The sequence below is a fragment of the Peromyscus eremicus genome, chromosome 1, assembly GCF_949786415.1.
Source record: "Peromyscus eremicus chromosome 1, PerEre_H2_v1, whole genome shotgun sequence".
Lineage (NCBI taxonomy): Eukaryota > Metazoa > Chordata > Mammalia > Rodentia > Cricetidae > Peromyscus > Peromyscus eremicus.
In genome coordinates this window covers 31587064-31659152 of record NC_081416.1, presented here as the reverse complement: position 1 = coordinate 31659152, position 72089 = coordinate 31587064, and the positions used below count along the sequence as shown (strand labels likewise).

At 38.9% G+C, this 72089-nt stretch overlaps 1 protein-coding gene across 1 annotated transcript; it reads right to left on the bottom strand.

The window, feature by feature from the left end:
• Nucleotides 1–52013: 52013 nt before the first annotated feature.
• Dkk1 (dickkopf WNT signaling pathway inhibitor 1) lies at nucleotides 52014–54250 on the bottom strand. Its single transcript, XM_059247375.1, has 4 exons — nucleotides 54005–54250; nucleotides 53618–53783; nucleotides 52390–52533; nucleotides 52014–52267 (listed from the first exon to the last, which is right to left on the bottom strand). Exons 1-4 carry the CDS (start codon nucleotides 54248–54250, stop codon nucleotides 52014–52016), a joined length of 810 nt encoding a protein of 269 aa, XP_059103358.1.
• Nucleotides 54251–72089: the final 17839 nt, after the last annotated feature.

Sequence of the window (72089 nt, the reverse complement as noted above, 5' to 3'; positions counted from 1 at the left end):
ATGCATAATGAAATGTCGAGATTGGAAAGAAACTTCCCCATTCACATAAGTTCTTGTGCAAATGTTTCTGATGAGAGCAAATAAATCAGGCTGAGACTGAAAATATCTAGTCTGAAAAGCAGATTTCAAATATTATATGTTAATTCTAGAGATGTAAATACCCACTAAAATGACTCTGAAGTGGATTATAAGGTGATTTCTCCATTAGAAAAGCAGCAACTCTAAGGTAATTACATTTGGGAGCTGGGAGGAAATTATACAACTGTAGTTAATTATCTGTATTTTCCTGTTTATAAAATGGAGATAGTGTCGATTTAGCTCAGATAGCCTTTGGGAATTATAAATTATTTGTGAAATAATTATAAACTATTATGCAAATACGAAGTGCAAGACAAATGCTTAATAATATTCTGTTGTTCCACATGCCAACCTACCCACTGAGTACTCGCTAAGAAACCTCTGTTAAGCTAGGACTAGTTATTTGAAATTGTTTTCTCTGTAAATAAAGCAAGACAGTATGTAGAGGAAAGCAGCAAGCACCCTTGAGGGATATTTTTATAATTCAGGAAACACGAAATTCATGGATTCTTCTGCTACCTTCCCTCCAACACCCGATTTTTCCAAACAAACCTGAAATTAAATTTGAAAGCTGTGCTGTCAGAGAAGAAACAAGACTGAAGGCCAGAGGGCACATTCTCCTTGACACCTCTCTCTCTCTCTCTCTCTCTCTCTCCCTCATAATTTTTTATTGATTGATTTATTCTTTGACAACTTCCCCACATGTTCATAATGAATACTGGTCACTTTCACACCCACCCTCACCCATCTCCTTCTTCCCCTGTTTCACCCCAATCTCTCCCTCATGTCCTTGGCTGTTTTTTTGTTTTGTTTTGTTTTTTGTTTTGTTTTTTTTTCTTTTGTTTTATTTTGTAACCCATTGGCTTTAACCAGGACTGTATAACCATGGGTTTGGCGCTATCCTTTCTAGCGTGGTGGGCTCATCAGTAGTTACATAGCTAAAGACAATAGCTCCTCTTCTCCCAGAGTCTGTGACTAGACAATGGTTCAGCAGTAAGGGGTACACCCCATGAGATAGAGAAGAGAGTGCTTAATGGTGTAGAATGAAGTCGCTTTATTGAGCTATCCCGACGAAAGGGCCTGAATGTTAATATAAACCTGTGTGTAACTTCTCTATTTGTAGAAAAGAAATAAGGACTTACGTTAGGCACCTTTATACTATAATTGTAACTCATAATTCCACAGAATATTGATATTTTGCACCATCATCTAACTCCTTCAAGATATTCACCAATGAATACATTCATTTTTTTCTTTTGTATAGGGCAGTGACTTTTAAACTTTATTTTCTACTTTTTTGTGTATAAGTTTACATATATGAATTTACCTCTGTGCCAATGTAATATGGGCCATCTAATCATTGAACTTGGAATACTGGAAGTGTAAACAGAAATTCTACTGTGTTACTCCCCCTATCTAAACATGCAATTGGACTCACCAGCATGAAGAGTGAGTGGGTGAGGTGAGCATTGAAGAGCAGTGGTTAATTTCTTTTCTTACAATATTGTCACATGTCAATTTACAGGGCATCCCAAGTGGAGAGCTCAGTTATATTGGAAAATGGACTAGCTCAAGTGTTCAGGAATGGCCTAGCCTTTGAAAGGTGCAGCTGGTCCCTCAGATGAAATTAACAACCTAGTTCTAAGCACCAAGTTACGGTCAACAGCAAATATAATGTCCTACTTTGAGAGGCCCACAAAACCCAGGTCTTCCACTTTTGAGCCATTTGTTGTCCGGCTTCCCGAAGGATGCTCTCAAAGCGTTCTGCTGATAATGAGGGCTCTGGACCCTACAGCTTGGTCTCTTTTACTTGGAAGGAATTGAAGGGAAAGAGCCTGTTGGTGCCTCTCCAGTGCAGAACAAATTGCAAGATGCATTTACTATCGCTCTAAAGCCCCGGAAGGAGACCAGAGTGAACAGCTTCTATTCTGTCAGGATTTTTAGTTTTTGAATAGTAGCATGGTTAATGTGTTCTATGGAGTCGGGTGGGCCAGGATTGAATCCTTTCTCTGTTGTTTAACAAGCGGTGTGGTCTTAAACATTTGTGTTGTTTAAATTCCTGAAGCTTCACTTTCTTTTTTCTATAAAATAAGAATTGTTAGTACTGCAAAACCAACCCCAAGGTCATTGTAAGTACCTTATGTGTTGACAGTAATGTTCTTTCTCTAGTTTCCAGCATCAGAGCTCATCTCAACAACCATTTGATATTAGCATTGTCATGAGACCACAACCTTTATCAAAAACCGTTTGACCACTTGTATTTCTGAACTCGGTAGTCTTCAGATATGGAAAGTGAAAAACAGACCATTGCCTAAACCAGAAAACATCCACAATAAGATCTATAGTAGACTAGACTTCATTATAAAATCAAAGACAAGATTTGTGAATTTTGGAAATATCGATATTTTAGACTTAAAATGCTGTATATTTTAAATTTTACTCAAAATGAAACCCTGTTAACAATTTAATCACAAATACTTATCACCTTCTCTCTTGAGATTGCTCCCAGCACTGTTCAGTGCATCGCTACACAATGACACCCTTCTCACCATGTAAGATTCATCTGACTCGCTTCTTATCAACACAGAGTTTAAGGTCTACCTTAAGAGCTCTGTATTTCAGTATTTGTGAAAGAGGAACCTAAATATTTAATTTTTAAAAAACCTATACACACAAACATGGTCGTAGGTTACATCTGGAAAACTGTATCATTACACATCCAAGTGGCCTGTACACCCTCTTGACATGCACTCGGGGGTGTCAGGATACATTCTTCCAGCAGCCTTTGACCACAGGGACAGGCGAGACAGGCTGTCATGAATGGTGGCAATCTTTCCCCTTGCTTCTCTTCTTTGCTACCGTAATATCTGGCCAGCCAGATTGCTCCTTCATTATTATCAAGTCTATTTCAACCGAGAATGTACCCTGGGCTGGCCTTTGAACCTACACCTTCCAGCCTCCAGCTCTAGAGAGCTAACATTTACAGGCAGGGACACACAGCTGGCTGTTCTGGCAGAGGCTCTAGTGTGAGCCCGGCTTTACGCCCTCCTCCTCTTTGTCACTGGCAGTTTCTCTACAGCTCCTCTCCCTTTTTTCTCCTCTTTCCACCCTCATGTCATCCTTCTAATGAATTGACTACAGAAATATGATTCTCAAAGTCCGCACATTGCTTTCAAGGACCACGGAAGAGATGACTCTGCCGTGAACTTGACAAGAGCTTACATCAGGGTTCTGCCTTCTGGGTTCTGATGTTGGACTTGCCCTCCCCTAGTCAGCTGAGATGAAGTTACAGAATAATAGGATTTGATACACCAGGAAGACTCACATCCCCAAGAAGTTAGTCTAAAATGTTTCTTTAGGATGAACACAGTATATTATCATATGATAAAAAATATTTAGCAACAAATAAAAGGAAAATAGTAGAAAATACATAGGGAGACATCATTTGACATTAATTCATTTACAGTCATTGAATAAATGAGTCCCTACATAGACCAGAAATGTATGTCTTGAATGACCTAAACAATTAAAGAAAAGAAAATTTTTCTATACTACAGTTCCGGCAGTTCTATGAAACAGTCAGCTACATATTGATTTTTCTACCCTGACTATTAGTTAGTTAAACTGTATCTTTTGTTTTTGTTTATTATCATTTATGTATTTGTAGATCTTATTAAAGTTTTACATAGTTATATAAGTAATCTACTATAATTATTACCTATATATTGTAAGGAAGTATTTTTATAATATATAAGATACCTTAGTTTTATTTTTCCCTTGATTTTTTTTCAAACTAGCACAAACAGTAGCAGGTTTTATTTCAGTATTTTCATGCACACTTTATTTGGGTTCATCCTTCCAAATTCCTTCCCCTATTCCTATACCCCTGTACCCCTGTACCCCTGTATCCCTGTACCCTTGTACCCCTGTACCCTTGTATCCCTGTACCCCTGTATCCCTGTACCCCCGTATCCCTGTACCCCTGTATCCCTATACCCTAAATCCCTGTACCCCTGTACTCCTGTGCTCCGGTACCACTGTATCCCTGTACCCCTATATCCCTGTATCCCTGTACACCTATACCCCTGTATCCTTGAACCCCTATACCCCTGTATCCCTGTACCCCTGTATACCTGTACTCTTGTACTCCTGTATCCCTGTACTCCTACAACTTTTATCCTTCAGTTCTCAGAGTTCCCCTTTCCACTTTTATGTCACATATATTCTATTATCCTTCCAACTCCCTTTTGTTAAAACTCTTTTTTTCCCTCATGGTCCCTTTTGAGTTCATGGACTATACCCACACTCATACCCACATAAACACACAAATGTAAAAATTAGAAGTTAGGATTTGCCCATGGCAGAGAACATGTGATGTTTATTTTCCTGTAAATTTCATTTCTTCTTATTGCTGAGTAAAATTTCATTGTATTTATGTACTACATTTCATTGTCCATTTATCTGTTGATGACTGTATGGGCTGGCTCTACATCCTTGCTATTGTGAATAGAGCAAGAACTATGAATGTTTGTGGAAGTATCCTTGTGGTTATTTGGGTATATATCTAGCAGTGATAGTGTGTGTGTGTGTGTGTGTGTGTGTGTGTGTGTATGTGTTTGTATATAAGTGTTTACCAATATATGCACAAGTAAAGGGTAGAGTTTAATGCAAGGTGTCTTCCTCTGTCTTTAACCATCTTATTATTGAGATAGGGTCTCTCATAGGCAGGGTCTCTATGAACTTAGAGCTGACCATTTTGACTTGACTGGCTGGCTATTGCCTCTCTCTGCCCATCACTGAGTAGGGATAACAGGTATGTGGCCATACCATGTTGGAATGGTGGGCATGTGCCACCATTCCCAGAACATGAATGCTGTACATCTGAACTGGGTCCACATGCTTGCACTGAATCATCTCCCTAGGCCTAGATCTTAAAGTTCTGTTCTCCGTAGCTTTCTGCCAGGTTATAAGTTAAGGGGTGTGTTTGATTTTGAGTTTATTTTTGTGCAAGGTGAGAGAAATGGAGCTAATTTTATTCCATTGGTGGATATAAAGTTAGCAAGTGCCACTTATTGAACTGGCCATGTCTTCCCAGTGTTTGCGGTTGACATTTTTGTAAAAAATGAGGTGACTAAAACTGTATAGGTTGATTTCTGGTCCTCTATTATATCTCGTTCATCATTATGTCTGGTGTTGTGCCAGTACCTTGTTGTCTTTGTCATGATAGTTCTGTAGTGTTATCTGAGGTCAGATATTGTAAGTAGTTTGCTGTGTAGGGACATTAGCTGGCTTTCCTTTAGAGAAATACCACCAACTCTTATTTTTGTTTTCTCCAATGCTTTTATTTCTTTATTGGTGGCTCCATATTTTGAATTTCTTCCATCCAATTTCATGATCTCACAGACATGGCATCTAATCTGACGTCTTGCAGTCCCCACTTCATTTTCTGAATCATGAGCTAATATATCATATAAATCATGCTTCTCTGTTTCCTAATAATTCAACATGTATTTTATATTAATATAAACTTTCTATTTATTATCAACAGTGCAGCTACTAAATAAATATGTAGCACTTACACAATTTTTAAACTAATCTATTTCTACTTCAAAATTTGTGCTTATGATCTTCTCCGCAGTGTTCCAATAAGAACCCAGGGTGTATAGTCATCCTGTTCTGCTGTGGGATGTTCTGTATGGCAAATGTGTTGCTCTGATTGGTCAATAAATAAAACACTGATTGGCCATTGGCTAGGCAGAAAGTATAGGCGGGACAAGGAGGAGAATAAAGCTGGGAAGTGGAAGGCTGGGTCAGAGAGACACTGCCAGCCGCCACGATGACAAACAGCATGTGAAGATGCCGGTAAGCCACGAACCACGTGGCAAGGTATAGATTTATAGAAATGGATTAATTTAAGCTATAAGAACAGTTAGCAAGAAGCCTGCCACGGCCATATAGTTTGTAAGCAATATAAGTCTCTGTGTTTACTTGGTTGGGTCTGAGGCTGTGGGACTGACAGGTGATAGAGATTTGTCCTGACTGTGGGCAAAGCAGAAAAAAATCTAGCTACACTGTTCTTCAATATAGAAGATTCCCTCTGCTGTAGCTTATCTTCTCCGTGACACCTTTTTAGTGAACGCACATCAATGACTTTATAAACCATGTCTTCCCTTTGATTTCCTGCTAGTTCCTCATGATAAGACTGACTCCCTTTGTCCTGATCGTGTGTCATTTTGGGGGGCTCTTCTACACTCTCTGTTCCTGAACCCTTCCCTGGGGATATTTGCTTTAATCACCTAGCCAGAGAGCTGCTTTTTCTCCTTTTTATAGTTATACCTCCTCAGAACTATAAAGAAACAGTGACTCTGAAGTCACTTTAAGCCCATCAATCATTTTCCTTTAGATTCAGTAACACTGATTAACTATGTGTGTGCGCGTGCACACGCACGCACACGCACACGCACACGCACACACACACACACACACCAAAAAGCAAAAACAAACAACCAACAAAATAAAGCAAAATCTTCACCATGGAGATGAAGAAGAGAGCAGTGATTTCCCAAATTGACTACATCTTCTACAATGATAGGTTAATATTCCCCAAACACAAAACAAAAACAAACAAACAAAAACCCCAACCTCCCCCCAAAAAACCAGAAAACAGTTCCTTTGTCTTTTGTTTTTCTCATTATCTACACAGCCACTACTATACCCAAGAGTTCATATTCTTTTCCAATGAGTTTTCTTTATTATTTTTAATTATATTTTCTCATTTTTTGGTGACAATCCTCCTCCCCCCCCTTTTTTTTTTAACTTAGCTTTAAATCTATAATGGGTGACAACTACATCTTAGATTTGTTATTCATTCAGATTTTTACAGAATTTCATTATAACTAATTTGATGGAAATTTTACTAAAGACCTTTTTTCAAAAAACAAGCAAACAAACAAAAAGTTGCAAACTTTAGTGCGACAAAATTATGAACTTTTGGAAACATCTTAGTGCATGATTTCTAGGTTCTTCATTGCCCAGCAGTCCACTGCTGTGACAAAGTTCCAAAAACAAGCAAAGGAGGAAAGGCTCATGTTGACCCACAGGGTCAGAGGTTTCATTGCAGGGTCACTTGACTCGGTTACTTCTGGTGCAAACACCACAGTGGAGAACATGTAGTAAAGAAAGACACAGGACAGAAAGGGAGGGGAGGGAAGGGTAGAGGGAGGGCTAGAGAGGACAAGGAACGGAGCACAAACATGTAGGAGACACGGGTGGCCCTTCAACATGTGCACCTTTTTGATGGATACTTCAGATCCAAACTATGACAGACTTTAAATTAGAAAACAATTTTCTTTTGTTCTTGTATATGTGTATGTATGTATGTATGCACAGTGTGTGTGTGTGTGTGTGTGTGTGTGTGTGTGTGTGTGTGTATAAATGTATGGTGTGTTTTTGTGTGAATGTGTGTGGATGTGTACATGGGATGTGTGTATGTATGTGTGTGCGTGCATACACGTGCATGCCAGCTAGTGCACATTGCACATGCATGTGAAGGCCATGGATAGACATCAGATATCTCTCTCTCATTCGCTCTCTACCTTATATATTGAGTTAGGGTCTTGAATTTTTATCCAGAATTTACAGATTCAGCTAGTGCAGCTAGTCAGATGCTTTGGGGAGCCCCAGTGTCAGCCTCCTTTGCTCAGGACTGTAGGTGGGCTGCCAAACCCACCCTGCATTTATGTGGATGCTGGAAATCCAAAGTTGGGTTCTTAAGTGTATATAGCACATACTTTTACCTGTGGAGCCTTCTCCCCTGTCCCTAGAAATAAACATATTAAGATTCAGTACCAATTGTCAATCAGCAGTACACTCATGTTTCAGTTCACAGGAATATTAATAACACTCAGAAAACTATCTCAGAATACAGTCATTTGTAATTGTTGTGTTCATTTTGTCAAGTTCTTCAGTGTTACAAGTAAAACAAATATTTGTATATTGACTTAACAATATGTGTATCATATTGCAAATTGCATTGCATGAGATTATATTATTCTAAATTCTTTTTTTTTTTTTTTTTTTTGGTTTTTCAAGGTAGGGTTTCTCTGTGTAGCTTTGCGCCTTTCCTGGAACTCACTTGGTAGCCCAGGCTGGCCTCGAACTCACAGAGATCCGCCTGGCTCTGCCTCCCGAGTGCTGGGATTAAAGGCGTGCGCCACCACCGCCCGGCCTCTAAATTCTTAATAGTCATACAAACATGTGTGAGATTTTTTTTGTATATAAGCTTGAATATATAAAATGTATTTATTCATGAGAAGAAGCACAAGAGCATGGCGGCTCTAAGGCATCATAAAATAAGCTATATTCTTTGTTTTAATTATTTGTGTAACTCATCATTTAATCATAGAATAGACAGTGAATTCTGAACCATCTTCATCTTTAAAAAATTTAGATTATTTTTGGAAGAAACTCAAATTTCTCCTGTTCAAATAGGTATTATACTTATTCAGTCTTCTTAAGATATTAAATCTAATATTAAATATTAAATTTATTTTTTATCAATGCCAACATGTTGATTCAGGACTTTAGGCTAATAATTTGTGAGCAACTCAAAGAGAACTGTATAATGGACTTAAAATGAAACCTAAAAAAATCCTCATAAATTATAAAATTTATGTAGTAAGTCCACATATGCCAGAAGAAAAACAGACCTGGTGTGGTAGCACAGGGCTGGAATGTAAGAATTTGAAAGGATGAGGCAGAAAGAACAAAAATATGAGGCAAACCTGGAATAAACTTCCTTTATAAACAATAAACAATAAACAAAAATTAAAAAAGCTATAAAACATGGGCATAATTAAACAGAATAACTAATCAAGAGTCAAGACCTTCATAATGACCTACAAGGCAGATAAAGCATTCACGCCATCCATCCTGAAGAACACAGTCTCTACAGACATAATACAATTGTGTGATTTAATGGAAGTGAACAACACGAAAACTTATGATTTGATATTTCTTAGCTCATATTGCATAGTGTTAATGTATGATACTTTGATTACATTCTTGTATGTATATGTCAGTGCATAGGAATGTCAAAGGCAAGCTTGTAGGAGTCGATATCTCCTTCTTACCAAATGCTTCCTTGAGACTGAAATCAGATCTTCAGGGCTGTACCTGCTAAGCCACCTCACTGGTTCCTGTACAATCTTTTTAGTTAGCTTCTAGTCTGTTTCATGATTCCATTGAAGCAAGGGCTTTAGTGAACTTCAAAAAATAAGATCCATCACAGTTCCCTTACCCATAAGAGAAACTTCCTTGATTTTGTTGAACTAGTTACATTCCCTATGCATCAACAGATCTCATAGCAGTCCTTCTATGCTGAGCATCCCCAGTGCCATAGACTCTAATGTTGCAGTCAAGAGGATTATGGTCTTTTCAGCAGGTTTCCTGCTGGATGGAAGCAGGCAGGAGAGATGGGTTACAATGAGAAAACTCCTGGCTTGAAAACCTGAGTCTTTAGTGACTAGTGGTTGAGAATGGAAACATGGACAATATACTAAAGCTAAATCAGCATTTGCCAAACAATTAATTTCTAAAGCTAGCTGAATCTGACAATTTATCTCCCAAAACAAGTAAAAATGAAATTCTAACAATTATTCAGTCAGTGTCACATGAAAAAGCAAAACAGAAAATCTGTTTAGAGGACTCTTTAACAGAAGAACTGTATGTTTATGCATGTGTATTTGTTCTCCACTCAAGTAAAATTGGTGTTAATAAAATTAATATTCCTAGTAGAATAAAATAGTAAAGATAGCTGGCACAAGTTTTTGCTTATTCTAAAGGCAGGCTTGGGATAATCTTCCCTGCCTCGTTTACAATGATGTTTGTTTGCAAAATACATCCTCATATACCATGAAAGCCCATGTTTATTGCATTTGATTTATTCCTGTTTTATAAATGCATATTCTGTGTTGAAGGAAAGATATCCAACTGACCCTGTTAAGAAACCGAATGTCACATATTTTAAAGTTCTTGACAACAGACTCATTAAAGCTCCTTTAAAATGTGGAAACGTAGGTGCTGAGAAAGATAAACCCACTAGGCTGATGAATTTGCAGTTCAAAAAAAAAGGCAAAGTCAAGATGTGTCAGATTTAACAAAGCTGATGCTGGGGGTCCCATTTCGAATATAAAAGATGAAAGGCAGGCAATCCACTTTACCCCAGCAGTGCAATGGAAGTCCTGTGGGTTCTATTGCTTCAGCAGGTAGCTACAAAGTACTTTCCTCCCAGGAAATCGTGTGTGTGTGTGTGTGTGTGTGTGTGTGTGTGTGTGTATTCTGAATATCTGACTATGTAATGAGAAAGGTTTGTTTATAATAAAAGTAATCTAAAAACTGATGCTCAGTGCTAACCCAACGAGTAACACATGACCCCAAACACTAATATACTTAAGCAGAAGTCAAGAAGTGGAGAATGTGCATCACTCTTATGAATGTGACGTATTTCTCTATCAATCTTTTCTAGCTTCTTCTTTTTCTTTAGTGGTTTCAATGCACATTCTATCTGTTTCTTAATTGTGTCAATATTTCAAGATTCTGAACCACATCAAAATATATAGAACTACGTGATTCACCAGAGTTTTCATACCCCTTCTAACAAAGAATTATCTTCACAAATCTCTTCATTCAATTAAAAAGCTAGACATATCTGTGAGTTGCTTGGTTAATTTTTATTGTCAAAGGAAGGCTGAAATAGTTAGGAAAATATTCATTAAAATTGTGGGCCAAAGTGCCCTCAGTCCACTTGACAAAATGAGCCACACGAATTGAACAACGGATGCAATGTCCTAAGTTTGCTTCATTAGAGACAGTCTAAGAAACAGATGGGAAAGCTGTAAAAAGGTCTCCGATTGCTTTGGTAGACAGATTGACTTTGAAGACTTCACTGTGTTTTTTTTTTTTTTTTTTTTTTTTCAACCTGTAAGCCACTCATAGCACAAGAAAACAAGTTTGCTGTGCAAACCTTAACCAGATACTAGCCACAATGGAGGAACTTCAACACATTTAGATGTGTGGTCCAGATAATTCCCTTCAATGTTCAGGTAATTGCCTAAAGCTTCCTTAAGTCTGTGGAGAGACTTTACCCTCTTCTTCGCCTCATCTCTTCCTTTCTTTCTTCTGTAATCCTCCCTCCCCTGCTCTGATCTTTTTGTCTGTCTCCAGATCAACCTAAGTCTCCCTCTATTATCCTAAATTTCCACCTCACTTTTGAAAAGACCGCCCCGCCCTGGCAAATCCCTAATGCTTCCTTGTCAAGTCCTCCACTTAAGCAGTTAGTGTTTTCAAGAGCAAAGAAGGTGGGGGTGGGTTCTTGGCTCTAATGGAGAAGTTATTAAGATGTTTCTAGAAAAAGAATGGATGAGCATAGATTCTAATGAAAAGTTGTGAGTCCATATGTGGCTATACGAAGTAAGCCGTATTAACTGGCCAAGGAAAAATGTCTGTAAACCTAAGACATTTACCTTATCTCTGTCAAAATATCAAAATGAGTAACTGTGGATAATATTCACAAATCAAAATCAAATATGTCCCTCACATTTAAGTTTCTTGAAATGGGCTGGAGAGATGGCTCAGAGGTTAAGATCACTGACTGCTCTTCCAGAGGTCCTGAGTTCAGTTCCCAGCAACCACGTGGTGGCTCACAACCATCTGTAATGAGATCTGGCACCCTCTTCTGTATACATAATAAATAAATAAATCCTTAAAAAAAAAAAAGAAATGTATTATAATTAATTCAGGAAAGCGAAACCCTTTGATCTTTATGTTCAAAACCCAAACCCAAACCCAAACCCATAGGAAGCACAAGATAAGGTCTGTCCCTTCTGGTAAATGAAAATGCATTTTAATCTGACTGAATAACTCTCTCTTGATAAAGAGGTAGTTGGTCCATCCTCCCAAGAGCTAGTGATTGTGTGTATGTGTATTCTTGTGGTTTGGTTTCAGATAATACATATCTGACTGTCGTCAACAAATAGTTTACCATTAAACCGACAAGGGTAGATTCATCTATGTGTGATATCATTCAATTCAAAAACTACAGAGTACAGATCGGTTAAACACAAATCAAACCTACTATTCAAAAACATTAAACTCCATAATGGAGTTATAAGGCCCATTCAGAGGTAATTGTAATGGGAGGTAGGAAATGGCACTCACCCTGGGGAAGGATTGATGACCATGGACATACATTGGAGGACAGATCACAGTTAGAAGGCTTCTTGAGAGATTGCATTCAAATGGGATTGTGTTTGAATGGGTAGGATTTAAACACAAATGTGGGGACATCTTGCTGTGAGCCATCTAAGTAAAGACCCTTACCTGGAAACCATGATCTGTACTAGAAATGAAGTAGCTAGTATTGTTTAATTGATACACAGAGTGATAGAAAGTAGATAGTGAAAGACAACATTGTGTGAGTAATCCCTGACGTGATGGGTGGGAGAGCCTTCAGAGCAGGCTGCAGTTTGAATAAATTCAATAGATAATATAAAGACACCAAAAGCTTGTGAGAAGCCATGCATTCTCAAACTGTTTCCAACAAATGGGTTTAAGGATTATTTATTTAACAAGTGATGTTTGGACAAAGGGAGACCCAATGTAAAACAGAAGAATAAAACTGTATGCAAAAAATTAGTTCAAGGTAATAATGAATATATTTGTAGGGGGATACAATTTTAACATCTCCAGAAGAAAACAAGAGAAAAATTTTATAACCTTATTAAGCAAATAATTGTTAGGAAATAAAATTTATAATAACTAAAAATTTTAGTTGATAAATGACATGATCTATATGTTAAAGTTGAAATTTATTGTTAAAAGTAAAATAAAAAGGGAAATCATGGAATTAAAGAGAATATTTTCAAATCCATAATAATTGCTTGCTCTTACAACTTAGTAAGGCCCATAAACAACTAATTTTCCTAAAAAGAAGTGATTGAAATAGACATTTATACACTAAGAGCTAGCAAGCTAAAGAAAAGACTTTTGTTCTCATTAGTCATTAGGGGAAACCTAATTGGATGTAACGTCATATTAAAATGGCTGTAATAAAAAAAAAACTAACATTAGTAAGGATGTGAATTAGAGCTTAATATCTCCCCCTCCTATCTCTTCCTCTCCCCCTCCCTTTCCCCCTCTCGTGTGTGTGTGTGTGTGTGTGTGTGTGTGTGTGTGTGTGTGTGTATAAGTCTGAACACAACTTGTAAGAGTTGATTTTCCCCTCCCACCATATGAGTGTCAGGGATTGAAGTCAGGGGATAATGCTTGGTAGCAAGTTCCTTTCTCCCTTTACCCCATGAGTCATATGACTGGCCCCAAACTAGATGTTTTTCTTTTATTTTTTTGAGAAATTCATATATGGGTACACTTTATTGACACCATTTCCACCTCTCACCTCAATCTCCTTCCCCTGTTCTCTCTCAGATTCATGACCTCCTTTGCATAATTGTTAGTGTTATACATTCATAGCTGAGTTTATTTAGAGTTGCTCATGTGTATGTGGATTTAGGGCTAACTGCTTGGGATTGGAAAATTTGTGTAGACACAATTAGCACATTTACAATACAACCCTATACCAAAGGTTCAGGGAACATTTCAGAAGAAGCAGGGGAGAGAGTGTAAGAGCCAGATAACCTGGATTCCTGCTGTGAGATAACATCTTCTAGACATGACATGGAGCAGCACCCATGAAATCTCAACAATATAGTTGCCTAAACCAGACTCATACAATGGCCACACCAGTCCACAAGATAATATGATAAATGAAAAACACCAAGCTGAATGCCTATAAATGGTATAATACCACTTTATATTAAATGTACAAAACAGTCAAATATCTCAATCATCAATATTAATGTTTAGTAGGGATTGGAGGGCAGAGGAATAATCAAATACATGTATTTCTGAGAAGCCTGTGTCACTTAGTGTCCTAACAGCATAGTATTAAAGCCAAAAAAATAATAACAAAGCATAAAAACATAGAGCCATATGCTTGTGGATAAGTATTGTGTTCAAAATATAAGCCCAAACAAACAATATCAAGTTTAGCTACATTTTTTGCAGCAGGGGTAGAATGGAGAGACACAAGCCATACAAAAAGATGGGGGACAAGGGAAGGCGACTAATGAATGGACACTGCAGCTTAAACTTACATGTTCAGTGTCAAGACAGGATAACCCGGCTGCTACTAAAGGTTATTATAGACAGAAGCAAAGGCAGAGGAAAGCAACATCACCATGCTTTTAGCTGTGTAATTATGAAGTAGATAGGACTTGAGAAAGAACTAAACCCAGAGATGAATGGCCCACACTTCCTATAATGACTGCATTCTGGGCATACAGGATTATATGGTCTAATATGATATGCTGGTGCTTCCTAGGTCATCTCAGGACAACACAGTTGAAGAAATAAGAAATAAGAAACAAGAAGAATCAAGTCATTGTTTTCCCTACAGTGAGAGGATTCACAATGTGATACTACTACTAGCTAACTTCTTAGGATACCAAGTGTTTATATCGGATCTCTGTGACAGCAAATTTAGACAGAAGGGGTTTGAGGATATCTCGAGTTTGATAATAAGACACATTTCCCAGTTGTAAGACAAATTGCTAAATGGTCTTATTAATTTATTAATTAAAAAAAACTGGAGCCAGATATTGGGGTTAAAACTGAGAGAACAGAGGAATAGGACAAGCCACAGCCAACCTCACCTCACCAACTCTTCAGCTTCCAGAGAGACCTACTTCCTATATACCCACTCCTATATGCCTTTCTGTTCTGCCATCTCACTTAGTCTCTCTGCCTAGCTACATCACTTCCTCTCTTTGCCCAGCTACATCACTTCCTGTCTGTCTGTATAGACCTCCAAACCTTTATGGTTAACAAGTGTTGGAATTTAAGGCATGTGCCACCATGCCTGGCTCTGTTCCCAGTGTGGCATTGAACTCACAGAGATCTGGATGGACCTCTGCCTCCTGAGTGCAAGGATTAAGGGTGTGTGCTACCACAGTCTTGCCTCTATGTTTAATATAGTGGCTGGCTTTTTCCTCTGATCCTTAGCTAAGCTTTATTAGGGTGCACAATATATTGGAGGACATAATATATCGCCACATCCAGTAGCCCATTCCCTAGGTGTACTGGAGAGATGAGACCTTGTCTCCTCCTGATCCAATTTGCTTACCTTGTAAGAAAAGCACCGCATTCATTTGGAGTTGGGCTAAAGGACAAGATGTTGGGGACTTGTGTTTATCGTCAAAGTGGAGAGGGATGCACAGCCACAGTTCTTTCCTGACAGTCTTTCTAGGCCATTGTCATCCCTCCCGTCACCACCGCCTCTCCTCTTGCTAGTTCAGCCCTCACCCATTTGTTCACTCAAACTTTTCCTCCATTTGTCTTTTACACGCTCCCCTGTCTGGCTGAGTGCTCCTCACTCAGGTCTTCAGCAGACACTGAATGAAACTGACAAGCAGTGGGTGCCATTCTGTAGACTAGGAAAGCAGCGCCAAACAACACAAGAAAGTATCGTGCCTGCAGGGAGTTTGCTAAATATTAACTCTGAACAATACATGGCAAAAGCTATGGGCTGAGTTCTTTATTGTCTGTATCTAAGCCTATCCACAGCATTATCTCTTCAGATAGCTCTTTGAATGGATGCTATGTCTTGTCAGGAAAGACGTCATCAGGGGGATCACGGCTGACAGTTTCATATTTAGCTTTCTAATTGAGTAGGGAAACTGTTGAAGAGCATACTTTCTGTTTGAAGGGGATCGTTCTGATCACAGCTTGCTCAGTGAATGGAAATAGTGCAGATGTGAAAATTTTACTAGTGAAAGCACACATTCACTAGCTTCAGTGGGTTAAGGAATACTTTGGGAACATTTTTCTTTCTTTATTTTTTTGGTGTTGTTTTGTTTACCCCAGAATCATAAGGTTTTTCTGTACTACTTACTGTCCCCTAAGCTAAGTGTTCACATTGGTTATTGTTTTGTAACCTGGCATCTGGGCGTACAGACCTACAACTGTTTGTGTTCTAAGGAGACCTACTTAAATCAGCCATATGAACTTCACCAGAAAAGAAAAAAAAATAAAGGAAACAAAAGCATCTTTCCATATTTTCATTCACAGCTCTGTAGGCCAGGCCCAAAAGTTATTTGTATTTGTGTTGTACAATTACATCTCCATGTTTTGGAAAATGTATTCCCTACCAGAACCTCCGTTCTGTCTTTGGGAAATAGAAATGGTTAAGAGCCACCCTGCTGAGTTTTGGTCAATTCTGTAGGAAATTAAAATATCGGATTCACAGAAAACAAATCATAAATAAATATCAACCACTTTGCGATTGTTTCTGTACAAACAGCAGAAAATTCTGCCCTGGTATAAGTTCTTTAACTAGTTGAACTGAGGTCTCTCTACCTTTTCCTAGCAGAAAACAAACATTTCAGTTGAGGTGATATTGTCACTATTGACTGCTATTCTCACTCCTTAAAGGAGAAACATGGAATTTGGCCACACACTTCCAGAATGAAAAGTACACATTTATGTATTTTCAAATGCTTTGTAATTTCAGTGTAATAAATGCATATTATAGAGCTCTGACAATAGTAGCACAAGGAAATAAATATGAACTTCGATATCCCAAAGAGCTGGATTTGACAATTAGATTTGCCAGTGGTTTTACAACCTTACACAAGATAGTGACATCTCTGATCCTTTGTTTTTGTATCTGGAAAACTTACATAATAATGCTTACCTTTAGTAATGTTGTTTGTGTCTAACACATGAGACATCCTATAAAGTTGTGAGCACTAGGCATTCATCAAATATATGTAACAAATATTTTCCCTCTCAAAGCTAGTACTTTCCTCTTTGGACAACAACAAATGAAGAGACATAAAACACTTTCTATTTTTTCTAAGCTCAATCTCAACTGTGTACTACCTTTTTCAAATTTTGTATTTATTTATTCTTATGTGTATGGATGTTTAATCTGCATGTATATCTGTACACCGTGTGTGTGTGTGTGTGTGTGTGTGTGTGTGTGTGTGTGTATGTGTGTATGTGTGTGTGCGTGCCTGATGCCCATAGAGGAGAGAAGAGGACATTGAATCTCCTGGAATTGGAGTTAGAGACAGTTGTGAACCGTCATGTGAGTACTGTGAATTGAATCCAGGGTTTCTGGAAAAACACCAATTTTTCTTAACTGCTGAGCTATCTCTTCACATCCAATTAACTGTATTTTCAATTGTTTCTATCAGTCAACATTTATATTAGTCATGTCTCCTGTTCTCATCTTTAATTCATCTTTTTAATTTGATACAGTGGAGTTTATTTGACTTGAAAAAAAATTCACTTTACTCCATTTCATGTCATTCAAATCACAAAAAGAATATTTATTTATTATAGAATATGAATACACAATCTAAAGATGAGTAAATATGGACTAAACTTTGACATCTCACCTCTTCTAATCATGACCCTGCAGTATAGCCAGAGGTGTATGTTCTTGTGGAGAGAGATACATTTTTTTTCTGAAAAGAAATGGTTTAAAACACATTGTTCATCTCTTGCTTAAATTTAACTTTTAAGATTATTTTGTATAAATGTATCTTTTTCCCTTTCCTTCTAGGATTATCTCTTACTTTCATCAGCAGCTATGGTGTGTGTGTGTGTGTGTGTGTATGTGTGTACACATGTGTAAATGTTCATGAAAGAGTTAGTCTCATGTATTTTCCAGAAGAAGATTGGCCAATCAATTTTTTTACGTGAGAGTTTAAAAAGTAGATCACAGGACAAACAACAGAAATAAACAAACAAACCAACCTTTGACAATCAACCAATGTAGTTAGAATGCTGGGCTTATTCTTTATACTAACTCTTGATTATATAACATTCTTCTCTTGTATATTTACCTTCTTAGTCTAGATATTTCTTGAAGTTAGTGATAACCTTCAATTCATCCTCTTATCTTTAGAGGTAGATAGTAGATATACAGGAGCCGTTAGAAAAAGAGCCCTAACTTATCAAGTTAAAGAGATTTAGTTTCAAATTCTCTGCCTGAAGCTGGCTAAGTGGATCAGTGGGTAAAATACTTGCTAAGCAATCATGAGCACCCGAGTTCAGATCCCAAGCGTTCATATAAAAAGCCAGAAAGAGCCATGTGCATCTGTACTTTCTGGGCCGGAAAAGCAAGGCTAGCCAGTAGATTCAATGAGGGACCATGTCTCAAAAACAAACAAACAAACAAACAAGAAAAACAGGAGGAACAATTGAGGAAGACAACCAGTGTTGACCTCCAGCCTCTATTTGCATGCAACCACATGTGTATGCGCCACACACCTAAATTCTATCTCTTTCTTCCTACTTGTAGACAAGTTTCTAAATGGTCTTATTAAATAAAAAACATGGAGCCAAATATAGGGGTGCCATCTGATTTGCTCTCTGTCTAGCCACATCACTTCCTTTTCCCTGCCAGCTCTGTCACTTTCTGTCTGTACAGGCCTCCAGAACTCTATGGTTGGTACTGGAATTAAAGGCATGTGTCACCACGCTTGGCTCTGTTTCCTAGTGTGGCCTTGAACACCTATCTACTAAGTTATAGGATTAAGGGTGTGTGCTACTGCTGCCTGACTTCTTTGTTTACTTAAAATGACTTGCTATTTCCTCTGATCTCCAGGTAAACGTTATTTATTAAAGCATAAATAAAATATCACCACATTTCAGCACAAGTGAAATATCACCATACCTACTAATAGGCAAATTATGTAACCTGTTTATTACCTATGTCAAAAATGAGAATAAGAGCATTTGTGTAATTACTATAAAGATTTATTGAAATCACATTACTGGGCTCAAGAATGGTCAGATTTATAATTGAAAATGAAAAGACTATAAGGGAGGAATCTTAGAGATCTTAAGAATTGAGGGGATCGTTTTGAATTTTCTATTTCCCTTCTAAGGTTTCCCTGTCCTTGACCCTTGTCATTTTCCAGGGCCTTGCCACTCCACTTCCTCTATCTGGGGGATTTGTCTTTTCAGATGTTTTAAATCCTTCACTAATTTCTTTTAAAAAAAAAAGTCTTTACCTTATACCTTATTTTTTGCTATTTGTAATTATTCTCTTACATTTAAAAGTATTAAGAGTAGTAAATGAAAAAATCCTTTTAAATGTAGCTAAGAAATAAACCAATTGGCGTTCTCTTGGTCCATTGCCAGGGGTACTGCTACAGGTGGCCTGAAACTATCCTTGAGCTAGGAACCATACTGAGGGCAAAGCAGCTCCCCCTCGCCTGGGAAACCCTGGGGAGATAATAGAACCCGTACAAAGAGGCTTATCTCACTGAAAAACATGAAAGAAGTGAACAGTTTAGGAATAAAAGGTTATCAATGACAGACAGAGTGATTCGGAGGAAAAGGCAGTCCTTTGAAAGATCTGTGTGCAGCTCCTCATGCTGAGAAGTATGTAATGCTCCCTACCTGGACAGCTGTTACAGTTAATGTTACATACAGAAAGTGACTAGTAGTAGGTAGGTCACTGGCAATCAAGGACCATACACAAATTTTAAACCATATATATTCAGATACTAATATGCAGTTCTAAAATATTCAACAGCCTTCTTGTGGAATTAAGAACATAAAGCATGGCAGGCCAAATGGACACCTCTGTCACTGCTTCCTGGAAGGACCTAACACAGACAGTTAAACTTCATTTAGAAGGAAGAACACATTATGAGATGCTTTATAGTCAGTGGAAATTCCAGGAACAAAAGGTAATGTTAGTGGTGTGATGGCAAAGAAGTTAAACAAAATCAGTAAAAAGATGCCTAATCAGCAAAGGGGCTTTGTCAAAGAAGAGACCAAAGAGGAGACAGAGTTAAGAGGCGGTTGGGGCAAGAAGAAAATGGATTTGGTGAGCTCCTAGATAAGGAGGAAGAAAGGGATGCCATGTGCTTGAAAGATGAGTGACAGCATTGTCTTCAGTCTGAAGGAGAAGCAGTGCCTTCTTCCGAATGACGTTAAGTTGCTCTTACTGAATCTTTCCTTTTTCCTCTGTAAATAATAAAATAATCCCGAAGAATTCTGGGCAACTAGAAAGCAGCCCTAGACCCAGTGCTGGATCTACGTTCATGCAACATTTACACCAAGTCTTTAGTTCTTTATGAAAAGTCATATAAAAATCCATTCAGTATCATTATTTGTCACTGCAACATTAAAGATTTGGCCAAGAGTTCTGTTCAAATGACTACTAGTGTTTGATTCCAATGTTTCACTCTGTATTTAATTACCGACTCTCTTGAATGTCACTCAGAGTCTAGACATGCAATTGTATAGGACACAGAATTATATATACTGACTAACTAGTTGTTTGTCTTACTTGTGTGTGTTCATTTTTGTTTGACAGGCCCTCACATTTATTCAGAATGATTGGGCGGGGTAGGGGGGGAAGAAAGAAGAAAATAAAGTAGAAAGAAAAAAAGGATGAAATTTAACGTATAAGCTGAAGATTTGCCTTGCAGTCCAGAGTGATAACTTTATTCATTATGTTGGTAGGATGAAAATATCATCGCGATATACAAAGAATTGTTACTGGGAAAGAAATATCTCATCTATTACTAGACTTCTTTGACAATACAAGAGTGAATGCATGCTAGAACTGTCAGACAAGGATTAAACCCATGGAATGTAGGACACAAAATATATTAATTAATCTGTTAGGTCACCAAGAGTAAAATAGACATGAAAATAGAGTTTAGCCAAGTACACTATGTTTTTGGAAAGCAGAACTGGGTAGAAAGGGGTCAGATGTTGTGAAAACTGCCCTTAAATGTAAAATCCCTAGTGTTAAATGGCAGTTGTTGCAGATCGATTTCTGTTTCAGTCTAACACCCCCATTATCTTTAGTTCCCTGTTCTCCCTCCTGTGGTCTTGCTATAATCTCTTTTCTGCTTTCTTCTGTACTCAAAACCACCATCAAAGGATCGGCTAGCCCAGCTGTCTGTATTGTGCAGACGAGGCCACTCTGTTCCCCAGGAGCTGAAGATAGGGGCACAGTATGTGAAGAGGATGGGTGTGTTTGATTTACGGAACATGTCTCCAAAAGTCTGAGATACCGTCTGTCCTGTCCAGGGCATGAGGAGAAACCGACTGCCCTTATCTTGCTGAACCATCTGAAAGATACCATGTCCATTCCTCCTCTTAAGAATTCAAGCTATTCCCCAGCAAGGCAAATTCCTACTGATTTGATCTTTATCTGAGACATACCAGGCCTGGAGGCCCAAACTCTACCTATAATTAGGTGAATGTCCTTGGTCAATTCTAGACCTTTCTCAGAAACAGTCTCTGCTCCATAAAGATGAGAAAGAGCATTACTATTGCCTCCTTAGCTTTGTGGGTGCTGGGACCTCCCTTAGACACAGACACTGCAAAACAATGTGACTGGTCTAAAACAGCCAGAGTTAGAGTCTAGCAGAGATTCCTGGTTACACTTTCACTCTCATTAATTTTTACCCAGTGACCGGAACAGCTCTTAGATCCCTGACAGGATTTTGCAGGTTCTCATTGAATACAAAATTGAGTGAAGAATCCTGAATCAAAGGCCAAAGTTTAGAACTAAGTACCATCATTGAGCAAAAGTAGCCATTCCTAAATATAGAAAGAATGAACCTAAGTAAAACCACATTGATTGGGTGAAAGGAAAAAAAAGGACCTTTTTTTTTTTTAATTAAAAAAATATGTAATCTGTTTATTGTTTTTTTGAGAGGCCTCTCCCTGCCAGGCTCCTGCTCTTCATGAGCTGGTCTAATGAGCTGCCTTCTGTATAATCCTGAAGTTTCTCAGCCTTTCCTTCAAAGGCTTGTGACTCAGTTTTCTTCAAGGTGAGATGTAACCTGCTAACTCCAAAATCCAGATCTTTTCACCACCAGCTTCTGGTGAATAACCTGTCCGGTTTCTCAGCATGCACACTCCAGATTTTTCCAGCCTTCACTGACTTTGTTATTGGCAGAGTCCCTTCAAACCTTTCAGACTTACTTGTTTTGTTTTGTTTTGGGGCCTTTCCTGTGTTTTTCTTTGACCTTCTTTCTTGTTATGCCTCTTAATTCTTTGAGACCTCTGCAGTGAGTCCCCTCCTCTGGGCTGTCTTTCCCTACACATTCTTCTAGACTCCTGACTAAGTTAGATGATTCCTCCAAAAGCTCTAATTTTTTTCTGTGAATGCTTGTCATTTTCTAACCTCGCTGCTCCAGGCATCCTGTGGAATATCCAGCACACACACACACACACACACACACACACACACACACACACATACACACACACACACACACACACACACACACATATTAAGAAAGACAGTGCCTTAAAAATAATGATGGGGGTGGATAGAATGATACTGAGGTTTCAGAAAGGGTGCATGAGTTTTCTTAAACATCCCTATAAGAAAATCCTTTAAAGCAGTGGTTCTCAACCTTCCTAATGCTGCAACCCTTTAATACAGTCCTCATATTGTGGTGACCCCCAACCATAAAATTATTTTTTGTTGCTACTTCATAACTTAATTTTGCTACTGTTATGAATTGTAATGAAAATATTTTTGGAGATAGAGGTTTGTCAAAGGGGTTTGAGAACCACTGCTCTAAAGAGTTTACTGTTATCAAATCTATCCATGAAAGGCAGGGATCTACTATTTTTTATTTATATGTATTTTTTTTGTAGTGGTAGAGATTTAGCCCAGGACTTCATATATGCTGACCAAGCATTCAACAGCCCTAGTGTCAAGATAAAGACCTTTAAAAATTTGGAGAAAGAAGTAAGAGTTGAATTCTATTATATTATACTTTATTTATAATTTTATAAAATATTTCATTAGAACACAATGAATATGAAGTATTGGAGAATTTACCAAAATCTATTACAATGAAAATCTGCCTTGGCCTTTAAGAATGACCAGTGCCTAATGAATGCTTCTTATAAAAAGCGATTAGTCTTTAAATGAACTGAGGGGACAGGAAGAAAAAACGCTGGGTAGAATTGTTACAGAAAACACAATTTGACCCAGAAACCAGAGATGAAAGTGTTAGGGCCAAATGGGAGGAAAGGGAGCCTGAGTAAATCATTCACTGGACTTTCCCCAGTTCATTGTAGACTCAGCCCCGTTCTGAAGCCAGAGTTCCCTTTATCAGTTTGTCTGCCTAGTGTTTGGAATGATGACTGCAGGCCCTGTGGAACTGTCATGAATTCAGAACTAGTTTTGCTGAGAGATGTGGTCTCTCCTGGGGGACATTTCATTTGCCACATTCACATCAAATTCTGAACCATGGATGGCACACAGATCCAGCTTTCCTCACCAGAACAGCCCTTTATGCTGTCCCGTCTCACGCTTGCCTGATACAGGACGCACCAATGATCAAAAACGGCCCAGAACATCACCATCTATTTCCTCAAGTTCTGTCAGCCAAAGTAGCACGAATTAGACAACCCAAACATTTGCACTGTTATTTGTGTCTTACTATGTTTAGTTTGGGGGACATAAATTTTAGTACTTTAGCCCTCAAGTTTTTAAAACAGAAACCAAGAAATATTCAAGCCAGTTAACATTTTGCTGACAGCTGGCAAGCACAGGGTACTTATTTTCTGCTCTGATTTTTAAATGTTTCTATTGTAGACTCACAGTAACCCTCATCTCTTGGTTATTTGTGTAGAAAAGCCTCTAAGACTACACAATGTAGTCATTCTTAGTACAGTAGTAGGTGCCTAACTGCTGGTGAAAGTTAATGTCTCAAGTGATGATTTTTTCTAATCTTTACACCCAGCTTAACAATTATTGACCCTTATTTAATTACTTATTTTCACTCAGATTTCATTTAGTGTTTATGACAGTAATGTTCATTTCTAAGCCATTTCTGGACAAGACAGATTGCTGTAAAATTTGTTATATTTGTCCTTACAATAACTTTCTTAGGTACCATTTTACTTCTCTTCTCATTGTGCAGGCAAATCCATGAGTCTGTGAAGCCTGAGTACTTGCCAAGGGTCACATAGCAAGTGTATCAAGGTGTATTTAGACCCAAGGCTTGTGTTACTTACACCAAAAAAACAAAAAGGACAGGTGTTATATACAGATAAAGTATCATGTTGGGTCAAAATAAGGAGCTATCACTTTGGTTATGGGAGATGTGTAAATCTATAGAAGTTTTATATTTGAGAAATAAGGAAATGATGTGAAATACACATTTTTTTAAAAGAGCAAAGGGAATAAATGAGAAAGACTCAGAAGGTCCTCAAAAAAATTACTTGCCAACTTTGATTAAAATCACAAGGTATATTTGGCAAATAGTGATATAGAAGTCTAGCTGAAGCTTGGAAGTAGGGATATGGCTCAGTGGGCAGAGGTATAGGGTTTGGATCCCCAGAACCCAGGTAAAGAAAGAATGATACAGCAGTGAAAGTATATGTAATCCCAAAACAGGTAAAGTGAGATGGGAGGTGTAGATAAGAGAAACCCCAAAGGAGTGTAGGCCAGCTAGCCTGGCATAGTCAGTATTGAGTAACAAGAGACTCTATCAGATAAGGTAGAAAGCAAGGACCAACACTCAAAGTTGTCCTTTGATCTCCACATACACTCTGTGGCTCAGATGCAACCACATTCACACACACTCATAGCACACACACATGCACATACATATCACATACACATGCACTCTCATGTATACATATTCTCATACACACATACTTACATACACATATACTCACATGCACATACTTATGACACTCATGTACACAAACACACACTCACATGCACACATACTTAGACACACATGCATGCACACACAATTTTTAAAGTTAATAAAATCATGTAATCCTGTTTCTCAGAGACTGATCCAGAGGTAAGTATGGACTGCATTAGAGTAAAAAGAAGTAGAAATAATTCAAAAGGGTACAAGGGCTTTTATAATAAAACCCTGTATCAAAGATAGTGAGTTAGAATCAAAATTGAATGAATAATAAAAGTATGTATGAAGAATTTAAAAGAGTATGTCTTTATTTAAATTGGCAAGATGGGGACATGAAAATTTAAAATGTGGGTGTGATGGATTTATATTACTAAAATAGAATTATGAAGGATGGGATAATATCTGGCACTCAATTGGCGAGCTCTGAACATCGTAGATGTTGTAGATACAAGTGGATAAACCACAGCTATGCAGTTGGTAAAGCTTCCTAATTCAGACTCTCTTTAACTCCATTTATGTGAGTGTCAGACAGAGTAAGAAGAAAGGAACTAACTTTATCCTTTACAGATCATGATTTGATTGTTAGGAAATTTCAACGTTGAAATGAAGTGGGATATGACATGGAGGGAGAGTCAGCTCATTTATGATGGAAAACACCATAAGCTGTTTTGCAAGTGTCTTCTAAAATGATATTTTTCTGTTTGTCTATGGAAATATAAAAGCTATAGTTGAGCTTCTAGATTAATATATTTGGTCCCTCTCTTTTATATATGATGAAATAAGCAATACAAAATGCTTGAGTAAAGCCAGACATTGTGGAGAAAGAGAGTCTAAATTGTAGGTCTCCATTGGATCCCTCCCATTAGAGATCAGGGAACCCTTCAGAAGAGGGGGAGGAAAGATTGTAGGAGTCAGAGGATGGAGGACGCCAGAAGAACATGGCCCACCGAATCAACTAAGCAGGACTCATATGGTCTCACAGATACCCAAGTGGCAAGCACAGGGCCTGCATGGGTCTGCACCAGGTCCTCTGCATATACGTTATGGCTGTGAGTTTGGTGTTTTTGTGGGACTCCTATAAATGAGAGTGGGTGTATCTCTGACTCTTTGTCTGCTCTTGGGGTTCTTTTCCTCCTATTGGGTTGCCTTGTTTAGCTTCGATATGAGGGCTTTTGGCTTGTCTTCTTGTGTCTTGTCTTGTAGTGCTTGGCTCTCATCTCTTGGAGGTCTTCTCTTTTCTGAAGGTAAATTGAGGGCAGTAGATCTGAAGAAGAGGGGAGGTTATGGGAGCTGGAAGGAGTGGAGGGAGGGAAAACTGTGGTTGGGATATATTATATGAGAAAATAATCTATTTTCAACAAATAAAATCAAATACATTTTAGAAAGAGAGAAATGGTGCAATTAAGTGCCTTGTCCTCTTCCCTCTAAAGGTTGGGAAATTACCTTTGATTTAACCAATGGAACTCCTTGCTCCTAAGATTTTGTTTTTGCACTGAATTACATGGGTTCTGGGGCTTGAGATCCTCAGTTTATAGCCTCTTGCATATGTACGGATTCCTAAATCTTCCTAGGTTTGAAAAAAACCAATGACCTCTTTGAGTCTGTACAAAACATCTTTAACTTTAAATGAATTGTTTTTTGTTAACTTAGCTGAAAACAAAACAAACAAACAAAGAACGGAACTTGCAGGGTAGAGTAGTAGCCATCAAACTACATGCATCATCCAGCAATTCCTGAGTGAATATAGCCAATGTCTCTTCCCTAGGGTGCCTTGTTTAGCTTCCAGAACAAGTTTTCTTTTAAAGCTAGCTGCTTAGTCACTGTTCTTTAAATTTCTCTTTCTTTAATCCGGACTCCATTTTTGCTCATCAAAATCGGAAGGTAGAGAATTTCTGACTTCCATTTTGCTCGTCAGAGTTCATAGTCTAGAACCACTGAAAAGAGGAGGGAGGAAATTTTTACTGGCTATGGGCCTTAAACACAGACAAAAAGGCTCAGGTGGGGGTGGTGAAAGTCACAGAACTAAAATCACGTCTCACTGGTGTTTAGAACTGAAGAAAAGCAGCCCAAGGGTTTCATACATAATGTCACACCCTGTTACTGGGCTGCGCTTTCCCCCTCTTCCAGCAGGGCAAGGAACGACAGCACAAAACTGGACAGTTTTGCATGCTGGAAAACAAAGTTGAATACCGTAGAGCCCTTGGGCTTGAAAGAGTTTAGCCTGATATGTAGACAGCCAGCTATTACACAATTACAACATCATCACATACGTGCTACTGATATAAAATGCCCGACTTGGTGGCAAATTTTAAAGGACTAAAAATCCTTTGGCATGCCTCCCACTGGAAGGGATCCTCTTCCACGACTTCATATCTAGGCTGGACTCTGACCACTTTGAATGTAAATAAGAGTTCACTTTATCATTCTGAGCGCTGATCCTTGGGAAACGGTACTGATGGCCTTGCTGGGTGGGCCATAAAGAGAGGCCTTGAAATTACACGGCCCTGTCTTTTGCTTTCATTGGTGTGCCAGATTGGAAATCAAGTATTAGACCCTTAAAGCTGTTGTTAAATTAAATCTGCAGTTATTTGTCTGAAGTTCTCTCTGTACCTTAAATTCCTATACAAATAAACCGTAACTAAATTTACTTAACAGATCAAGACCTAAGGATATATGTGTCAACACCAAATAGTCAGACATCAGCCTACCACTATTATGTGAGTTTTAGCCATTACTGGCATCCAACAGAGTGGACCATACACAAATAAGGCAACCACTTAGCAGCAGCCAAACAGATAAAGTCTCTTTGCTTTCATGTTCGTTTAGAAAAGCTTGCTAGTCAGAATGAGTGGGATAACTCATTTCCTATGACTGAAGGAAACCCTCTCGCACAGAGACACCTGAGGAGAAATGGTGAACAGAGAGATGACTGACCCAGCTAGTGGAGGAAGCCACTTCCTTCCAGATGACGGAGCAGTAAGGGGGGAGACAGAGGCATGGGAGAGTGATGCAAGAATTGTACCAAAACTTTGGGCAATAAAAACGAGAAGTTGGGGATTTGACACGAGTTGGTGTGCACACCCCAACTCATGTTGATTTTCAGCTAGGGTAAAGATGTGGAGGGAGAAGACTGAAATCAAGAACTCACTTGGAAGGTGACACCAATGCTCCAAAAGAGACAAAATGTGGCAGTAGAAACAAAAACAAAAAGGCAATTTAAAACCCTCACTCCATGAGCAATGTCTTAGATGGATAAAGGAGAAAAATTAAGAATATTGATTAAACCTTAATTTTTAGATTTGGTGACTGAATGGACGCTCACAATTGAAAAAATAAAGTAATAGGGAGGATTTCAGTTTAGAAATATATTTTTTTAGCAATTTAAAAACATTTTATTTTATGTGTATGGATATCTTTCTTACACGTATGTATGTGTACCATGTGTGTGCTTGGTCTCTGTGGAGGCCAGAAGAGGGAATCCTGGAACTGGAGTTACGGACGGTTGTGAGCCACCCTGTGGGTGCTGGGAATTGAACCCAAGTCTTCTGCAAGAGTGACCAGTGCTCTTAATCTCTGAGCCATCTCACCAGCAGTAACTTGTCTGAAGTTCTATACAAATATAACTTTCTGGAGGCTACCTCCAGAGTTCAATATTAGTTGTATATTGTTGAAACATCTTCTGGATATAAAAATTCTTTAGTTTAAGTGTTATTTTAGGGCTCTTTCTTTATTCATATTGTATATAATATCAATATGTACACATATTAAAACATATCCACCCACAGAGAGATATTGAAAACTTAGTAATTAGATGTTGAGTATAGCAAAATGCAAAGATATCCCCAAGCAAAATGAAAGTGGAAGAGGCAAATAAGATTGAAGGTCTTAGCAATGCTAATGTATAAAGGTAGCTAGAGAAGCTATGAGGGGATCTTGTCAGTCAAACATACCATGAAGACCATGTTCAGAACTGGGCTACTCATTTCAGTTGCTTCAAACTCTGTTCACAGACCCCACCCAGTAATCTAGACCTTATTTCAGTGTACTTGTGATTTGACTGCTAATAATATCTAAGTGTTATGTGAATTCAAATAACTATGAATTTAGGTCTGGGGGTAGCCAGCTATAAATATACATAATTGCCTTTTTATACATGTGTATTTATTCTATATTATTCACTTGACTGTTCTCTTTAAAAATAGCCTTTCACCACCATATCAAGTGATCCATTGCTTATTTTCAACTCACTATCAAAAGCCAAATAAAACACAAAGAGTCAAAATAGGTTTCTTTTATTAAACAATGGCATATTCTAAAGTTATCAAAATTGAGCTAGAAAATTACCAGATTGATAAATATATAGTTGACATAAGTGGAAACTAAGAAAAATAGAAATGCATTTTATTTTACTAAGGACTATTATAATGTCAGAACTTCAGAGGTGGGGCCAGGAGGAGTTCAAAGCTAGCATCCCCTACCTTGTAAGATTGTCTGAAAAACAAGACAAATAAACTAAAAACTCCAAGGAATCACTTGCCTCTGTTATTGTAGTATTTTAATGGAAATAGCATACTAATATACAGTCTGGTATCCGCCTAACTCAGAGAATATTCAACTATTTTGAGAGGAGAAAATTCTGACATTACTTGTGATTCTACATTTTTTTTATATTAGAGTAGAAATATGTTTATTTTTGCTCACTTTTCTAGAGATCAGGATTTGAAAACAAGGACTTCATTTCTTATTTTTCTCCAAGACCTTCAGTCTCCTGTAAATGGAACATGGTCAATTCCCACTTGTGGAATAACCACAAGGCAATTGGAAGTTAAATTGTTGAGCAGCCCGCATCTAATTGAAGTCTCTCCATTTTAACTATTTTATTTTTAGCACCTGGAGCAGTCTGTAGCTTTTCTAGCCTGTAATCATGTTTATTTAAGAGCAGTGTAGTCTTCAGCAAGAAAATACAAACCTACCGGAACTGCCCTACCGGAGTGCTGTAGGCTTAGGATGCTGGTTAGCCTCCATTTCCTTCAGTTACTGCACAAACATTCCAGCCTGGTTTCCACAGCTTCTCTGAAAGCCTTCCCTTCGTAGAGTGCAATGGATGTGTATCTACCTGAGCTGAAGGGGGTATCCAAACTGCTTTACTTTTCAGAAAGTTCAAGCTTGAGAATTCAGAGGTTGCCAAGTTTTATTCTACAAGTCATTCCAGAGAATCACCATATCTAAGGCTTCCAGTTTGCCAGAAAACATAGGTAATATGCTTACAACATCAACACTCTGCTGTGCTAGTTTCCAGAGAGTAAAGATATTTGCTTAGCAGAAACATTTACCTGATCAAAAAGAACTGTAGAGAGCCCCTTCCCTGTAAGTGGAGAGTGCTTCCCTCTCCAGGGCCCCAAAACACCTTCCTCCCACAGCACCTGCTACAGTGTAAATCTGGAATGTTCTCACATGCCACTAACTGGTGGCTCATTTGGAGAGGTGGTAAGACTCTTGAGAGCTGTGTCTGATGAGCAGAAATATGGTCATCAGGAGCATCAAGGACCCTATCCTCATCCTTTCTAATTTTGCTGTGATGAATCTGACCGTGTTGCTTTTTGAGAAAACTGTGGAGGGATTTTGGATTTTGGGGCTAGAAAAGGCTGTTGAATGTTCAGAGCTTAATGGGAATAGAAACGTGAAAGACAGAGATGTGTCCTGGGGTGCAGTCTGTTTGCAGCAGCTGGCTTGAGCACAGGCCCTGAGCTCTCTTTGTCCCCCACTTATAGGCTAAGGAACAGGGCTCTAATGGAGGATTACAGCTTAATACATATAGTATTTACTCAACCTTTCAACTATTTGGAATATGATACACATCACTGAGAAAAATCATAATTTCCTCTGGAGCTTTAATAGTAATTTTCAATGTTTCACTTGCTTCAGAAGTCATTTCCCGACCACAGCTTCAAGATTCAAGTGAAAATAGAGGCTTTGTCACCAATCTGTGATGAAAACAAATGAGATGTTTAGTGAGATGAGGATTTTATATGATACTTAGTGATAGAATGAGTCCCCAAAGAAGTTACAGGTCACCCACTGGTGATTCTTATACTGGTGATGGGGATCCACAACTCGGCTGCCTTCTGAAACTGCAAAGAGCACTATGTATATGGAACTTCCAAAGTAAAAACTAGTTCAAGCAGCTAAGCAAACTTCTGCAAAGACTGGGCATAGAATCTGGGGCAACCATGCAATAATTCATTCTTCCAAAACGTACTGCACAAGTCCCACAACTTTGACACACTGGGAGATTAACAACAGTGGCAGTGTTTGTCTAAGTGTCCAGGGGATGACTGAAGCAGGAATGGGAGGAGGCAGTTAGGCTTGCTCAGCATTGGCAAACCTGCTCAGGAGAGGAAGTCAAGCTCTTGCCCCTAAGTGAGCAAAGGAACCTAAAACAACAGTGTTGTCTAGGTAGGTGTGACTTGCAAACTGAATCACTGGGAACTCACATAAAATGATAATACTCAGGTTCCTAAAATTACTTATGGAAAAATTATTGATAAAATTAGCTGGATTTGTGACAAGTATACAGGGATTGAAATGTAGGGGAAATTGTTTTATTATAGTGTGATGGTTACCTGTCAACTTCACACAGCCTAAAGTTATTTGGGTGATGGGCATCTGGGCATGCCTATGCGTTGTTGTCTTGATTATATTAATGGAAGTCAGAAGACCTGTCCACTGTGGGTGGGACCATTCCCTGTGAAGGAGGATCTTGGATTGTATGAAGTAGAGAAAACAAGCCAAATAGCTGAATAAATTGCCTGTGGACATAATGTCTCTAGCTGTTCAAGTTCCCACTGTCTTGACTTGCTGACAATAATGGACTGGAACCTGGAATTGTGAGTCAAATAAGTCCTTCCTTCCCTAAGTTGCCTTGTCAATGTATTTTATTACAGCAACAGAAAAGAAACTAAAACGCAGAGATTGCTTTCCTAGTAAGTGAAACTAGCTGTATCCCTACATGGCTTTAGACAATATAGATTGCAGGCAAACAGCACTCAATGACCTGACGTGCCATACTGCTTTAACAGCATCCATTTCCATCTCTTACATTACCCCAAATGGTTGCAGGTTGGATTTGTTTGTTTCAACAAGATAATGACCACATCTAGAAACATAAGGGAATTGATATTACCAGTTGAATATTCCTTATTTAAATGGTTGTGAGTAGAAATGTTTTGAATTTGTAATTTTAAAAAAATTGAGTATCTTCAAAAGAAGATAACATCGTGGAGACAAAACTTCAGCGTAAACTGAATTTATTAATGCTTCATTTATGTCTAATGCATATAATCTAAAAATAAATTGTATAGAATATTTTTCTTGCACATGCATGTTGTCTGTGACCCAGCACATGACATCAGGTGTGGAATTCTCCACTTGTGGCACCATCTTAGTGTTTAGAAAATTTCACGTTTTGGAATATTTTGCGTTTTTGATTTTTGCATTAGTCTGTGCATGTTTTTTGTTAATGCATTAAAATAGTTGATGAAATAACTTATGCTACAAACTTTATAGTATTTTCCTGTTTAATGTGTTCCTTATCCTTTGGGTGTTTTGAATGCCACACAACATTCTTTCTATATGACTCCATTATAACATTTATTATATTGAATTATCTGTTTATCCTTGTAAACAAAGCTCCTCTTATTTACTGCTTTTATACACATGCTTTCATGCACACACACAATGTTTATTTCTCAGTGAGTATCCCCCACCCCCTCCTGTATTTTTCTTGTTCATTCTCCTACCCCATTCCTCTGGCTTTCACTACGGGTAACTGAGGGAATCATTACAGCTTCCTGACTGTTTTCCTATAGGGGATGCAGGTGTATCAATTCTCCCTGTGGAACTTGCTTAACTATGAACATATATCTGCAACTCCCCTCTTAAATTCCCTTCAGTGAAACTTCTGGGCAGCATTTTGCAGTGGTCACCTTCTCTGAAAGAGACTGGCTGTTGTTTTCTTTTGAATATGTGACTACTAGCTTGCAATCTGGACATTTTAATACCCAGTCTCATCATACTTTCTTCTACCAGCCCGAATGATAGACTATGGATTTAAGAGAGAGAGAGAGAGAGAGAGAGAGAGAGAGAGAGAGAGAGAGAGAGAGAGAGAGGGGAGGGGGGAGATTTTCAATTACTTCACCTCAGAATTTGAAACACATTTTGTGCTTTTTTTTTCCTTTTTAAAATCCTCTTGTTACAAAGTAGAGTGACCTGGGAAGAGGGAACCTCAACTGAGAAAGTTCCTCCATCAGATTGGCCTTGTGGGCATGACTGTGGGACATTTTCTTGATTGTTAATTGGTGGAGTAGGGCCCAGGCCACCCTGAGTATTGCTAACCCTGGGCAAATACTCTTGGGCTGCTCAGGGAGGCTAGCTGAGTGGAAGTAGGAAGCAAGGCAGTAAGTGATGTTTCTCCATGAGCACTTCTTCACTTCCGGCCTCTTGGTTCCTGCTTGAGTTTTTTTTTTTTTTTTTTTTTTTTTTGGTTTTTCGAGACAGGGTTTCTCTGTGTAGCTTTGCGCCTTTCCTGGGACTCACTTGGTAGCCCAGGCTGGCCTCGAACTCACAGAGATCCGCCTGGCTCTGCCTCCCGAGTGCTGGGATTAAAGGCTTGCACCACCACCGCCCGGCCCCTGCTTGAGTTTTGACTGACTTCTCTCAGTGGCAGACTGTAACATGAACATGTAAGTCAAATAAACCCTTTTGTCACCTAAGTTGCTTTGTTTTGTCAGTGTTTTTTAACAGTAACAGGGAGCAAACTAGGATGGAAGCTGGTAACACAATGGAGTGTTGCTGTGATGATGTTTTCAAGTTTTCTGAAATCTGCCATGGGAACCTCTTCATGTTGACGTCTGTGTCTTCTAACATGGCCCACTGATCTTGAGCACCTCCTATTTTGGGCACAGTTGGGGGTTTTAGACTTGCTTTGTGTTTAGTCTATTCCTGATAAGGAGCTTGGACTTTCTTAAAGGAGCTTTCCTACTTCCCCATGTTTTTCTAAGTGAGGAATGATGCTTGGAAATGAAATTCTAACGGGTATGCTTGTTACCACTAAACATGTCACAGACTCCACATTTTTGAGTATAAGGCAAGAGAAAAAAAGTCATATAAATGTGTTTGCATATATAGTTTGTGCATATATTATTATACACACAGAAACACATATATATACACACACACACAAACATGTATTTAACACAAATTCATACTGGGACCTTGGCAAATATGATCATCACTGGATGTTAACATGAATTGCTTGAAAGATAAATGACAACATGATATTACTTATCACCCCACAAGCTACTTACTAACTGTAAACAGAAAACAGTATTCTTACAATGGAAAGATCTAGTAGGCACCACGTTAACCAAGTAATCAAACTTCACGTCTGTAATGCAACACACTGATGTTGCAAGTCTGCTAATGCAACAAAATTGAAAGTCACAACTGTGTAGCATACATATCAAAAAAAAAGTATTCAATCAGGAATCACCACATGGCAACTATCAGATTCATTTAAACTGTTATCCAGGCATGATTGCTTGTTCTGTAATTCCAGAGCTTCGGAGACAAAGGCAGGAAGATGAGAAGTTTGAGATCACCTAAAAGCAAGTTTGAAGTTATCCTGTGCTACATAAGACTCAGTTTCAAGTTCTCCCTTATAAATTAAAACTGTTGTTAAATATATGACAAACATCAGTAACATAAAAATATAAACAAGACTGTTCTATTTCTTTGTCAAAGAGACACGACAACCAAATGCTGTGTAGGATTGGTATTAGGCCCAAAATTAAAGGTGAACAGTGGTCATCTCTGTGGTAGTAGAGAGGTGAGGTTGGCATAGCTCAGGAAACTGAATATAGATTTCACATGAAGCGTTAGTATTTATCTAAGTTAACTTTATTATGTTTAATGATGTTAATATTGTTATATAGGAACATGTTCTCATCCTCAGGTAATGTCTGCTAAAATAACTTGGGAAAATTGCCTGATATCTGCATTTTACTTTAAAACACTTTTAGCAAATTGTCCACAGGAAACAGACAGTAGTGTGGCTTGTGTTTGCAGTTTGAGATTTTTTTTTGTAGTTGAATTTATGTGAATGATGCTCATTATACTATTTTTTCAATATTTTTTAAAAAAAATATTTAAGTCAATGTCAATATTTTTGAATAAACAAAGTTGTAATCATCACCAACATATTGAAATTTGCTTAAAAAGTTACAGTCTCATAAAGTTACAAGGGGAGAGATTAACTTTTTAAGATTAACCATTTTAAGATCACTTTATATTTAGTTAGCATTCATTAAGTACTTATTGTGTTCCAGAACTACCAGTACTTCACAAATAGGCTGCTTGGTAGGTCCCATTATTCCTAATGTAATGATAAGGTAAATGGAGCTCATGGAGTTTAAGCAACTTGATAAGATCCAAAGTTAATCTTTCAGATTCCACTCCAGAATCTACAATTCTTATCTACTTGATTCTACCAGAAGAGAAAGGCTAGTCAAAGTTCAAAGTTTGAGTTCTGGACTTAAGCAGTTTGTGTCTACCTCTTTGACTAGTTGTTAATTTGGGAAAAGTCACATAAAGTGAAAACAATTTGAGTACCTGTGAGATAGACTGTAGTCGGACTTCCCTTTGTGGGACTGCCAGCCTAAAAATAATGTCATGGAGATGTAGTAAATACAAAGGCTTGACTTTTTGCTTAGGCATGTTTCCAACTTGCTCTTATAACTTAAATTAGCTGGTATTCTTAAATCTACATTCTGTCACATGGCTCATTACCTCTTCTCCATATTGTACATCCTGCTTCCCCTGTGTCTGGCTGGTGAATCTGCCTTTCTTCTTCCCAGAGTTCCCTCTCTGCCTGGAAGTCCTGCCTATCCTCTCCTGCTTAGGTATTGGCCATTCGGCTTTTTATTAAACCAAGCAGAAGGCATCTTAAGCAGAGACACATCTTTACAGTGTACTAAAAGATTATCCCACAACATTAAATTGTTCGATAGAGCCAAATCCATTGAAAATGTTCAGTATGGTACTAGGGCGATACAAGTCTGTATACACATCCCTGACAACACATATGCTAACCCTTTTCATGTTTGGTTTCTCATCCTTATGTAGTCAGTACAAGAGTGCAAGGTAGGTTCCTCCCAATAAAGCTGAGGTCACTGACTGAAACCTGGATCTGTAATGGCAGATCCTGTGGCCAGTCTGCTGTACCACTTTGGAGGACTTTCCTAAGCACATTACCCTCATAGGTTCCTTTAAGTTACAGTTTTATTCTTCAATTTATTAAAAGAGTAGACCAAACAGAATGAATTATAAATACACTTCACACTTTCTCATTTTTGTATATAACCAAGTGTCATTGACAAAACACCTTTTTGGTTTGATTGAAGATTGGGTTTTCACATTAATGTAGGAATTAGGATAAGATTTTTAAACTGATGTTTATAGTTAGACTGAACTATCTTTATGGAGCTACTTGTAGCTTAAACTTTAAATTTAGCAATCTGTAGTATCATTAAGATATTTTTAACTTAAAAGTATTTGAAGGCAACTTAGAAGCGTTTACTGTATAAACAATAACAATGGCCATATAGAAACACAATGTTACTAAGGAAAAATGTGAAGGCTTCTAGGAAAGTGGCCTTGATAAGAATCCATATGATGGAGAAGAGTTTAAACAGACATCTTAAGTGTAGGAAGTTTTCACATGATTACCCATGGACATCTTTGGTATGTGTTTTGGAGGAAGAAGAAAGATGAGAAGATAGATGAGAAGTGAAAAATGTTCTGAATCTGCTCAATGACCATAGAAAAGTTATGTAACGATACATCAGGGGAACTGGTTCTGTAAACAAATGTGATTTGTGAGTCACATAAAGTCCAAGGTGTCAGAAAGGAGCAATAGAAACAGAAAAGAACGACAGTGCCATCCCTGCTGAGATCCTGGAATGCAAATATAGACTTGCTAGATAGGCCCAGAAGTGGTCTAGCAAGTCATTCTGCGTGCATGGAAAGTTTAGACCATGGAGAGTGGACCAGTGATAAAGACAGATGGAAAAGTTGCAATAACTGGATATTAGTGTCCAATAATACAGCTCCTTCCCTGAAGCTTGGGGATCATTATAAAAGAGGGGGTAGAAAGACTTTAAGAACCAGAGGATCCAGGAGTTTGCTGTGAGATTCTATCTGCTAGCAACGTTAGATGCTGCACCCGTAAAGTCTCCCCAGTATGACTTCCTAAATGTGAGCTGCACAAGGACAACAAAAATAGACACGCTAATGTGGATGGTGGTGGTGGGGTAAGGGTGGAATGGAGTGGGTGGGGAAGCCCAGGGGGCCTCGACCCTACACAAAGAACTAGAGACAACAAAGAAAAGCTGAGAGCAGGAGAAACGGTCTTCCCCGTGGAAGAGCACACCAATCGCTTATCCAATACTAGTTCATTTTCAAAGTGACGTTTTCTTAGTCTTTCCTGCTTTACTTGGCTACATGTCCTCTCTCTCCCTGCTCTTCTACCCAGCAATGCCTCTGCAGTGCCTGTGTGCCACAGCTTTCTGCCCTGTCTGTCCGTGAGGCCCATTATCCCCTTACAGACTTGGATCTTCAGAATTTTTATTTCACGGAAGGAAGTTGCCATCCTAAAGACAACTTTTAAAAAGTAAAGATAATCTAGAAGATTTGGTTGTGTGTGAATTACTGAAACAGCAGTTTCTTAAACAGCTCTCCCACGAAGCAAAAGTATTATAACTCTCTAAGGTATAAATTTCTAAGTGTCCAACCTGTTTCTCCATTGAGGAGACCTTATGAATGCTATTCAGTTTAATTTCTGTGTCTTGATTTAGTTTCCAAGAATATTGAAAAATTTATGTCATTTGTACTAGAACACATTCTACGTAAACTCTTTATTACATTATTTCTTTGTACTTGTGTGGGTTATGCATGTCACAGTGTGTGTGGAAGCCAGAAGACAACTTCTGAGTGTTCTCTCCTTCCACCATGTGGGTCTAAGATGGAACATAGGTAGTTAAAGATGGGACAAACACCTGTATCTCCTGAGCAGTCTTACTGACCCTACCTTTATTTTTTTTAATGTGGAAAAAGTCCAAAGCATGTCTGGGTAACTCCTGATGAACTTATTTTTTTCACAAGAATTTTGGTAGGAATACTGTAACTGAACCCTTTTCGTTCCCATATCCAGCCATTGTAAGTCAGTATGGAGTAAGTTTTATGTAGCTTTTTGTATAACTATAGAGGTACTTCACTTTGAGACATGAGTTATTAATAGGACTGTGAAATTAGTAAGCATCATCAGACAATTTGATACTTTGGCTTTTGGCTTAAAAAAATTCTGCATCCCAGCACTTGGGAGGCAGAGCCAGGTGGATCTCTGTATGTTCAAGGCCAGCGTGGTCTACAGAGTGAGATCAAGGACAGGCGCCAAAACTACACATAGAAACCCTGTCTCAAAAAAAAAAAAAAAAACAAAAACAAAAACAAAAAACAAAAAACAAAAAACAAAAAAAACAAAAAAAAAACAGAAAAAGAAATTCTGCCAAGAAGTTATCTTAATTAGAATACTAGTATGGAGACCATTAGCTATCATAGATATTAACAAGATTTTAATTCCAAAAAAAAAAGTCAGGAAAGACATAAATAGGCGATATACACATTAAATAAAGTTAACTTCATCAATAGCTCCAGAAAGCAAATTAAAACAACATGAACAATTGTCACCCATTGTTCTGTTAAAATCTGAAGATAAGTAATTTTTCCCACTATGAATGATAAGGAACTAACTACATCAACTCTTGGTACTGGTATGGGGGATACACTTGCATGGTAACTATCAGGAGATACTTAGCTCTATACATTACATGTTAATATGAAAAACTCACAGAAGCAAAAACTTATGCACATAATCAAATGTATATATAAGAATGTTTGACACTGCATTGTTTGAAAGAGTGCAAACTCTTTCAGTGAAGATGATTAACAACCTAGGAACATCTACGCTATAGGGTAGTGTACTGTTTTTATGGTGAAATATGGTGAGCTTCTATATATTTGTATGAAAATCATCCAAGATATATTGTTGGATAAAAAGGAATTTGGGGCTAATCATTATGGAAGTCATATTTATACTAGAATGACAAATATTTAATATTTAATAATTAATATCTAATAGTTACAATCATGGATATAAAAAAAGTTTGGTAGAAGAAATGAACCATGAAGGAAAACTGTCCAGGTATATATTATTGTACTATTTTAAATGATAAAGGCATATCTATGTACTCCTTCTGACTTAAAATAAAAGATGTTAGATTATAATTAAAAACAAGACCCACAAATAAGCATATTTTAAAACAGCTAAACCTTACTGTTATTAGGAAATAAGAAATATTTGCTTTAAAAGTTGCTTTAAAAAAGCAATATTTCTTGATTCTTCAATGGTAGTATCTTTTATAAATATTAACAAATAAAAGTATACCAGTAAAATTTTAATATATACAGATGGCATATTAAGCAATGAGCTATTTTTAAAGCATTTTTCCTCGCATGAATTACTCGTAAAATAATTGCTTGTGGGTATAAGATTTTGACATTGAACATACCATACTTTTATGGCTTTTTGTTGAAGTTTTGCTTTTGATTTCTATTTTGATATCTATACTGTTGATAAAGTAGTGTTCATCAATAACTTTTCTGGAAGAAGAACAGCACAAAGTTCTCATTTAATTCAAACCACTCAAACAATTTTAATCTTCATTATTTTTGCTTTAAGAAATTCTCCAGATTGAACAATAATTACTTCAAATGCAGTAATAAATATCTGTGTCATTTCAGAGTTACAGTCTCTAAGCTAGTAAAATCTGGACCAATGGAGTGCACTAAAACTGATAACATTTCTAATTAAAGCTTTCAGGTCATTATTTACTCTCAACATTTTGTATTTTTATTATATTTTAAATCTTAGATACATAGCTATTCTCTGGGTTCAACATCAACATACATTGATCAAACAACTGCACATATTTCATTTTTTATCTTGTTTTTATAACTGTCAGCATTTCATATCATCTGACATTTTTTGTGCTTCTATAGTAAATACACATTATACAATAAACAGCAAAGATTTGGGACCAAGGTCTTAGGAAACATGAAAATTTTTAATAGCAACAGCTCTGCAAATCAAAACAACCAACAGCTAAGAGTTTGTTATTTATAGTGTAAGGCAAAAGGAGCCAGAGATGTCATTGTGGATTAACAGGGCAGTTACTGTTCAGTTTAAGGGATAAAAGGTCAAATGAAGGACTAGAATCCTTAAGACTTTGACACCTGTGTGTTGCAGAATATTTGTACACCGTGAAGATGTATGTGTCTTTGCCAAGGTGCTTTCTGATTGGTTTAATTAAGAGCTGAATGGCCAATAGCTAGGCAGGATTTATAATAATAAGTCTCCACGTCACTATTAGGGGGCTGGTGGTCCCAAAAGGAAGTCTGACAAGAAAGCTTACTATACCTGTGCCACTCACTGGTCATGAAATCATTAGGAATCAGACCACCTGTGTGTGGGTTCTCCCCACCTCAGCTGAGATCAGGTTCAATTATTTCCAGATTTGAGTTCAAGGTATTAAAACACACCAGAGACCAGCTCAAGCTGGCTGTCTTTTAAAGCTGGCTGGGTTACTTTCTTCCCTTGGTGCTTAACTTTCTACATACTCTGTGCCTTCCACAATGGCTGTGTCACCTGCCCATCTCTGTCCAGGGTTTTCAGGGTGATGGCATATATGTTTGTTCATTCATTGAACAGAAAGGAAAATGAAGGAGGCACAAAACACTTGATGGCCACAGAAGATGTTACCATGTAGGCTGCTAGAACGTGGCTGATTTCAATCATGGTTAAGCCTGCAAGCTCTTTAGAAGTACACCTCTTGAGAATCCTTGTTTACTCACAGAAACTGTTGGTTTTGAGTTTCATTCTGTGTTCTTGGTGTTTTATGAATTCAACACACAGTAAAAGCAATGATAGAATTAACATTTTTATTCCATCTTGCATCTTAGAGTTCTCTATTACTTGATGATTTAAAGTGATATTTCTCCAGAATTTTCTGTGATGCATCTCTTAAATTAATAAGTTTTACTTGAAACAATTTAAGCCCATTTTTAAACACTATTATCTTTTCTCCTCCTCCTCCTCCTCCTACTTCTCCTCCTCCTCCTCCTTCTTCCCTCCTCCTCCTCCTCCTCCTCCTCCTCCTCCTCCTCCTCCTCCTCCTCCTCCTCCTCTCTTCTTCTTCTTTGGCAGTGTCTCATGTGGCCCTGGATGGGTTTAAAGTTCTGCCACTGGGAGTGCTGAACTTGCAGGTGTCCCCAGCACGACCTCTGGTAAACAAACCCTACTTTAAAACTAAAACTAATGCTTAGTTGCAGTTTCTCCTGTTCTTAGGGAAAACCAGGGGATTGAAAAACAACAGCAGCAAAAACAAAAACAACAATGTATTTTACTGTTTCTTTCCACTTCTCCATTGACTAGAAAATTTCTATCAAAAGTTGGCAGCATAATAAAATCCACAGGTTTTTGTTCAATCGGGCCTTCTCATTTCTGGTGATAGTACTTTGCTGGGAAGTCAGGAGAACCAAGTTCTGAATTCCAGTTTCTGAGCTAATGTGAACTTCTACCAGTCACTGAGAGGACTAAGGAAAAAATTTCAATTCTTCTACTCTGAGGACAGAAACTAAAGACAGCAGCTCACAAACTTTCTAATTAGAACAATGTTAATCTTTTAGAGTTTCTATGTGGGATCACTGCTGACTAAGAGCATATCATCTAGCGCTTGCTTGAGTCCGCCTGGGGCCATTTTCTGAAAGTCCCAGTCCAGGGGCTAGAAATGTTTCAGATCCCCTTAGAAAAGATATATTTTTAAAAAGTGAAAAGGTTATAGAGACAAGTGAAGCCAGATGGAACTATGTTATTAACTTTATCTTGGTGAATTAGAGTTGAAAGTAACATCTCATTTTTGTAGAAACCAAAATAAGGCAACTGATTTATAAAGGTTTTCTGAAATCCATCTAATCAGTAGACAAATATCAAAATGTGTAGGTGTATTTTATATGAAGAGAGATATTTAAAATATTAAATATTAAATAATTTAAATATTAAAATTTTCAAAATATTTTACTGTTTTATGCTTAATTTTTGGTTTACAATTATAATTTTCTAATATAGTTCTCTAAATTCAACAGCAATTATAAATAACAGTAAAGATGAGAACTATTTTGTCTAATTTTTTTTATTAGTATATTTATGTACATGAATATTAAGTAATTAACAGATCAAAAATATAAAATTAGTAAAAATAAAGTTTTAAAACTTTGTTCCTGTTAAATAGTTCCATTACAGAAAAAAAAAAAACAAAAAAAAAGTGATGTTTTAACTGGCCTTTTGCTTTATTTGCGTATCTTATGACTAACACATTGGTAAATCCATTCATGGGAAGCAGAGTGTGAGTTCATTGATTCATTCAGCATGTTCTTAAAAGCAGCTATTATAAGAAAACCCAGAACTGCCAGTTGTATAGAAGAATGAACCAAAATAAATCTTTGTATTCAAAAGATTACAGTTTGAGGATGGCATCCACTTACTAAGTATGAATAGTTTGCTAGTGTTGGAGTAAGAGATCTGAAAGGGAGTTAATAGCAGGACAAAGCATGCTTGATTTCACCTGAGGTGAAATAGTGGGCCAGGGAAGGCTCCCCTCTGAGAGGAGGTGTTAGAAGAAAACTGGAGACTCCAGCACCTTAGCTTGTTTGTTTCTGTGTCTCTCACCCCAACTTTGAAATTTGGCAAAATGGGTTTTCTTTTTCTTTCTGAAGTATCTGCAGAGAGACTGAAGCCCGGTCCCAGCCCCCAAATAACTAGTATGTTTGTCACTGTTCTCACCAATGTCTGAGGCCATCAGCATCCATGTTTCATAAAGCATTCTTCTATTTCTTAGCTGTGTGACACTGAGACATCAGTTTGTCCCTCAGTACCTCCTTGTCCCATTGTCTTACCAATATAACTGAAGACATACCCACCTGCTATGAATGCTGCCTGGCTAAGTTCCCAAACAACTGTGACTGATCCCAAACTGTGTGACTGATCATACTGTTGTGAGCAAAGCATTTTAAATAAAGCTGTACAGCAGTGGGCTCTGAAGTTCAATTATGGGACAAGTCAAAGGAACAGCTTTAAAAACTACAGACTCAAAGGTGCAATCCCAAGAAATTCTGGTTAAGTAGGTTTTGGAATGGGCCAGGGGTTCTTTAGTTCAAAAAGTTTTCTGGATATTTCAAATAATGGATTTATAGTGTCCCAACTAATGAGTATACTGGATTAGTGCTCTCTTGGGGACATGCTGAAGGCACATGCATATTATACATCTATTTTTTAGATTTTTTGAGGAATCTCCATGCTTATTTCCATTGTTCACATTCCTAGCAGCAGGGTACAGGTGTTCCCATTGTCTGCATCCTTCCTACCGCCAGATATATTGTTACGGGTTTTCATGAAGTTTTACAATCAATAACTTTAGGTATTAGATTATTCCAAGTTAGCATCTAGCCAGTTTAATATAACTAATTAATTATATCAAATTTAAGGGATATTGCAGAAGATGGAATACACAGTTCTATCGGTAATAAAGAGCTTGAACCCTGTAAAATTCTGGTTCAGAGTCTAGAAGCTACAGAATATTAGGAAAACAACTTTAATGTCCTTTGCTTTGGCTTCCTTACCTATTGAATGGAAATAATAAATGCACGTATTATATAAGCTATATTGTGCAAATGAGACAATATATGTGAATCACTCAGTCTCGTCTCTGGTAATTGAGATATGCTCTGATGATTAGTTATCATTACTTTCTATCAACCATACCACTTCATTGAGAGTTTGTTTGCAAAAGTCACAAACTATGAGAAATGGAACTGTTCACTGAGTTTCTAAAGTATGTCACACATGATGGCATGTGTTTTCACATTCTCACATGTTAATATGTGAAATAAACTGCAGCCCACAATTTCATATCCTTATCACCCACCAGAACTTCAACTTTTCCCAATGGCAGGTCTCCGAGATAGGTACACTAGAGGGTAGAATTTGGGAAAAGAATGTCAAGGGACAAGGAGAAAGAAAAGAAAAGAAAAGAAAAGAAAAGAAAGAAAAGAAAAGAAAAGAAAAGAAAAGAAAAGAAAAGAAAAGCTTGAGATGTAATATCCCAGTTGATTTGTTAAAAACTAAGCCTGAATGGCTTACCAGAGAAAATTTCTTTGTGTCATAAACTGGAATGGAGATGGAGGAAATAGGGTTGTACTATTGAAAAGAAACCTAGGTTACTTAAGGCTCTTGCTGTTGTCTCCCTTAGATATACAGACGGAGGAGCACCCCCTCACACAGGTGTCTGTGTGAAGTTCTTCAGCACACATCCCATTGTCCAGGCTTAGTCTCAATCACACCTAGCTGCAAGGGAGGCTGGGGTATGTTCTTAGAAAGAAAGAACAACTGGTTTGGAGGTTAGTTTACAGCTATTGTCACAACATGTTCTACCGAAAGGGCAGGACTGTGAGGATGCTGTGCAAAAGCTAGGTGGCTGGAATATGAAGCAAGGAGTTAAACTACTGAGAGCTTGCGGGGAAGGCAAGGAGTTGATACGAAAAAGAATGAATGATAACTATAAACAAAAGAATGTTAAAGAAAGAAAAAATGTCAGTAGCAAAGGACAAGTTGTCAAATGAAGTGTGACTATAAAAAAAAAAAAGGAAGCTTGTTTCTCAGTTTCCCTGACAAAAGACCATACGCTTAGTATGCTGGAGTGCTGATGCATTTGATTGTCTTAAACGTTTTCTACAGCAGGCCATTTAAGTGTTAGGATATGAGAGCACTTGGCACTCCTTGATCAAAAAAAAAAAAAAAAAATGATTGGGACTGAAGAAAAGAGCTGCGAAATGTGTAGAATCTCAGAGCAAATACGTTCCAGGCTCTTTGCTGTCTCTGGCTTTCTGTTTATATCAGCTATGAAATTCAATCACCCAGCCAGCAAGATTCCAAGACGGGCTGCCTAAAAGTTTAACTGTCTCAACAGGAGAACGGTGAGATTTTTCTCACCCAAGAAGCTGTCTAAACTAAAGTCATGTCCTGCTCACATGGTTTCATGTATTCACATAATGTAGGTTCCCTTCCAGTTCATCACAGCATATAGTTAACAATGTAAACACAGAGTAGAGCCAAGATGAGAGGAGAAATGAGAGTGTTTATTAAAGTATAATTGTGATTGGTTTTTCTTTGCCTATTTCCTGTTCCTGTTTTAGATTTTAATGTTCTTTTTTATTGTAATCTCAGTAAAAATTGATGTAGCTACCTCTATCTACACCCCTGGCCCTCTTCTAACAAATCTCCCAGCTGCTCTTCCCAGTGGCACTTATTATGTTTAGTATTTCTTACTGGAGAGCAGTGTGCTCAGTAAGCAGAGGATTTTTCTCTTTTCATAGTTTTGGGAAAATCTATGAGAGTAACTCAGAACTAACTGGTTTTCCTAGTTGAAATGTAACTTATCAAGAGGCCCACTTCATAGTTCACATGGAAAAACCCAAGTTTCCACTCTACCTTTAGAGTATATAATATCTTATAAAATTAATATAGAAAGAATAAAAAGAGATTAAGTAATTCTTACAAGTCTATCTTCCAAAAAGGCATTGTAGAATTAGACTAGATATTTGATGTTCCCATAATATCATGTATGCTGCTTTCTAACATTCACACCTAGAGAGATTTCTATCATTTTTCCAGATCATTTTAATGCAGAATTAATCATAGAATTTAATTGCAGAATTTTAATGGCATACATAAATTACCTAAACATTTCTGCCTTGTTGTACATTTAATCCACTGATAACTTTGCTATTACATCACTGAAAATGAACCTTTTCACAGCTATACTTCTGTGCTTAAGATAAATTTCTAGAAATCTAATTATTATATAAAAGATTATTTTCACCTAAAACATATGCCAAGATTGCACTTCAGAAAAAGGTAAAATCATTGCTTTCTCCACTGATGGCACCTAGACTTTTGTACCCATGCTAAACATGGATGTGTATCCTCTGCTTATTCAAATAGGAATTTGTTTAGTTTAACATTTGTGATCATTACAGCAAAACTGAACACACTGCACACAGTTAAATGTTTCATATCTATTTTCACATTAACACTAAAATACACACTTCTATTACAAGATGACATTTCAAAATTATCCTGATACGACAGTAGTGTAAAATAGAATCTTGAGACTGCACAGCAGTTAAACTATAATTCATAATTAAGTTATTCTCATGTTTATAAGGTGATGCTGAAGCTAATGGTATCTGCATGCTGCTCTCCTGTAAGCTTTCTTGGTTTGGTTTAAACACACAGACACATACTTGTGTTTATGTGTACATATGCACACACACTTTTTCACACACACTTTCAGTTGTGGGAGGCTTTTATAAGTTATACAATATGCGCTTTTGGGGCATGGTTCTTTAAGAAGTAACCAGCCCTTGGACCCTTGGCACACACGTCAGCCCACAATGCAGACTGAAGAGAAGGCGAGTTAACTGGTATGAAGAGAACTTCTATGTAGCACCCAAAGCATGTGATTCTCTGCAGCAAACTAGGAGTACTTTCAGATTGGCCCCGTCTTCCTTAGAAATAGTTCCGTTACACAGGTTTAAGGTGTATTGTTGTTTGAATGTGAAATGTTCTTATAGGCTCACCTGGACACTTGGTCCCCAGCTGGTGGTGATGTTTGGGAAAGCTGTGAGACCTTTAGGAAGTAGAGCATGGCTAGAAGTAGGTCAGAGTGGGCAGATTTCAGGCTGTGTAACCTGCCCCCACATCCCATTCACTTTGCTTTCTGAGTGTGAATGCAATGTGGCCAGCTAGCCTCCTGCTGCCGTCACCATACCTTCAATACCAGCTACTGTGTCTTCTCTGCCAGGATGGACTACCCCCCTAGGACTAAAAGTTACAATAAAACCTCTCCCCCTTAAGTGTCAGGGTATTTTCTCATAGTAACAGAAGAAAAACTAAAAGCGACAGTGGACGTTTTCATGCTATCTAGTTCATTTGAGGAATATGCTTCTTTTGTATTAATGTGCCTATCCTAAGTGAGCTGGTTAGTAGACTAGACATTAACAGTTTGGCCACAAGGCACATCAATTCTGGAAAAAAAAAGGAAAGAAAAGAAAGGAAGAGAAAGGAAGGCAATATTCAGAATGTGTGTTCATCTGTTGTTCATTTACTACGAAATGTCTCCATCAGGCTTATGTTTTGAATGTTTGATCCCCAGCTGGTGGAACTATTTTGGGAGGTTGGAGAAACCTGCAATGTGGGGTCTAACTGAAAGAACTGGGTCACTAGGAATAGATTCTTGGTGGTACATTATCCCTGACCACTTCCGATCTCTGTGCTTCCTGCCCAACATGAAGGAAGATGTCCGAATGACGACGTCTCCCCGCCAGCCAAGCCTGGTGACACATGCCAATCCCAGAACTTGAGAATCAGAGGCAGGAGGATCAGGGGTTCAAGACTATCGACGCCAACCTAGGGTATATAAACCCTTTTTCCAAGAGGAAAAACTCATAATAAAGAAAAAAATGAATTTCTTCTATAAAGCATCCTTGCTTTCCACAATGTTCTGCCCAAGTGCTGGAGGATAAGAAACCATGGCACGAATCCTGTGTAACTGTGATCAGAATAAACTGTGATGATTCCTCTCTTGGGCTGTTCAGTCTGTCATTCTGTTAAAGCAGTGGTAAAGGGGCTACATCATCTTAGTCCATTCAAATAATTTATCTCCTAACTCCCGTATGATGTCTAATTACAGCAAGTACATTAACAAGGCAAACAGCATCTCTTATAGGGTTAGGTTCTACTCACAGTTCTCAACACATGGAACAGACAACCCACACCAACATCCATGGCCTCCCCAACTGACCTTCCTGCTATCACATGCATGCGGATCAGGTGACTATACATGTTAGTATTTTCCTGTTCTTCAATTTCTGTAATCTGTGGGAAACAACTGTGGCAAAACCACCTTCCTCCAAGGACACAGGGTGCCTCTTTAACTTTTTTGATAAGTTTGGGTCCCTGATCTTCCTCACAGGAAGAAAAAGAAACATCTTTGCTGTTTGACATAGTGATTGCCTGAAGACATCTTCCCCAAACAACAAAACCCCTCGTGGTTCAACCAGATTTTCTCATCTGCTTCGAATTTGAACTTCAGAGTGTCACAGATATGTGAAAGGTTTCAATATAACATTCTTTTAAAAAGTCATTGTTTTTTTTTCCGCCCATGAGGAGAAAGTTGTGAAATATTGTAAAATGTAATGTTGAGTTATGCTTACTCGTGTGTCATGTCTTTTCCCAAGTTTAGCTTTTTTTTTTTTAATGTGGAATTGTTTAATGATTTATACTAGCATGGGGCCGGCTGCCACCACTCTCCAGTGATAATTCTGCACCAAGGGGCTGGGAGGATCGGGACACAGCTCAGTGGGGAAGACCATGCTTAGTATTTGCAGGTCAGTCTTTCCCCACCACTGCCACCACTGCCACAGGGCTACCAACGCTGGGGCTATGGGAGTGTGCAACCACAAGAGATTTTTATGTAGTTTCTGGAGTTTCGAATTCAGGTCCTCATGCTTGTGGAGTGTGTTCTCTTACGGTCCTAGCCATTTCTGCTGCCTCTATTTATGCTTTTAGACAAGGAATCCTACCCGTGATCCTGTCACCACATTGAACCAAGTTTACAGCCCTGCAAATGCACACAAGGAACGTTATACAGACTGGGCGGGTTACATTTAGGATTATATATGTCTATACATATATGTGAGTAAGAAAAATTAAGCGAAAAGAAGAGGCCGTGAATTTGGAAGGCTGTATGGGAGGGTCTGTAAGGAGGAAAGGGAAGGATGGAATGATGTAATTATAATATTAAAAAATGAAAGAAATTATTTTAAAATGAGGACAAACATTTCAAGTCCTCCAGCTGAACCTGAGAAGGAGCTGAGGGACTTGTGGTTTCAGTGTGACCATTTTAATATGGAAGAAGTTAGAGTAAGGTAGCCTCCTCGGATAAGAGAATGCTTACTGTAAACCTTTTAAGAAAAACCGTATCCCCCCTTTTCCTCCTTTAACACATTTTAGTGAGAGCTTATCACCACATAAGTAGGAATCTTACCATTGTGGTTATGCCAGACCTCGAGTAGGTAAAAACAAAAAACAAAAAACACCACAGTATTTGATTTTAAATTTTATATCAAAACTCAGTCATTATCCTACAACTATACTATGATGAAGCAGGAGGATTTTATGCTCACAGCACAGTATATATCAGTATATATGAAAGTAATAACTCTGGAAACCACTGATTGTCTCTTAGTGCCAGGTTAAGCAAATCAGAGAACAGACTATAAATAATGCAACCAACCAAAAGGTTGAGTCACCTCCCTTTTGTCACATAGGACGACAGTCAAGACACTCAAAACAAAGGGATCAAACAGGGCAGTGTGTAGCCTATGTGAACTTAAAATGATAAAATAGCTGGTGAAATGTTTGCATGGGCAAGCAGTCAAATACATTGTTTAGGAGTTAACCACCACAAAACATTTGAGCCAGCTACCATATTCTAGATTCCCTGAGATCCTGTTTTGGGCTTGCATTGTATATGACTTCTCTCTTCTAGTCTTTTACTAATAAAGTACGTACAGTTTGGGTTTTTTTCTATCTTCATAAATATATACTTTCCTTTTCTTAATACTGTCCCTAGTTCCCAGTGCAGTGGGAAGAAGAGGTTGCCTGATCTCTCTGGCCCCATCCTGAAGGTCAGCAGAAATGGTTGGACCTGAGCCTGGTCGATGGGATGTGCAGAGAAGGACATCTCCACCCCAGCTGGCTCCTATAGAAAGGGCCCAGTAACCAGAGCGCATTAAACATCTGCCCCACATCCCTTCTAGAAGGCCCTGCTTTCTCCCACTTCATGAAAAGATTCCCCGTTTCCTTTCCTCTGTTGTGTTTTGTTGAAGATGGCGGGCCTCGGGATTGACTTTCCTTGCACATCAGGCAATCAGCACACTTAGGAGAAGAGCGTTTCTCTGGATGAAGAAGCAGAAGCCTGTGGACAAAAGGGACACAGCCACAGACATCCTGCCAGGTCCCCTCTCAGTGAGCCAACGGAGTGCATGCGCTGTTGCCCGACTCCCCTGAAAATTAACCACTTCCGGGAACACAAAAACCAGTGACTATTCTAGGACATCTGGACTATTTAAGGAACTGCTGGCACAGTCAGTTAGCCACTACTGTCCTTTGAATAGCGAACCCAGTGTTTTGTGGTTTTGATGCAGACTTTCAGAATACTACAGAATAAATAAATTAGGAAGGCTGTTTTGTCTTTTGCCCAATAGAAATATCAAATTTGGGCAAGGAAAAGGACACAGAAAATTTAGATTTGAAATATATATACATATGTGTGTGTTATTATATAGTATATATATATATAAATCTAATATATATATTCAATTTTTTTTATAAAGCCATACATCCCTATCCTCATTCTAATCAATTCAATACAGGAGAAGCAAAAATTGAAAAAATCACTTGGCAAGAGAAGAAAAAGCAGGACATTCTAGAATTTGTTTGGTAATTACTTTTAAATCAAAGTAATTACAACAATTCTTCTTGCATATGTCAGAGTATCTAAAATATTTCTGAATTAATTATTTGGCTTAAATTGGCATGTACTTGTTCACCATGTTTCCACACAACCTCCTCTTCATCCTGCTCATCATCACATACTTTGGAATTACTTTCTTGGATATCCCCTTTTTTTCCAATAACTATTGGCCATTTAGATAACTATTAATTTGTTGGAAACTATTTTTTGTTGATGCTTTTTTGAGACAGAGCATCACTCAGTAGCAGAAGTTTCCTTGGATCTCACTAGGTTGGCCAGGGTGGACCTGAATTCATGGGCATTCCTCCTGCCTCAGCCTCCGGAATACTGGGATTATATGCATAAACCACCAACCACACCTGGTAGAAAAATATTTTTGAAAGTAGCACTATCAGATTCAATCCCATATCACCATAATCATTTGAATTTATAAATGTTGAACACATTCTCTTTAAAAATTACTCATTCACAGACATATGTCTTTTCATTTTAAAACAACACCCCGCCGGGCGGTGGTGGCGCACGCCTTTAATCCCAGCACTCGGGAGGCAGAGCCAGGCGGATCTCTGTGAGTTCGAGGCCAGCCTGGGCTACCAAGTGAGTTCCAGGGAGGCGCAAAGCTACACAGAGAAACCCTGTCTCGAAAAACAACAACAAAAAAAAAAACAAAAAACAAAAAACAAAAAAAAAAAACAACACCCCTCACACACACATTCACACACACACACCCCTAAGATCACAGTTCCAAAATGTAGCTATGCTTGTAACAGTTTATGATCATTAAACATTAAATTTTATTTCAAGGACTATCACAGCTGAGAGAGAGAGAGAGGACTATTTAAGCAAAGACAGTGCATCTCAGGAAATAAACTAGTATTTTCATGTTAATTTTACATGTCTATCATTCCAAGAACTTCTTGCATTCTACACTCTAGAAATAAAAGGAGAAAAGTTTACACATTTAGGAGCTATAAGCTGAAATCACTTCAATATAGAATATTTATGAGTCAAGACAATCAATGTGTACAAAAATTTACATGGAAAAGAAACAAGACAATGTAGCACTTCTAGAAAAATAATTAAAAGTTTCGTTGCATTTACAGGTAAGTGCCACACTGAGGATTTACAACACAGTAATTTACTGCAATCACAGGTGAGTTCCATCAAGAAACAAAGTCCTTACACTCCAGACTTTTGGACGGTGTTATCGGAATGCTTAACTCTATGCAGAAGATTTGTACATCCTTGGGATCCAGCTGAGAAATAACAAAGGGGTTCGCAGCATATATTAGATAAAGGAGTCCGTCACAGTTAGACAGTCAGGTTAGTGTCTCTGACAGGTGTGGAGCCTAGAAGAATTACTGGCTTGGTGGTGCTCTTTCTGTATTCTGCAAGACAGGCCTTCCCCACAGTAACAGCGCTGGAATATCTCCAGCCCGTGGGAGCCTTTCCGCCTGTGCTTAGTGCACACCTGACCCTCTTTGAGGACAGGTTTACAGATCTTGGACCAGAAGTGTCTCGCACAACACAGCCCCGTGGCACAGTCTGAGGATCGGAGGCAGATGGAACCTTCTTGTCCTGTGGAGGAGACAGAAAGAAAGTGAGTTACCGCTAGGCCTGCACTGTTTCATTAAGAGAACTCTAAAGGAGCTTCTGATAACGCTAAACCGGGCGGCTGGGTCTTTAAAGCCTTTGACTACCTTTGGTGTGATATATTTTTGAAGTCAGCGTGGTTCTTCTGGAATATCCATCCAAGGTGCTGTGGTCGTTACCAAGGTTTTCAACGATGCTTTCCTCAATTTCCCCTCGCGGTAAATGGCTGTGGTCAGAAGGCATGCATATTCCTAAGGAAGCCGGAAATAGTGATTAATCCCCAGGCTGTATGTAACGTGGTGCTAACAGCCGTGATGAGAGCAGCCTAGTGTGCGGACAGCAATGTGAGATCTGCTACCTCACTGCAGTCAATAATAACTGTTCGACGAATCTCCCCAAATGGAGAAGCATCAGAGTGTACTGTTCAATCATACGGAACACCCCAGTAGAGCCATTTATATTGTGGTGGTGGTAGCAGTGATATTTCTGTCTATTTTAATACTATCCTTTGGAGTAGGAAAAAGAAATTCAGTCACTTAAAAAATTAATCTTAAAAATAACTCATCTGCTCTGGGTACTATCTGAGCAAGGCAGTTCCAGCTGCCCGGAAGACTACAATCTCACCCATCGGTTACTTCACTGTATAATTTCGATATTACAGAGATTTAGTGAGTTCACTCTGGAATGCTGCTATAGCCTAGGAAGTTAGCCACCCTGTGAGTTTATTTCTGGAGACTTCTTTGAGACATTAGCATTTTGTGGATCTGTGGTTGTGTGTGTGTGTGTGTGTGTGTGTGTGTGTGTGTGTGTGTGTGTGTGTGTCTGCTTCTTTGAAGGTAGCTGAGGGTGGAGGGAAGCCGGGGTAAGAGGTGGAGAGCTAGGGATGTGAGTGGTACAGAGATCTCTTTTAAGAGCTGGCCAGCAGAGGTTAATCACTCTAGCCCTTGGCTGACAACAGTTTTAACATCCAGAGGCCTTTGAGAGAGACAAAGCCAGGAGAGTCACGGTAAGAAAAACGGAACTGGTAACAAAATGGCAAGGCTGGCTAGCTAGGTTTCCCTTTCCGAAAGACCTTTCCCGCTTTCTCGAGTGTCCCGAAGTTCTCCCCGAGGATAATTGTTTGATAGAAGTGTCCGCTCTAATATAAAGCGTGTTAGATCACCGAGGGAGGCAGAGGAAGATAAACTTCCAAGGCCTCAAACACAAGCCAGTGAAGATGTGACAGGGGGACCCTTGCATGCTGAACCCGGGTTTGCAGGAGCTAGAGCGCCTCCTTTCATTCCTGTGTGCTCAAAGGCAGGGTGGTTCCAGTTTAAAGGGGAGTCCAGGACTCACCGTTCTTGCAGTAATTCCCAGGGCAGCACATAGCGTGCCTCATGCAGCGTTTCCTGCGCTTTCTGCAAGCCAGACAGATCTGTACTCCTACACCCGCAGCTCCGCGGCTGGGACTGGAGCAGTACTCCTCGGTGCCGCACTCCTCATCCTCTGCACACGGGTAGGGCTGTGGGAAGGGAGCGGAGTGGTGAGCAACTCAGGCATCCTGGTACCCACACCTTCTCGCCGCTTCCCATCTGCCTCTTCAAAAGCTCTTCCAAGCGCACTGCTCCCGATGCAGTGATTCCAGACACACCCTGACTCTCACACACCTAGGAGACTGTACACCCTCTTCTCCGAGACCCCTTCAGAATCACAGCGTTCTCGGATCCCCTATACCCCTCTCACCTGGTAGTTGTCAAGAGTCTGGTACTTGTTCCCACCCTCGTACGGAACTCCCGGCGCCACGCTGACAGCCGAGCCCGGCTGCCCCGCAGCGCCACCCAGCGGTGGGGGCAGGTTCTTGATAGCGTTGGAATTGATGAGAACCGAGTTCAAGGTGGCGTTGGCTCCGAGCAGAGGGAGGCTGCAAAAAGCCATCGCTGTTAGCAAGACCAAGAACCGGACAGCTGCCACTGCACACACAACCGTCATCTCAGAAGGACGCAAGCAGGAGAAAGTCAGGAAAAAGGAGGTCGCTTTGCACAGCAGCTGCAGAGTCCAGACTGCGGAACTTCAGTCGGTGGAGTCTCTGCTGCTGGGCTCAGGGCTCTGCGCAGCCACCGCCACCTCAGGCTGCCTTTATACTCCGGCTCCAAGCCTTCCCAGCCCCTCGGGGAAGACAACAAAGCCGGGATGGGATTTCAAAGCTTTGGGAGGAGCTGGGAGGGGGAGTGTTTGTGTATCGGAAGCAGGGAGGACTTTGACACTCTCCCCTCGCCCCTCCCTTGCACTATAGTCCTCCTTGTCCAGCTCACCTTAGAGTGCCGGTTATCAGAGCACCAGAGTCTAGCCTGAACTTTAATTTAAAAAAAAAAAAAAAAAAAAAAAGGCGGGAGGGAGCGCTCTGCGAGCTCGGGTGCTCTGCAGAGGGGTTGAGTTATTTCTACCTGAAATGCTTTCTGAGTTAAAAGGTGATAGAATATACAAAACCGCTTTTCTTCCCTTATGCCAGCCCTCGCTTTTTGTGCAAGCAAATAATATTCATTATTAAACACAACTCAAGCAGTCCTCCAAAAGCTCTGTGAAAGGGCCAGGTGGCTCCTATGAGTTGCTGATTAACCCTTTAGCGTTGCGATTTGCAAATGAGGTTCTTGTCTTTTAAGTTTGTCTAGTTGCCCCCTCCCCACTCCCCCCGCCACACACACCAGGAGAAAAATGTGCAAAGACAAGAAAATTTGCACATCAAATGAGGATACCAAGGGAAGAACTAATTCGCTTTTGATGGTGAATTTGGAGGGAGAGGCGAGAGACTGGCGTTTGGAAATTAGATCAGGGGTGGAGGGAAAGGGGAAATGGGCACTCGATAATCAAACTATTTAATGTGGTTCTTTGAATCTGGTCAGTCCCAGCAGTAGATGAACTTGATTAAGCAGACACGTGAGATCAAAGTGGCCCTGAGTCAGAGCGGACAGGGTCCCTGAGCCCGGTGAGTCCTCTTTCCCCGTTCCCGGTTCCCAGCGGTGGGTTAATAGAAGAAGATAAGAAACCCCGAAGGCTTAGCTCCGACTTCCTCATTAGTGTTCCGCTGAACGGGAGAGGGCTTGCTTTTGATCCCAAATCAAACCTCGTCCAGGACAGGACAGGAGAATAACTCTGCAGGGAGATAATAGACTAACTCATGGAAAAGACGTGCTGAACCTAAGGCAGAGAACGAATTTGCAGATGTTTCAACCAGTGTGTGAAGTAAGAAACAACATTGATGTAAGAACGCTGTGCTTATAAATTAGAGGTAATTTATTGAGAGGATAAAAGTCAAATTCTTTGTTCCAACCCTTGCAATGCTAAAAGAGACAGTTGTCATAACAGAAGGTAAGAAATGTGCGTTAATAATGTTTAAGCATAAATTGATGAACGTGAGAAAATAAGCAACTATTGTGTGAGTCTGGAAAGAAAAAAAATGATTGGAAAGCAGTGCTGAAGAGGGCGGAGTGAGATGTATTTTTGCAGCCCCTTAACTTTGGTATTGTCTAGAATGGCTCACGACCCTGCCCTGTCTCTGACAGTCGTTCCTAGGAAGGCCCCCAAATAGCCAATGGCAGTCTTGAACAAATATAATCATGCAGTTTAGCTAGGAGGAATATTCAGAAATACACATGTTTAAATACTTGGCTTGGCAGGTTTCAGAAGTCACCTTAAAGAGTCGTCTAAGTAACCTTTAACGCCCTGCCTCACTTCTTTAATGGTGCCTCTATACACAATGATGTCCCCTCTCACTCCAAACTCCATCTACTTAGGGGACTTTCCTGTGGTTTGTTGGAAGTCTAGCACAGTTTAAATCCTATGTATCTATCTGGCTTTTATTAGGAATACGCACAATGGTGTAGCCCAGGCTGGTTACCTACAGATGGTTAGAAAATTGGAAAAAGGAAAGGTCTTAACATTTTGTTTAAAAAGTGTACATTAGAAACAATAAAGATTTCCCTGGCTCTGCGCAGACCTACCAGTCAGTGGATCAGAAATTTGCAGAGACACTGGGAGATGATGGGACAGGAGAATCAAGTGGCAGGAAGTCTTAGGGACCAAATCGTCACATTCTGTGCATTGATAGCAATGACAGTGATGAATGTGCTGTCTTTTTTTAAAAAATAAATTATTTATTTTTTTTTACATGCATTGGTGTTTTGCTTGCATTTATGCCTGTGTGAAGATTCTGGATCCCCTGGAATTTGAGTTACAGTTTTGAGCTGCCATGTGGGTGCTGGGAATTGAACCAGGGTCTTTTGGAAGAACAGCCAGTGCTCTTAACCACTGAGCCATCTCTCCAGCCCCATATTGTCTTTCAATTTAAATTCATATGACATTGGACAGTAGGAAATGGATCCCCTGCCTATTTGGGAAGTAAAAAGGTATTTCCCCAGTCCTGTTATCCTGTTTAAATAATCATAGAAACACACGAATGCTGCATTGAAGACCCACCCCTTTCCCTGTATTCTGATGGAATGGTCCCTGACTAATACACCAACTCTTTTTTTTTTTTTTTTTTTTTTTTGGTTTTTCGAGACAGGGTTTCTCTGTGTAGCTTTGCGCCTTTCCTGGATCTCACTCTGTAGACCAGGCTGGCCTCGAACTCACAAGAGATCCACCTGGCTCTGCCTCCAGAGTGCTGGGATTAAAGGCGTGCACCACCACCACCTGGCTAATACACCAACTCTTAATGAACAGAACTTTAGCTCGTCAAGAACTTGGGCCAACAAATGAAACTGGGGGCCTAGTTGTGGCACTCCCTACTTTTTATGGTCCACATCGGTGGTCTCTCACTGTGTGCTAAACACTGTACTTGGTGTTGCTTCAGTAAAACAGGAGTGGCTGGAATATTCACCTTCAAATTGTCTAGGAAAAGGAAAGGCAAGCTCGTAGGTGGCAGAGGGCGAGAAATTTTGTAGGAGAGACTCTTGCCCTCTTCAGTGCAGTCTAGTCTTCATTTGAGAACCCCTGGCTTGATCTAACTTACTCCCAGGTGTCAAAACTGGGGATGGTGTAAGACGCCCACTGCTCCTTCAGTGCCAAAGAACACAGTGGGGCCTATTAAGAGCATCTCTCTAACATGCTGAAGGCAGACTCCTGCCAGTCTCCCAGTAGCCTGATAAACACAATATCAGGGCACAGAAGGAGTTTTTGTTGTTGTTGTCGTTGTTGTGGCTTGGTTTGGTTTCTATTGTTGCTTTGGGGTTCTTTGTGTTTTAAGGCAGTGTCTCACTGGGTTCCCGGTGTAGATCACCACATCTGGCTCACTTTTGTTATTTACGTAGATTATACTTGGTACATACTGGCCAGGAGGAAAAGGAGAAGTCCAGAAACTCCCACCATGTCTCGGTCTCAGGCAGTTGGAGGGCAGATGATGCTGAGTCTCCTGCAGCCAGGTGATGGAGTGGTAGGTCTATCTATTCAGCTTAGTTTACTTTGTTCTGGAAGGAACTGTGGCTCTAGTTGGATAATAGTCTAATATGACCACAGGTATTGCAAAAACAGTTAATATTAAGTTTAAAACTAGGAGAAACAGTGGAACTGATGTTTAATAAAGTAATATGACTTTCTCCTTCACTTTTAAGACAGTCTTAGTTTCTATGTTCATCACGATAGAAGAAGAGCTTTCAGACATGACCCGTATTTGGACATCCTTGAAATGGCAGAATTTCTCTAGTACAAGAGAAGCAAGTTCATGGTGATTACTTTTATTCAATCCGTGGAGAAGGCCAGCCTATTTAAATCCAGCTTCACAGGAGTGTCTAACCCATCCCAGAAGATGATCCTGGGGCCATTGAAATATAAACAGTGTGGAGCTCAGAACCCAAGGAGGTTTGACTAAAACCTGATGAGTATGTTACCTAAGCCAAGCATCTCCTGGAGTCTTTTTGGAGATTCTGACACTCAGAAAGGTCTGTGATGAGTAGCGTCTAGGAGTCCAGCTGCCCAGTAGTAGCCCCTGAAGAACTTAGTATTTCTAATCAGAAAGACAGTACCGGTAGTGCCAGCGTAAAGCAGGGCACAAAGCCGCCAGACACAGAGAAGACTGGAATTTCATCTGTGTCACTGGGTTCCTGTCGTCACCCCCTTTATTATACTGGCATCCTCCAAGGGCTGTGACCAAAAGGGCCCCATGCTACCACTCTGGAAGCTAGGGGTGGAGCTTAGCATCGGACCCTTCAGGCTGACAACAGCCTCTTTGTGATTGTGGATCTAACTTTCTCTTCATTTGTAAATGTCATACTGGGAAGACAAGGGAGCCCCCTTCTGGTTACGAAAATGGTCTTTGAGCGTTCCAGGGCAAGACCTTTTGTCTTTGGGTTAACCGTCTTTCAGGAAGCCTGTAGGCTTTACAGAGCAATACTCACTGCCACGGACTCCGGGAACTTGCTGATTCTGAAGTATCTAGCATGTAAACTAAGTTTCTGGAAATAGAGTGAATTTACGTGACTGCTTGATTTTTCAAAAGATGCGGTTGAGAAGGAAGGAGTGGGGGGACAGAATGAATGAATGAGACTGGATGAATGAATTGATTTTGTTTCTTCATCCCCAAATTGTTGCAATGTTGTAGAGGTGTGACATCTTAACAGCTTCTAAATTTCCTACTAGCAAATTGTATTAGGACCTTGTTGGAATCAAGATGTAGGCTAGAAATGGTACTAACTTCAGGTGGGCGGTTGGAGCAAGGATTCTTACTCTTGAGCGGGTCTAAGAGCTCCGGACTGTGGCTGCATCCCGGTCCGCCGGGGTGAATCACAAACCCCCATTGCCGGAATGCTTGCTCAGGCTTGGGGCGCTCACTGCAGTCCCAAGCCGTCGCCACCTTACAGTAGTGTAAAATGAAGCTTGTTTAAAAACCCTTTGATGAGTGAGGATCAAACGGCTCAGGGTCCCCCGTCTTAATCAGCCTTGAGCCAGGTGGCATCACAGGGCGCTGGGTTTGCTGCTTCTGTGGACTTTGTGTTTAGCAAATTGATCAGCGTAATCCCGCTGAAGCCCTGGCCTGGGCGCAAATCCCTTCACACTACACTGCTGCTGTGGGTCCACGGTGTCAGTTCACGGGCAAATAAATCAGGGTTAATTAGCAGAGGGAGAACAGAGGGAAAGCAGAGGGAGAAAGGAGACACACAGGAAGATAACTCTGAGGGACCGGAATCCTCGCTGCAGCCCCTGCTGGAAGGAGCAATTCCATTCCTCTTCTGCCCCCTGGTGGAATTCTGTTACAAGTTCTTTAGAGGACGTTTTAATTATCCCTCCAAGAAGTGTAGGTCCGGGATTGTATGTAATTTCACCTCTCACACTGAAAACTTTGCAAAGCGAAATATTCTCGGACTCTTAATAGTCCACACAATATATTGTTCATAGTATAATTGGAATCTTCACGTAGTAGAATAACGTCTGATAATGTCAATACCGTAGTTTAAAGACCACGGAGCTGGGGTCTGGCATGCAGGTTCTCAGTAAACGTTTATTCAGATAGGTTTAAGTTGCAAACCAGAATTTTGCATTCCTGGATGAAAATGTTAGGTTCTGCAGATTATAAGTACCACATTCAGGAGAATCCTATGCTGAATATATTAGGAAAGTTCATACATCTATACCTATTTTCATAAAAAAGTTTGGAAAATTAAAATGTTATTTGTTTCAATGAGAAAACATTAATTTCAAATTTTCCATTTTCAAAGAATATTATTCAGGAGGCTTATGAAAAATACAGACAGGTAATAATTCTGGGTCCAGAATTAAGATTTCTTTTAAAGAGTAAAGGATGATGGGAGATGTGTGAGAAGTAATATCTCTAAGCATTCAGCTCAATATTTATCGTCTACTGGAATTTAGATATAACTTAAGTGATAGTCATAAAATTATATAGCAATGCGCTCATATTATGCTTTGGATTGTGTTTTCTAAGAATAGTTTTAAAGAAGTAAATTGACTTCCAATAAAGACCGAGATTTTTTTAAAATCTGTTGTTGCTTTGGTCCAAGGTCGTGCCATGTAGCCCAGACTTGTCTTAAATTGGGAATCCTCCTTCCTGCCTCAGCTTCTGAGTGCTGGGATTACAAGCCTGCACTACCTGGGCAGGTTTCTCACTGATAATTTCATTCTGTCCTGCCCACATCTTTGGCTTGAACTATGTGCTCCATCCTCAGAAGACTGTTGTATCCAACTGGCTCTATTTGAAAAGCAAGAAAAGCAACTTTAACGAAAGCGACAAGCTTGAGAAGTGAGTGGAAAGCATTTTTGCAAGTTTCAGGAGCTTTGTGGGTTGATCTCAGCTGTGAATGGATTAGAAGGTACGGAAGTGGTAAAGACGGAGAGCTAATTAGCCTTCTGTTAGAACTATCTGCCTGCCCTTTGCTGCAACAATGTTAGAGGAGAACTGGCCCGATCTGGATCTGTAAGCTCTAATGCTTAAAGTTTGTTGTCTTTGTTCTTTTTTATTATAGAAATTTAAAAAATTTAAATATTGTTATTTAAAAAGTAGCACAAAACAAACAAACAAACAAACAAATACATCAAAATTAATCAGACCCGACCCAAAAATCATACAACCCAATGAACATAGAATGACCATTCAAAATGGAGCTGTAGAGCTTCACATTTTATACTTTCACGTGGATATGTTTTTTTTAATTTTTATTTTGCAATACAATTCAGTTCTACATATCAGCCACAGATTCTCTTGTTCTCCCCCCTCCCGCCCCCCCTCACCTTCTCCCCAGCCCGCCCCCCATTCCCATCTCCTCCAGGGCAAAGCCTTCCCTGTGGACTGAGATCAACCTGGTAGACTCAGTCCAGGTAGGTCCAGTCCCCTCCTCCCAGGCCGAGCCAAGGGACCCTGCATAGGCCCCAGGTTTCAAACAGCGGACTCATGCAATGAGCACAGGACCTGGTCCCACTGCCTGGATGCCTCCCAAACAGATCAGGCCAATCAACTGTCTCACCCACTCAGAGGGCCTGATCCAGTTGGTGACCCCTCAGCCATTGGATCATATTTCATGGATCAACAACAGAGAGGGAGAACAAGGAATAGGAGACCATGGTAAATGAAGACCACATGAGAATAGGAAGAAGCAAAGTGCTAGAGAGGCCCACAGAAATCCACAAAGATACCCCCACAACAGACTGCTGGCAATGGTAGAGAGACAGCCCGAACTGACCTACTCTGGTGATGGTATGGCCAAACACCCTAATTGTCGAGCTAGAAACCTCATCCAACTACTGAGGGATCTGGATGCAGAGATCCATGACTAGGCCCCGGGTGGATCTCTGGGAGTCCAATTAGCGAGAATGAGGAGGGTTTATATGAGCGAGTATTGTTGAGACCAAGGTTGGATAAAGCACAGGGACAAATAGCCAAACGAACGGAAACACATGAAATATGATCCAGTGGATATGTTTTTATGGATATGTATTTTATAGTGTTACCCATCACTAAAACTAAAAAATTCATGACAGAGTTAGAACAAGGAACACAATTAGCCATATATTCTCTTTCATAACTCGTGTCCATCACCTGTATTCAGTCCTTCCTCATCCCCTAACACACAGCCTTTCTTACTCTTTTCTGCATGTTATATGGTATCCGCATGTACGCTTGATTATATGTATACATATATTGTTGGCTAGATCTGTATAAGAGGGAGAACCGGAGAACGTGAATTTGTTTGTTTGTTTGTTTGTTTCTTTCTTTCTTTCAAGATTGTCTGACCTCACTTAATACTATACAGTCTGAGTCCATATTTTCCTGCAAATTTTGTGGTTTTATTTTTTCTTCAGCGCTAAATAGTATTGTATTTTACACACATACACACCAAATTTTCATTATGCATTATTTTAAAGGCCACAATTGACAGGCAAAGCCCTAAATTTATTTGAATTCTTACTCTGCTCTGGTTATATTACATTTGTTATTAGAAAAAGAAATACACGGGGGTGGGTGGAGAATTGGCTCAATGGCCATGCACATAGAATAATACAATAAATAAATCTAAAAAAGAAAAATAAATAGGTGGGACTTTTATTTGCAAGTAAGAAAAACATGAGACAAAATGGATACTTAAGGTAGGAAAATGGCTCAGTTGGTAAAGTGCTTGACGTGAAAACATGAGAACACAAGTTGGATCCCCCAAAACTAACATAAAATGCAGGGCTGGCATGGCAGCTAGTGATGGTGGTCCGAGGACCAGGCAGTCAGAGGCAGGAGGATCCTGAAAGTGGCTGGTCAGCCAGGTTAGCTGAATCATTGACATTCGGTTTTAATGGGAGACCCTATCCCAAAATATAAGGTGGAGAACAACTGAGGAAGACACAAAAAGCCAAACTATAACTTGAATCTTAAAAGGTCTTATTACTAAAAACAAACCCAGAGCCAGGTAATAATAATACCACTAAGCTGACAAACATCACCCAAAGATCAGCTTTGGACTACAAACTGCTCAAAACAATTTCAAGATAATCCAGCTTCACAGACTATTTGAACAAGGACTTGAGATAAGACTATTTAACATTATATAGAGATTGGACAACGAATGATATAGCTACCACTCTGGAACTTGACAATAAACCCCAAATTTTTCTTTTCAGGATTCCCTAAAGATGCCTTTGCCCACAAATAGCAGGAAGTAATTTTAAGAACAAGATGCCCACATTCCTAAGAGGTGGGGTGGGTGGTTTTTGGTCTTTCGATGGGTTTGGGGTTTCAGATAGTTGTCATTGTTTAGGATGATTGGTTACAAGTTGTTATTGTTAATGGTCAGAAAAAAGGAGATTAGATTTAAGGTTCTTGTTTTTTTTTTTTTTTTCAAAAGAGATATAGAAATGATAGAATAAAGGGTAGATCATTGAATCTACTCTGAAAAGAAAAAAGAGGAGATAGATATGATATAGATAAAAAGGTAGATTACTGAATCTGCTTTTAAAAAACAACTACTAGTTTTAAATACTTTACATTGGATTGGATTTTTATATATTGTATACAAATTATATATATTGAGGTTGATATTATTAAAAAATGCCATATATATTTCTAATCTTGCTCAGGATATTGTACCTATACATTTAATAATGTAACACAATTTGCTAATCCTTGAATGTTATTATTACCAACTGTTAGGATATAAGGAAATGAAAGTTAGTAGTTAGACATTACAATTGAACTTGTAGTCATATTAGGTATGTTTTCAAGGTTAAGCAGAGATATAGTTTAGATAAACAGGTCATCTTTAAACCCTTCAGAGATCTACAGAATATGGCTTTTAAAATGTTTTAGTAACAGTTTTTTTTTTTCTTTTCTATGATTATGAGACATGCCTGCTCCTGGCAGCACCAATCTACTTCAGAGAAGATACGGGCATTGAAGAAAATGCATATGGTGTTAACTTTCATTGTGGCCAAAGTTAGCCACTGGGCAACAAAGAGCCCTCTAATCGACTGCTGACAGAATGCCATCCAAAATGGACAAACAGAACACAAAACAAAGGACTACCGATCCTTGTCAAGACAAGTGTGGTTGCAGCTTTGGCAACAGGTGTCCTTTGAGGAAGGGACAATATGGCACCTTTGCTGAAGTGGCTTTGCAATCCAGAAAAGGTACAGTACCCTTTTCTTTGAAGGCAGCTGAACAGGCAGTGGACCGATGGCTCCTGGTGTGCGGTGGAACAGTAGCTGGAACAGTTATTCTTGAAGGAGTAACTAGGCTGATGGAGTCTAACCTCTCAATGGTAAACTGGCATTTAATAAAGGAGATGAAGCCACCCACAAGCCAAGAAGAATGGGCAGCCAAATTCCAAAACACCAGCAACTTCCAGAATTTAAAATCCCGAATCATGACAGGACACTGGCAGAATTCAAATTTATCTGGTACATGGAATACTCGCACCGAATGTGAGGTCGAGCTGTAGGCCTGTGTACATACATCCTACTTCACAAATGAGTCTGTCAGATACGCTAAGCCTGTAGGCCGAAGATGATGCCACAACATGCAGAGAAACCTCGGGTGACTGTCCAGGCAGCTGGCTGTTTCCTCCATAACTCATTTTTTTGGAAGTTGCTTGTTTGCACTTCCTGTTTTACTAGGTAGTATTGTTTCCTTCTCAGGTCTCTGAGGGAAATGAAGATTAGATAGTTGTAAAAATAATTTTCCTTGTTAAGAAATTCAGAAAAGAAACTCACTAAGGAGGTGTAAAGTGTATAAGTTTGAAAGACGTTATAAGATAGTTTTCTGTTGGTAATATACGATAGGATAGAAAGTGAATTAGGTACATTTTGGACTCACCAAAATAGGACAGATAATGAAATATTTTCTCTGAATTTGTCAGTGCAAATGGACTAGACATTGTTGATCTGTTTATTGCTTGTATGTATTGTATATAGTTATTGTACTTATTGTATATAATTTTTCTTATATTAGTTATAACTTTTTAAAATTTTTATTAGAAAAAAAGGGAAAATGTGATATTTTATTTGTGCTAAAATGCGGTGATATTTTATTTGTGCATTAATAAATAAAGCCTGCCTGGAGATGGGGTGGGGGAGGGAAGGCCAGCCATTTTTAGTAAACAAGAAGTCAGGCACCACACGCCCTTAATCCCTTAGCAGGCAGGATCTCTGTGTGTTCAAGGCCACACTAGGGAACAGAGCTAAGTGTGATGACACACTCCTTTAATCCTAGTACCGACTATAGAGACCTGGAGGTCTGTACAGACAGAAAGTGACAGAGCTGTGTAGAAAGAGGAAGTGAGGTAACTGGGTTAAGAGAGCCAATCAATGAGAGGGCAGAAAAAGCAAGGCATATAAAGCCTGGGTAGACAGGAAGTCGTCGCATTTGGAAGCTACAGAGGTAAGGTTGGCTGGTGGTTTTCCCTATTTCCCTGATTTAAGGATTTCACCCCTATATTTTTATTTAATAGGACCATTTTAGAAATTCATCTACATCAACCTCTGACCTCCAAATGCACATTCATCCACACACAAGTACATACACACATACATTGAACACGTAAATGTAAAAGTAAATACATGGATGAATGAGTAAAAAATTATTTTCTTAATTTTGGAGATAGTAAAAGAATTTGGCAATTAAAACTCTATTTTGTTCTCTTTGAGTGTTTACCAAGAACCCTTCAGATCTAAGGTCATTTTGATCCTGTTGCTGTTTTGGGATAGAGACTTAATAGCCCAGGCTGGCCTTAAACATCTGACCCTTCCATCTGCACTTCCAAAATGGTGGGATGATAGGCTTGTGTCTCTATAATCAGCTACATTCGTGATTCTTAAATATCCACTAAACTAAATTCAGTTGTTGCTTCAGCTTTGAACCCAGCCCTGGTTTTAATTTTTGTGGATTTTTGTAACTACTCACACCATGAGCCAAATGTTTGGTCCCAAATGTAACAGTAGTTTGATTTGGAATGCCACTAAAGGGATACTGTTCATTGAAAAGCATTATGTTTTGGCTCTAGATCTTGCCTGGGCTATCAGGACTGTTGGTGAGATGTGCAATGGGCAGTAAGAACAACTCCTAGTCAGCCACATGGTCACCAGACAAATGACCAGCATTCCATTTACACTGACTGCTTAGCCTTCATTTTGGGTAGTCATTGTATTAGGTACATTTGAGATTTCCAGTATTTTTGGATTATGGTGGGTTTACTGGGCTTCAGTTTATTTGTAAATCCAACAGCAACGGTCACAGTTCTTTAGGAAAATAGAATTCATATTGGTTAGTCTTTGTGATATTAACACAAACTAGGATCACCTGGGAAGAGAAAAAGTCAACTGAGAATTGCCTCCCTCAATTCGGCCTGTGGATGTGTCTGTGGGGTGTTTTCTTGATTATAGATCGATGTGGAAGGGTTCAGCCCACTGTGGGTGGTTCCACGCCCAGGCAGGTGGCCCTTGGTTGGATAAGAAAGCAAGCCATTGAGCAGTGTTGCTTCATGGTCTCCGCTTTAGTTTCTGCTTCAAAATTCCTGCCTTGAGTTCTTGGCTTGACTTCCCTGACTGATAGACTGTAAAGTGAAGCCAAATAAACCCTTACTTCTGTTTGAACTGGTCGGTGATTTATCACCACCACCACCACCACCACCACCACCACAAAAACCTAGCTAGGATATATGTTGATATGTAAGAGATGAATTGTGAGAATTGGCAGAGACAACTATGGCGGCTGAAGCATCCTTTATATGCCACCTGTAAGCTAGAGAACAAGGCAAGCTGGAATGCCAGTGCCTATCCCAAGACCCAGGAACCAGGAAGGTGTTGAATGCCACTGGTGTGTGGGGGTGAGAATGGGGAACTAATAGAAAGCCTGAGGTGAGATGACTTGTAATCAAGGAGGGCAGAAGATGGAGACTCTAGTTTAAGAAGTGAGAGATTGACCTTTCCCCTTTCTCTTTGGGCACTTATTTGAGCACTAGTGAATTGGATGGAGCCCACACCAACCACCCTTCAATGGTAGACAGAGCTTCCTTAGTCTGTGTCTTGATTTAAATGCTGATCTCTCTTGAAAAGACTCTTACAGACTCACCTAGAAATGCTATACCAGTTTCCTTCTGAGCACTCCTTACTCTGTGAATTTGACACATGAATAAATCTTCCCATAGAGTTGTAAATGAAAATGCGATTCTCATGGCCATGGGAACTGAGGGAATGCTCACCATTTATATTGTGTTTGTGCCATACAGATACAGTCAACATGGAAGAACTTTAGTACAGGTGATCATTCAAAAAGCAAAACATTTAGGCAGTGATGACCTTTGTTTAGAAATTAGTTATATAACATTTATATTTCAATGCTTTAATATATTCAATTACATGTTTATGTAATACACATACACTTACAGAAGCACACATACTTATGGTGATATTTTATTTGTGCTGAAATGTGATTTTATTTGTATGTTAATAAATAAAGTTGCCTGGGGGTCAGAGCTAATAGTAAGCCATAGCAGAAGTCTGGCAGTGGTAGCACACACCCTTAATCCTGATCACATGACAGGCAGATCTCTGTGTGTTCAAGGACACCACCAGCATGGAGACACACACCTTTAATCTCAATACCAACCATAGAAGACCTGGAGGTCTGTATAGACAGGCAGTGACAAGGAGGTCATGTGGTTGGGTTTATAACCAATGAGAAGGCAGAACAAAAAGTCAATAAAAAGACATACACACAGGAAGTAGGTCTCTTTCAGAGGGGAAGGATGGCAGTGGCAGAGAGGGGTAAGAAAGGGTTTTAGTCTCAGCTCTTAGCTATTGCTCTGAACTCTTGGGCTTTTAACTCTGCATTTGACTCTGTGTTTCTTATTTACTAAGACTGTTACATCTACACATACTCACATGCCCCTTGCCATAGGTAGCCATGGACCAAAGCTCAACTTGAGGCTAGGCAATGTTCTCATACCAAATATAGTTTCAACAGCCACATTTTCTTACCATTCGCCCTTAGATTTTAAGACCATTACTGTTTGGTATGTTGTCAACTTTTGGAATATTTTAAAAATGATGTCCAGGGCTGGACAGATGGCTCAGTAGTTAACAGCACTTACTGCTCTTCCAGAGGATCTGGGTTCTATTCCCAGTACCTATATGGCAGTTCACAGCCATCTGCAACTAGAATCCTAAGGGATCTAATACCCTGGTCTCTAGGGGCAGCAGGCATGCAAGTGATGCACTGTCATTCATGCAGGCAAAATACCCATACAATGAAATAAAAATTAAAAATGCTAAATAATACATCTAGTAGAAAATTTCATCAAAATAACTAAATTTATTTTTCATAATAGATTCTTTCATGTACAATTCAAAAAAATGTTATTTGTTTACTTTTATATTTGGGGCCACAGAGATAGCTCAGTGGTTAAGAATACTTGCTACAGTTGGCAGAGGGCTTGGCTTCTGTTTCCAGCAACCCTACTTCAGCTCACAACCATCTGTAAGTTTAGTTCCAGAGGTTCCACAGTGCCTCCCTCTGGCCTCTTCAGGCACCAGGCACATACATACATGAAGACAAAACATACATACACATTAAAAAAAATCTTTGAAAGAAAAAATATAGTTAAAATGATTGTTCAATGCTTTTGACTCAGCATTATTTATATGATTATCCATATATATATATGTATATATCCATTTTATTGTTGCTGTAGTCTATTATTTGAATACAATAGATTCAATAGTCTATTATTCAGGTGATGGGACAGTTTGATTTCTAATACGTTTTCCTATATTAAAATGCTTCTGGGAACACAATGTGTACATCTTCTAGTGAATATATGCAGTTTTAAGAGAATACACCAATTGGTGTGTGTGTTCAGTTGTGGAATATAGACATTTTCAACTTTATTAAATGTTAAAAATTGTTCTTAGTGTTATAATTACCATTTGAATCTACAGTATATGAGAATTTCATATTGCCTACAAACCATTTGACATTTTTATTTTAATGCTGTTTACTTTTTAAATTTAAATGAAAAATTTTGAAAATTTCTTATGTAATGCCTTCTCCAGTTCCTCCCATGAGTTCCCATTCTCTCACAAATTCATGACTTCTTCTTGAATTATTATTTTTATATGTATGTAAATGGATATATTAGTACAACCTGCTGAGGCCATTTAGTGTTTCTCATATGTATATGTTTATGTATACATGTATGTATATGTATATGATGTATGTATGTAGTGTGTATGTATATGTGTTTAGGCCTGACCACTTGGGGTTGAATAACTTATCAGGGAGCTCATCCCTGAGAAGACTGAATCCCCCTCTCTCACCAGCCATTAATTGCCTGTAGCCTTCATCTAGGTTGGGCCTTATAAGATTTTCCCTATCTGTGTTGGCATGTCAACTAACTGGTGGTGTCATTGTACTGGTCTTATTTAGGTGACCATAGTGTTGAGAGTTCATGGACACAGCTTCCTCATCATATATGGAAGATATTACCTCACAGTAGACTTCTTGGTCCTCTGGCTCTTACAGACTTTCCACCTCATCTTCCATGATTATTCCCTTAGCCTGGGATCTAGGGGTTATGCTATAAATGAATAAGTTGGGGTTGGATATTTCACAATCAGCTGTTCTCTGCATTTTGACCAGTTGTAGATTTCTGTAATTATCTCTGTTGGCTATAGAAGAAGCTTCTTTGATGAGGGGAGAGAGCTACATTTTTATCTTTGGGTAAAATGATATAGAATGCAGTTAGAAATCACACCATTTTAGGAAAGTAGGAATAGTAGGCTCTTTTCTAGGGTCCATGACCTCACCAGCCACAGGTAGTTGGTGAACTTACAGTACCAGACATGAATGTGCTCTTACTGAGTGGGCCTTAAGGACTATTAGATGGCTATTGGTTGTTCACAAGATAGAAATGCCACTGTGCACCACTGAGTATATCTTGCAATGTTTTTCATTCTTGTGGTTTGTAGGCTCACAGCTGGGTAGGAATGTGTGTGTGTGTGTGTGTGTGTGTGTGTGTGTGTGTGTGTGTGCATATAACAACAATTAATGTAAAAAGAGGCCATAAATTTGAAAGAGAGCAAGGAAGAGTATATGGGAGGGCTTGGAGGGAGGAAAGGGGAGGGAGAAAGAATGTAATTCTATTGTGATCTCAAAATTAAAAAATTACTGCTGAAAAATTAATTATTCAAATTCCCATAGCAGATTAGTTCAAGAATCAGAGCTCTATGGGGAAAATCTTCATCCTCAATATACCAGACCAGTACTCTTCCAATAGCCTACTGGTTCCCCAAAGGCCACGGTTTAAGTGCCTCTGTAGATCATTAGTCTTCAGGCTTAGAAGGTAAACCATCATATCCTAAGTTGTCTTTGTGCTAACCTAATTTCTTTATTTACAAAACTGAAACAATGCAGGACAAATCTATTTTTTCCTTACCTCCAAGGAGTCCTATAATTCCAGTGACCATCTGGGAAATTTCACAGTGTTCTCATGATGGTAGAATCTCTGCCATGTTTCCCTACCTATGGCTATTTTAAAATAACTTTTTTATTTGATTTTTTTTTAAAGAATCCTCATGCATTATTTTAAGGAAGAAAAAACCATTATCTTAATGTTCCAAATTTTCGTGAGGGCTTACTAACGATGAGAACATAAACTTGTCAGAGAGAGCTTTCTGAAGGTAGTTCCCAGATCTGTACAGATTGAATTGGCCATTGAACAGTGAACTGACAAAAGAGGGCTGAAAAGTTCTGCACAGACTGCCAGTGGTTGTGAATGGCTGAAAGTTAAACAGGGATCCAAGACCTGTAACTAATCTAAAGGGCCTGGGTTGTGGGAGGCTGACTTCTATAAGGAATTGATTGGACTATGTCATTAGGACAATTTTTAGAGATAACTGGGAATTACAAAATTATTAACATTTTTAAAAATATGCTTTCAATAAGGAAAACAAATTGGAATCAGATAAAGCTGGAGGAAGAAAGTTTCTTCACAACATTTGTTAAATAGAAGCTATTTTAAATATGATTAATTTTACACACAAAGAAATACATCAAAGCAGTACTTCTACATTGCATTTATGCAGACCAAGAGGTACTATAAAACTCACAAATTTTGGCATATTATAGATTTTATTTGATAGAGGTCTGTCTCTAATCTTTAAACATATATATTATATCTAAGTGTACAGTTTAATTTTATTTATTTATTTTATTTTATTTTATTTGATAGAAGTCTCTAATCTTTAAACCTATGTATTATATCTAAGTGTATGAGTTTTCACAAAGTGAATGAACATATGCCACCAGTTAAATTAAGAAATTTACTTACTACCACTTCACAAGACTCCCTGTTATTTTCCCCAAACATAATAACTTCTACTCCTTAGCAATTTTTTCCCCTCTTTGGATTTTTTGAATGAAATCTTTCTTCCAAGAAATAAGCATTTCCAAGAAATGTACCTATAAATATGAACATACATGGAAAGAACCTCAGTATTATTTCAGTAATTCTTTAAGTTCATTAATAATTCATACACAATAGATTCTTCAAAGAAGAATGTATGTATACCACACATTGTTCCCACATGTGGAGTAGATTATACTCAAGCTTCTCTAGTTGCATCTGAATTAGCAGTCTAGAGGGTAGGGTTAGAAATGTCCTGCCCACAGAGTAGTGTTCACAGTGTTGGAAGGTACTAGTCAGCCTGCAGGGAGAGAAAGGGGATCCACAGTAACATTTAGCTGTGGACATGGTGTGCTACAGTATCAATGCACCAGGCAAGATGCGACCATTGGTGCGCTAGTGGTATAACCGATTTGGTGACAACCACCTACTGTCTGGTTGGAATTCTTCTCAGTTTTCTAGGGTTCTATAGAACTCTACTTAACTCTTTTCCCTTTCTCTCCCTTCTATCTCTTCTCTTCTTCTCCTTTGATCAAGCTGAAGCCTCGAATGGCTTGACTTTGCTAACAGGTATGTGGATGGATTCATCGTTTGCTCCATAGGTTGATTTGGGCTGAAAAATAGAGCCGTCACAGAGAAACACTGCTGTGTAGAGGGCTTATATCTTGAAAAGGAGAAGTTACAGAATGCAAGGAAAACAACTTTAAATAGAACTCAGAAAAATTTTCCTATATTAAGTACATATGGTAGTTAAACCTTTTCAGTTTGATTTGGTTGAGAAAAACCTAAGAGATTAGTAAAGGATATTTATGGGTTTATCTGTGAAGGCTTTTCCAGGTATTGTTCCACTCTGAGGGTTCTGATCTAAAGATTGGATTAATGATCTCTTCAGATTCAAACTATGATGGAATAATTGAAGAGGTGGTAAAAGTTGTGATGTG

What these genes read in the sequence shown, in the direction of transcription:
- Dkk1 (XM_059247375.1), bottom strand. Translation starts at nt 54,250, where the DNA reads ATGACGGTTGTGTGTGCAGTGGCAGCTGTCCGGTTCTTGGTCTTGCTA. An exon ending in TGGGAATTACTGCAAGAACG is followed by an intron (nt 52,534 to 53,617) that starts GTGAGTCCTGGA and finishes CGGCTTCCTTAG; the next exon opens with GAATATGCATGCCTTCTGAC. An exon ending in AAAAATATATCACACCAAAG is followed by an intron (nt 52,268 to 52,389) that starts GTAGTCAAAGGC and finishes TCTCCTCCACAG; the next exon opens with GACAAGAAGGTTCCATCTGC.